Source organism: Diospyros lotus, chromosome 13, assembly GCF_014633365.1.
Source record: "Diospyros lotus cultivar Yz01 chromosome 13, ASM1463336v1, whole genome shotgun sequence".
NCBI lineage: Eukaryota > Viridiplantae > Streptophyta > Magnoliopsida > Ericales > Ebenaceae > Diospyros > Diospyros lotus.
Window position 1 is genome coordinate 34,719,683 of NC_068350.1, and position 53,468 is coordinate 34,773,150.

General features: G+C 35.1%; 2 protein-coding genes across 2 annotated transcripts; both read right to left on the reverse strand.

Annotated features, from left to right (window-relative positions):
• Window positions 1–4,606: 4,606 nt before the first annotated feature.
• LOC127787806 (uncharacterized) lies at window positions 4,607–29,720 on the reverse strand. Its single transcript, XM_052315811.1, has 7 exons — window positions 29,565–29,720; window positions 28,506–28,979; window positions 10,288–10,340; window positions 10,069–10,133; window positions 9,884–9,962; window positions 5,506–5,811; window positions 4,607–5,140 (listed from the first exon to the last, which is right to left on the reverse strand). Exons 2-7 carry the CDS (start codon window positions 28,931–28,933, stop codon window positions 4,986–4,988), a joined length of 1,086 nt encoding a protein of 361 aa, XP_052171771.1. The 5' UTR covers window positions 28,934–28,979; window positions 29,565–29,720; the 3' UTR covers window positions 4,607–4,985.
• A 2,766-nt stretch (window positions 29,721–32,486) lies between these two features.
• LOC127788975 (uncharacterized) lies at window positions 32,487–51,011 on the reverse strand. The gene is made up of 6 exons (XM_052317697.1): window positions 50,585–51,011; window positions 49,859–49,951; window positions 49,172–49,405; window positions 48,758–48,860; window positions 33,271–33,500; window positions 32,487–33,152 (listed from the first exon to the last, which is right to left on the reverse strand). The coding sequence occupies exons 1-6, from the start codon at window positions 50,983–50,985 to the stop codon at window positions 32,930–32,932; spliced, it is 1,284 nt and encodes a 427-aa protein (XP_052173657.1). The 5' UTR covers window positions 50,986–51,011; the 3' UTR covers window positions 32,487–32,929.
• Window positions 51,012–53,468: the final 2,457 nt, after the last annotated feature.

A 53,468-nucleotide genomic window follows, 5' to 3' on the forward strand; every position in this document is an offset into this window, starting at 1 on the left:
CTATTAAAGAGCAAAATACTAATAGAAAGAAATCTAATGTTGCTGGGAATCAAAGTGAAACTGATATTATTCGATAAGAAAGTGATATTTGCATAGAAAGTAATGTTATTTGTGATCAAAGTGAAATTCATGATGAATGAGATATTCAAGTTGAAATGGATGTTAGGGGTGAAGATATTTATAATAGAATTGATGTTACTCAACTTCCTACAGATCCTGGATTACGAATTCCAATTATAGAATATGATGTTAATGTTTGAGATGAAATTCGAAGAGCATATATACAATTAGGTCCTTGTCAACCTCGTAAGCATAAATTTTCACAAACAAAAGTTGAAAAATCAACATTGAGACATTTCCAAGCTTCTTAGTTTAATGAATTTCCTTCTTGGTTAGAATATAGCATTAAAAAAGATGCAGTATTTTGTTTCTATTGTTATCTTTTCTAACCAATTGTGGAATGAGGAGGTAGTGACACTTTTGTTGAAATGAGATTCTCAAATTGGAAAATAAAAGAAAAATTTCAAGAGCACGTTGGAAGTCACAATAGTCTACACAATAAAACTCGAATTAAGTTTGAAGCCTTTATAAATCAAGAGAAAGATATTCAAGTAATTTTCTTGAAGCAATCACAACAAACACAAAATGACTATTGAATTCGTTTGGGTGCATCAATAGATTGTGTTCGATTTCTTTTACGACAAGAACTTGCATTTCGTGGACATGATGAATATGAATATTCAAATAATCAATGGAATTTTCTTAAACTGTTGAACTTTTTGGCAGATCATAATGATGAGATTAAAGCAGTTACTTTCAAGAATGCTCTTGAAAATCTCAAACTTACATCACCTGACATTCAAAAATATATTATAAGTGTTGCTGCTTTTGAAACAATAAATGTCATTATCAACGAAATTGGTGATGGGTTATTTTCTATTTTAGTTGATGAATCTCGTGACATTTTAATTAAGGAACAAATATCTATTATTTTGCGTTATGTGAATAAGAAGTGATATGTAGTTGAACATTTTGTAGGTATCAAACATGTTTCGAGTACCACAGCTCTCTCGCTTAAGGATGCTATTGATAATTTATTTTCTAGATACAAATTGAGTATATCTAGTTTGAGAGGTTAAGGTTATGATAGAGCTAACAATATGCAAGGTAAGTTTAATGGTCTCAAAGTACTTGTTTTAAATAAGAACCCCAAGTGCTTTTTATATTCATTGTTTTGCTCATCAACTTCAATTGGCTCTTGTAGCCGTAGCAAACAAGCATGTAAAAATTGAAGCATTCTTTGACTTGGTTGATAGGGTTGTGAATGTTATTGGAGGATTAGCTAAACGATATGATCTTCTTAGAGAAAAACAAGGACTCCAAATTCTTGAAGCACTTAGTCATGGTGAAATATCAAGTGGACGGGCCTTAATCAACAAACTACTTTTAAGCATTCCGGTGATACACGTTGAGGCTCTCACTATGGTTCTTTATTGAACTTGATTCATATGTTTTCACCTACAATTGATGTTCTTTAAATGATTGCTAATGATGTTCCAAGTTTTGGAAAAATAGGTGAAACACGTAATTTGTTGAGTTTGATAATAACATTTGACTTTGCATTTAGTCTACATCTCATGAAAAAGATTTTAGGAATGTCAAATGAATTGTCAAAGGCACTACAAAAGAAAGATCAAGATATTGCTAATGCCATGAGATTAGTGAAAAAATTATAAAGAACAGCTTCAAGTAATGAGGTACAATGGATGAGATTATTTTTTGGAAACAATTTATTCTTTCTGTCAGAAGCACAGTATTAATGTTCCTAACATGGATGATATTTATAAATCCCCAGGTCGTTCACGACGTAACACTCCAAAAATGACAAATTTGCATCACTTGTGGGTGGATTTCTTTTATAAAGTCATTGATATGCAACTTCAGGAGTTGAATGATCTTTTTTTGAGATAAATAATGAATTGTGTCTTTGTGTAGCATGCTTGTGTCTAGATGATTTATTCTTTGCTTTTGATAAGAATAAGTTAATTCGACTTGGTGAGTATTATCCTAAAGATTTTTCATCAATTGATCTCTTGGCGCTTGATGATATACTTAAAACATATATTATTAATGTGCGTACAGACAAGAATTTTGAAGGACTACAGGGCCTTAATGATCTTGCACAGAAGTTGATAGCGACGAAGAAAAATAATGTATATCTATTAATTTACAAATGTTTGACACTAGCATTAATTCTTCATGTTGCTACTGCTACAGTAGAAAGAGTATTTTATGCCATGAAGCTTGTAAGACTCAGCTGCACAATTGAATTAGAGATCAATGGTTGAATGATAGTTTGATTGTGTATATTGAAAAGTGTGTATTTAATGAAATTGATAATAATGTTATTATGCAACGTTATCAAAATATGAAAACGCGTCAAGAACAATTGTAATAGTTTATCGATATATATTTTTTAATATTATATTATTTTAAATTTTCTTGTATTATTTAATTTTTACCTATGCTGCTAAAAATTCATGGCTCCGCCCCTGCCGAGAGCCAGATAAGGAAGGTCGTTCCAAGTAATATTATTTAAATATAACAATTAAATAATTATTTATTGTCACTTGATATGTAATAAATAAATTATTTTTAAGTTTTAATTAATTTTACCAAAACTTTCAATAATTTAAAAATATTTTTAAAGATCCTTATAATTTAATTTTTTTTTCGAGTACTCTCTATTTTGTTGACAATGGTAGGTCAAACTTATATTGATTTCATTATTCTGTTATATAGTTGCTTGTTTATAAATGCTCTTAACAAGAGTGATGTTTATATGATTTTAAATGTAGATCTGCATTATATATTATGGGTATTTGATGACAAAATTATTTTTCATTAAAACATAATTAATAGGTTTCTATAATGTTTTTTTATATAAAAAATTATATATAATTACACATAACTTTTGTAATATATATTGTGAATTTATTATGAAAATATATTTAAAATAGTACCATGATATTGTTTGTATCAATAATAATTATTTAGGTATAGGCATATAATGAATTTTTATAATTTATTACATTATAGTATCATAACACATAGATGTAATAACATGTTTTTAGTAAGAGATAAAAATATGAGTTTTGACTTCATTTAATATAAAAACATACTTTTTGGACAAAATCTAGCCTTAATATTTATTTATTTCTATAAATATGTACTTCATCCATGTAACATTTTTTAAAGAAACAAATTATTCCAATCTTTGTAGATTCTTTATCCTTGTTTGAAGGAGGGAATAGAATGAATGAATGAAATGATTTTTTTTTTTTTACTTTTATTTAGGAAGGGGTAGAATAAAAAAATAATATAAAATGTTTCTCTTAACTTGGAAAGCAATCAAAATAAATGAAATAAAATAATATTAAATAAAAAAATAATTTTAGTGCCAACCCCGATAAACACACATTGTGGTTCATCTTGAAATGTAAATATTTTGGAACTAAAAGACTTTTAAGAGAAAAAAAAAATCATGTAATTTACTAATACAAAAAAAAATGTCATCTAATCTCATTTCATAGTCCAAAATGCCCTTAGATTAGTTCCGATAAGAACTATTATTACTAAAACTAAGACGAAGACATTTTTGTATTTCGTCTAAAGTTGAGAGGTTCCAAGAAAGCACGAATGTAGTAGATTAATTAAAATCTCACAACATTCTTTCACCACAAATCGAAGAGAGCTTTAAACTTAATAAAAAGAAGATTTAATATATAGATATGTATTCAAGTAATTATATCGACAATAATACTTAATGATGACGATATATTAAGGGTTAATCATAAGGTCAATTACATTAATTCTAACTAATTAATCATCTTTTATCTATGACAATATCATTAACTAGAAGGGTTTGAAGTGGATGTACCGACACTATTAGAAGATAATAGATCTTAATGGGTCAGCACATTTGGACAAAAAAGCAGAAAAGGGAAAAGAAGAAAACCTCCAAAAATAGAAATGATATTGGCATTATTAAAGTAAAAATGCAGGATACATAGTTTTCTGATGGGCAGAAACAGGGATGGAGAAATTATAATGGCAAAAACATGGAAGGGAAGAGTGATCCCTTCTCTGGTTGCAGGGGTGGAGATAGCAAGATTTACTCTTAAGCTAGCTGAAATAGAAAGATTGGAGTTTTATCCAGCAAGAAAGGGGGGAAAAGAAAAAGAAGAAAAAATTCTTCAGCAATAGGCACTCTGCATAATATCTAAGTTAAAACTACAAATTACAAGATTTAAGACTCCTTAGTCATGATATATAAATATAAGTCACATTCACCCTTTTCCATATCCAATTCCAACACCCTCACACACCAAAAGAAACAAACAAACCAACAGAAGGGGTACCAACTATAAGAAATAGTGGCCCCCATCTGGCGACTCCTGCTTGGTGTATCGCCATCATGTTCGTCATGTTTGCGTTTAGCACTCGGGATCGAAATCTAGGACCATCAAGTTCCTAATTTACTCCTCTACCAAGCTGTGGGGCTGGCATGATGGAAACGCCCATAATGGAGCGTAATCCAAAAAACTATAAGAAATAGTGTATATATTCTCACACAAAAGATCTGTGCAACAGAAAACCAAGTCTTCCAAGCATATGAATGTGAAATAACCAGATCATGTGACTTAACCTGATACCATGAACATAAAAAGGTCTACCCACCAAGCTTCACTTTATCTATGCTGATTGTCAAAAGAGCTCATGCAAAGAACAAGCTCAGAACAATAATAGGTTCTCACACATCCATCATTTTTTTCCCTTGTAAATTCTCAACTTAAAAATTGTGTTCCAAATAATTGGTAACACGGTTAAGATCGTTACTGGATAGATGCTGAGTACAGAAAGATGAAACTCCCCCAGGTTATGGTAGTAGGCTAGTAGCCACGTCTCTTTCGGCTGGAAAATCACTAGACAGTACTAACATCAACTCGGCCTTTATGTAGCTGAAAGGCCGGGGTAATCCAGCTACCACAACTGCATTGGATGCCTGACCAGTTGAAATAACCCAAGCGAGCTTCACAGTGCGCACATAAAAGCTTGCCCTCTAATGCACCTTCTTGAACTGGTGACAATGAAAACAAGTATGAATGACACAAATTTCGAAGCAAATTACAGTATACATGCAACAAAAGAATCCACACCCCCCCCCCCCCCCCCCAAAAAAAAAAAAAAAAAAACTGCAACGGAAAGAAATGGTTCCCACTTTAGCAAATATAGATAGCTTCTACAGTGAAATGAAACCAACATGGATTGGAGAAATGAAATATGATTGAATAAATGGTTCATATCAATTCATAAGTTAACAATATATCTGTCAGTCATCAATCAAATCTGGGCTCAAGGACACCAAATCTATGCCCACCAATTATTGCTTGTTTTGCAGTGTTAATTTATATCTACAGCATAGAAGATATTCGTATTTTGTACCTGTTGTCATCCAACGTAAGGGCTCAACGAAGATGGATGAACACTCAATTTCATCATTTTTGTTGAAAGGGTTACCACTTCTCCTCTTATGCCACTCAAATGATGTCTCTCCTTCACCTGGAACATGATCCAACACATTCTCTTGCAAGGCAACAACTCTCCGGCATTTCTTACAGCGGTATGCAGGAATAGAAACTCCTCCACTCCTGGTTGTTCCTATCTCAGACGAGATTTCTTCTGTAGGCAAGCCAGGATCAGCCCCAAATTTGGAACTATCTATTCTTTCTCCACGATTGTAAGAATCACCTATCATGATTGTGAAAAAAGAAAATTCATATGAAATTTGTAAAAGTCCAGAATCCAATATACCCTTATAATATATGCCCCCTTATCATTATAAATGTACTTAATACTAATTAAACATATGCAAGCAGACTTTTGTTTTTCTCTTTTGATGTGGTTGCACAACATATAATAGGATAATGATATTTTATAGCAACAACTATTAATAAACAAAAAATTTGACGATAACTATTAGCCCCAAAAAGTTTTTATAAAACTGAAGATTTCATGTTAGGCTTGCAAACATGGTTATCTGATCTTTGATTGCCCCTAAGAGACTATTTTGTTTTCCCTTACACACCCATGTCTACTACTGGCTATTACAAGGGTACGAAATATGTTTCCACTCTTATCCAAACTGGATACTTGGTTCCTCTCATTTTTAACAATGTTTGTGAAAAAGGTCATTTAATAAGAGGGAAAATTTTCAAAACTCGAACATTGGTAAGTGATAAAAATCTCTTCTTTTTTTTCCTCAAAAACTTTATTAATTGAAGCACATTCCAAGACAATACTAGCATTTTATTCCAGAATATTATGCAACACCCATCCCATTTAACCATCTACCAATGAGCACACATAATGCCCATACCAATACATATTCCAAAATTTGAAGATTAGGATTTAGGAAACTCAGACTTGTCGACGCACGTGCAGCTAGTACTCATCCTGAGTCCAAGAGGCATAGCCCTAAGATGCTCATATCAACGCAATACTACAAGGGTGAAGTATGGAATATATGTCCAACCTAATATCCAGCATAGGTAGGTTTACCATGAGCTCCAGATGTGTTAGGGAGTGTCTGGCATGTGTTGACATTCTATAAGTTCCTAAGATGTTGAAATTCTAGGCAAGGCAACATGACATCTTCTACATGTATATGTTCTCAGGCTCACTACCTAATTTTTAATTTCAATAAAATTACAGTGTGTTACAAATATTTGATAACAAGAACAGATTAAAAAAAAAATCATTCTGGTGAACTCTTCTATTTCTTCCTTCTCATATTTTTCTTCTCCTTTCCTACAAACCATCCAGAACTACACCTGTGGCCACCCAAACTTCCCATCTAACCCCTAGCTACCCCCAACCCAGCCCTTAGCTTGTCATCATTGCCCAACCTATCTCATTCCTTCCCACCACCACCCCCGTATAACCCATCCAATCTACACAGATGACAACTCCACAACTCACCCACATTGTCCACCCAACTATCAACTCCTTGTTGCAATGCCCACCCAAGTCCCGTCCCTTTAGCTAAGCCAATGGACTATGAAGGCTCATGATCCAACATCATGTTCTAAACCAAAATGTATTATTGCATTTCTTCAAGCAAAAAAAAAACATGGGCATGGGGAATTGGAATCAAATAGGAGGTGACACTGAGGGGAACAGAGTTGGAGTTTCTATTGTCATCTCTATACTGGCCCATTATTTATTTTTTTGATAATGACAATGAAAAAGGTCTAGAACCCCTACACTAGGGTGTGCAGCATCTCATAAACCTCGTGTGGCTTCTGTTCCATTCTTCTGTTTTTATGTCTACCCCAAAGGTGGTCTGCATGTATATAATACTTGTGTTTTTCTAGGCCCGACATATACAAACACATTATTAGGGTAAATTCCACCCATCCCCCTAGCAGTTTAGGTCATTTTTTTTTCCTGTAAATAAGAAATTCATTGAACAAAAAAAGCGCAAAAGCGTTTACAACACAAAGCTGGGGCATACCCTAGCTCAGAACAAAGAAACAAAACATCAGCGCCCTATAAAAAGCGGAAAGCAAGAAACCACAGCAAAGCAGGCCTCAAACATGTGAGGCAGAAACAAACATGGTGAAGAAAAAACAAAATACTAAGGAGCACAGCAAAAGCAGCCCCAAAAGGAAAAGGGGCCAGAAAGAACAGTAGAGTGGCCCTGAGGGGAATGGGCTAAGCCAGAAACCACCCACCGCTAAAGACAACCCCCATTCCATGATGAAATTTGAAGCAGAAGCAAACTGCCAAATTCCACAATACTAGGCTGGAAGCCCCAACGGAGGACAGAACCTAGCCAGCCAGAAACCACCAAAGAACCACAAAACTGCCCTGAGGGGAGGGAGGAACTGTCAATTCCAAGAACCTCCAACCACCCAAGACAACCTCCTTCCGCGATGAAATTTGAAGCAGCCCCTTCCATTAGGTCAAGCTACCAATGACGTGAAAAAAGGTAGGGTAAATTCTACCCTTATGGTTTAGGTTTAGTTTCTTATAAAGACCCCTTGTGGTTTTAAATTTAGCATTTGACATTTATTAAAAACATCATTTTCATAATTTGTTAACACCATTAAACTCCAAATTAGCAGACAGGGATGTTCCCAAAAAAAAAAAAAAAAACAAAACCCAAAGGACTTCAAATACTAAATTTAAACCATAATGGGTCTCCATAAAAATAACCTAAACTACAAGGGGTTTGGGTGGAATTTTACCCAAAATTATTTCAGTTCTTTCCTTCATCAATATTAAGAATCAATCATTCCACATGAGTTAAGACAACAAAGTTCCAAGAAAAAGATTTTTTTTTAAAAAAAGGGAAGGAGAAGAAAATAAAGAAAGATATAACAAAAAGAAAAGGTGTTTTTGGTAATAAAAAAAATCAAAAGAAAATATCAATGTCGTGCAAGTGATTCTCTCAATTGAATAATAATTTAAAGGGTTGTTATAGTTAATATAGATACATTACAATGAATTGTAATGTGGATGTTGCCAACAAGATAAAAGAAACTTTCAGACAATGATAAGGGCTACTAGAGTTCAATGCGGTAGATGTAGTTGTCAAGTTATTGCTGGAAGAAAGCAAGTTCATGCAAGAATGAAACAAAAGATTAGTATGCATTTATGAGGAACTGATCACAATTGTAAAGAACGTTTGCCAATGAGCATAAAAGACTAATGCTTCAGCATGAATGAAAATTCATCCTGTCTGTCATGCCACCCATTTCAAGCCTTACTGCCTTGATGTGGAAGGCCATCTCACAACATGCCAATGCAGGAAAGTACTACAGCCAAAGTGCAGAAGAAGAAAGTTAAAAAGAAAATCTCTTAGATCCAATGTTTACCCCTTTACAGAAGACCTATAGAGAGTTTCTCATGAAGTGGAAGAGGTTTGGCAACAAAAGAGTTAGCTAGGAGACACAGCAGACTTAGTGGATAGTTGAGAGAAGTGCAAGGGCCATGGTGACTAATGGTTGATAGGAAGAGAAAAGGAAAGAAATAAGGTATTCTAGACATTTTAAGTTCAGTTAATTTACAGGAAAGTATAATGTTGGCTTTTTGGTTGCTGCCAAATGGGGCTTTAGCATCACAAAATGATTTTCAAGGGCACCACGATTTTGCACACAACCTGGGGATTGTAATGTACCTTTTCCAACTGCTCTAATTTTGAGAGCACAAACAAGTTTTTGACACCAATACCAAACAGATCTTCAGACATTATTGCATGGATTTAGGAAGGTGTACACATGCTACAAGTTAATCCTTGGTAATAAAACAGCAGTTGGTAAACTTACCAGGTCATGACATTTCAATTCAGTCCCAAAGCCTACCAAACTTAAATGTATTAAGTTTGGTTTAGGAACCAACCACGTTGCTTAAGAAAAAGGTAAGCTTACCGGCTGCTGTTTAGTTTGGTTCTTTTAGTTTGCATAAAATAACCAACCACTTTGCTTAAGAAAAAGGTAAAAACAATTTAAAAAAAAACAGAATTCCTGCCATCATCCTACATGCCTTGACATATCATAGTGCTCCTTCCTTGTCACTATAATTTAAGAATTCTGCTGTACTAACATGTTGGCCCATCATTTAAAGCATAATAAAATTTCTCAAGTGAGCAGATTATAGAGTTGAAATTCAAAATTAAAACAAAACAGCAAACTAAACGAACAATTCCTGGAGCATGCAGAATATATACACCTCTGACAGGGATAATCATAAAGATAAAGCAATTAAACACAAAAAAAAGAATAAAATAAAGGTAGTAGTACGTAAATAAGAATCAGACCTAGTACTTTCATACGAAAGCGCTTGTATATAGGGCTAGTGTGATCAACCTTGAAACCCATTTCTTCAAACATTTTCAACTGCAAAAAAGAAGAAATCATCTTGAACCTATATGAGCCACAAGCATTGAGAAGTATAACTAAGATGACTTTGGAACACTATTCACAACATACTGCCTTTTATCACCTGTTCCAGAAAACCATCGTTGGGACAAATAAATTCATAGCTTTGCCTCAAAGATTCAAGCGCATCTGAAGAGAAAAAGGAAAACAAAATAATAACCAAACATGAGTAACATGATTACAACAGTCTTTATAACCAATCTGATTTTCATACCAAAAAAAAAGGCAGCTCAGAGCAAATTTGATAAGATAGAAGGGCATCAGAAAAAGGATCTGCTCAAACCTTCTTGAGATAGTTGTTCAGTTCTCATCAGGTATGCAGTAATAATAGCTGCACTGTAACAAGCCCATGCAAAAGGGTGTAAGCACAAATAACTTGATAAAGCAGAAAACTAAGTTTATTAGGAAGAGTGACTTCTATGGATTCTATCTTTACATTAATCAGACTGACAATAGAATAAAGTGGTCTGTAGACTTTGGAAACATCTAATTCACCAAAGAGGAGCTATGATTAGTAGACAAAGCCTCTGAAATTGAAAGAAATTCTGTAACAATTATTTTGTGCATGTAAAATAAAGCACCTTCTACTCCTGTAGAACCAAAGGCTTTAGAGAAATGTAACAAGTTATACAATTCAGGATTTGGACCAACACGGTTCAGGTTTCAGCTAAATCTTGATTTGATTAAGCTCCATGGATAAAATGTCGAAATTATGGGGAGATTAAGGACTGTCATTGTGCCATGCTAGGATCCAATTCCCGTTTTACTGTGTTGTTTTAAATTTTTAATTAGCTTAAAGAGAAATGTTTATTGACATGAAAATATAGGGGCTCAGAAATATATTTGAATTTGAAAACATACAGAAATCTCTGGAAACTAAATTGAATTTGATATAAATATTTATACAAGCTCATCAATTAAAAGGTCAAACACGTCTCAAGGTCTATACATCTCATTACATAAAGGACACAAGCAAATATTCAGAAGCAACTATAATGCACACCAAGTTTTAGTCAACTATCAAAGAATAAAGTCATTACATTTAAACTGATGATAAGAACATAGAAAGGAATGAGAGTTAGGGGCAGTTGGGAGAAAGGAAAAAAAAAATTGAAACTTGGTTTCAAAATACTATGGAAAATGAGAGATTGAATTATACAACATTATTAATTTAATATAAATGATATCACGAAGGTGAGCCTTGCTAGCAACGGTAACCTTCCTCCTTTGTGACTAAAAGATCATAAGTTTGAGTTATGAAAACATATATTCGCAAAGTAAGGGTAAGATAGTATACAAACACGATCCTTGTAAAGCGGGAAGCCTTGTATGCTTGAGATGCTCTTAACTATAATTGATATCACAATTGACTATATCCAGCACAAGAATATACAATCTTAATTATGCATAACACTGCAACCAAATAAAATTAAAAAGAAAAGTTGTAAACATAAAATAATTACAACCTTAATATTAAACATAGTTCAAAGTGTTCCATGCAGGTGCTCCCTAGCGGAAACATAGTTTATTTTTCTTTTCCATAACTGCATAAAAATTGACAATCAATGAAGGACAATACGACAATCCCAGCAAAAAAAAACTACAACAATCACAAGCCTAAGCCTCAATCCCACTATGTGGAAATGACGGACAATGAATACTAAAATTATTCTTAATTTGAAGTTCCATTGAAAATATAAAGTGCAGAATTAAGAAAAGAGTTTTATTTTTTAGCATAAGTACCTTTTTGTCCTTGTAACAAATAGAACCAAGGGATTTTTCGTAGCAAAAGAACACCCCCCCCCACCCCACCAAAAAAAAATTAAAATAAAGTAAAATAAAAAATGTATTGTAAACCCCACTCCTCAATAGAGTTAATTGAACTAATGTTTAGGTATTTCTCAATTTTTATCAACAGATAGCTATAACCTTGCCAAAACACCATTTTACTTCACAATCTTTAAAAGCCCTATGAATAATATTTATAGTCTATCATATATTTTGAACTTTATTTGTTAGGAAATCTTATTTAGAGTAAGGATCACAAAAGACCTAGAGTTTGATATTGTCTTAATTTTAGTATAATTGCTTTTGGTTTGTATTGACATTTAGTGCCAAACTGTGTTCTTGTCCCCTTTATGCAAATGGACTAGTGGACCTTCTACATGTTTTAAGTATTAAATTATTACTTTAACATATATATCAAAAATGGGGTAAATTACATCCAAACCCTTGTTGTATGCTACTAGTACATCCTCCTCTTTAAAGTATGGATAATTACAATTACCCCTTGCCAGATGTCACCACTTAATGTCCCAATAGACTAATGCAGACAAGATTATTTTTCCCCATAAACCAAGCTAAGTTTTCCTTTAAAGACCATCAACTAAACCCAAATGCTTTTCAATCTCTACATGCATATAAAATAACATGACCCACCATCATCCCTTGTCCTCTTCTTACACTTATGTCGACCTTCCATCATCACCATAAATTATGCCATTCCAACACTTCTTTTTTTGTTGTTGGAATTCATACATGTTTCTCCATATATCCCTACTTAATGTTATATAAAATATTTATATTTATTCTTTTTTCAAATCTTATATATCATCACTCATCCATCATGTATCTCTCTTCCTCAATATGTGTTATCTAACTTGCAATCCCAAATTAACAAATCATATCCCATTCTTGCTCGATAGAAATGCATCAAAATCCAGCATTTTGGGTAGTCACTGATGCGGTCACCAATCAAGACTCGGCCCAAGGCCGATGCAATCAAACCGAAACAGTATCACAAAAATAGTAGTGCCATAATATTATTTTAATTCTTCTTAAGTTTTAGAATTCTACTTGATTTAGGATTCTACTTCATGTTTCTACTTGATTTAGAATTCTATTTCATATTTGATTAGGGTTTTATTTTTATTAGAATTCCAGTTAACTTTTATTTATGATTTATTTCTATTAGGATTCTAGTTGAATTTTGTTTTCCAAATATTAGATGGATTTGAATTAGCCAAATACTATAAATATGTCTAGAATCTAGAGTTTGTAATCAAGTTTTCTCAATACAAATTTCAGCAACCTATTTGGGTTTTCTTAGCAAAACAAGTTTTGTTTTTGCGTCTTCTTGAAAGCCAAGCTTCGGTCATTGAAGTTTTCTCTTTCAAGGGTTTATTTTGGTGTGTTTTTTTCACACCCATGATACACGCTGCGTCAAGTGGTATCAGAGCGGTTCATCAACCAATCAGGTGGTCAATCTTGAAGGTAACGGTAGCAACCAGCCTCGTGACGGTAATCGAGGGCTGCCCGCGGTTTGGAGAGCAATCAAAGAACAACGAGAAATAACTCGTACAATGGAGCAGCAATTGGAGCGGATCCGCAACCAATTGGGCGTTTTACAACGAGTTAAGGATAATCGAAACCGAACTAATGGCATGAATCAAGCCGGCTATGTTAAACCGGGAAGACCAGCCATTAATCATGTCCTCATTAATCCTAGAAGACCAATAATGGATGATAGCGACGATGAGGATGATCTTGGTCGTATGATAGCCAACCCTAGTGGTAAAGAGGTTAGGAGGAATGCACAACAACACAACCATTGGGGAAACGATGAGTATAAACTAAAGAATGGCTTTTCGATGAGTTTGGAGCTTGATTTCGAAGATTATGTTGTCCCAGCAACCTCAGCGTCTACAAACTCAGGCCTGATTTGTGCTGCTAACATGACAGAAACTCCAAGGTTATTGACTCATACTGTGATATTTTCCAGTCTCGAGGGCTCAGGCATTGCTTCACAACCCAATGATGGTGGCGTTTCTTCTTATCAACTTGTGACTGTAAAGGAGATGGAGGTCATGGTAGCAAATCCTTCTACAGTTTATTCAAGCTCTGACATGGTTGAATCTAAGGCAATAAGAACATATTCACCTTCGCAATTGCAAAAACAAGATGGTCACATGGGTCTCTTTGTGGATAGGGGTGTTGGATCTCCTAGGCTAGTTAACTCAACTGTTGCTATAGCTGATCAAGTGCTTAGACCAAAGGAGGATTCAAGCATCAATATTTTAAGTGATGGAGAGACTGTTAGTAGTCATGGAATAAGCTTTTATTCGAAACAGTTGCAAAAGAATGCTTTTCCTGGCAAGAAAAATCTACGAATGAATTCAAAAGCTGTTGAGGAGTCAAAATCAAGAAAGCTAATGAGAGGAGAAAGACTTGTGATAAGATCTACCAAATTAGAGAAGCGCTCAAGATGGAATGTTCAACATCCTCAATCTAACAGTAATAATACAATGGAGGTAGAGGGCAACAAACATAGCAATGGTTGGACCCATGCCAATGCAGATATGGCTAAGAAGGGGAGGAATGTCTTTGCTCATGTTCTCTTAGCAGAAAAGTTCAAGCAGTTCAGGAAGGTGTCAAGCAAAGGTTGCACAAATAAGAAGTACAAGGCGACAGCTGACAAGTATAGAAAACACAAGGTATTTGAGATTGGAGATGAAGTTATGATATTCTTGAAGAAGGAACGGATTCCAGCAGGACAAAAGAACAAGCTCAAGCCAAAGAAGAATGATCCTTACAAGATTACAAAGAAGATAAATGATAATGCTTATGTTGTGGATTTGCCTAATCATATGGGTATTTCCAAACATTCAATGTGGCTAATCTCTCTTCGTACTTACCGGATGTGGATTTGTCCAAACAGGATCAAAATTCGAGGTCGAATTTTTTCTCAAGTGAAGGTGAATGATGCAGGTCACCAATCAAGATTCGGCCCAAGGCCGACCCAACCAAACCGGAACAGTATCATCAAAATAGTAGTGCCATAATGTTATTTTAATACTTCTTAAGTTTTAGAATTCTACTTGATTTAGGATTCTACTTCATGTTTCTACTTGATTTAGGATTCTAATTCATGATTCTACTTGATTTAGGATTCTACTTCATGTTTCTACTTGATTTAGGATTCTACTTCATGTTTGATTAAGGTTTTATTTTTATTAGGATTCCAGTTAACTTTTATTTATGATTTATTTCTATTAGGATTCTAGTTGGATTTTGTTTTCCAAATATTAGATGGATTTGGATTAGCCAAATACTATAAATATGTCTAGAATCTAGAGTTTGTAATCAAGTTTTCTCAATACAAATTTCAACAACCCATTTGGGTTTTCTTAGCAAAACAAGTCTTGTTTTTGCGTCTTCTTGAAAGCCACGCTTCAGTCATTGAAGTTTGCTCTTTCAAGGGTTTATTTTGGTGTAGTTTTTTTTACACCCATGCTACACACTGCGTCAGTCACATTGAAGTGGTCACAGTGGCTTTTTCAGAAGATCCCAGGCAAAGGCAATTGCTAGTCACTGGCACCTTATTCTAGTCCAGAAGCCCTCATTTAACAACTCATCCTTTGCCACTCTATAGTCGCCCCCAGAAATGCTCCTATATCCTCTTCAAACTCCAAAATTCATGTCTTTCCAATTTGTTATGCTTTATTACTCACATATCTTATCACCTTTTTGTGGCCGAGTTTGAGCACCACAATGGACTTTATTTATTTATTTATTTTTAATTAATGGCACTGACCTTGTATTGCCTCTCGATGTTTGAGTTTTGAGTAATACCGTGAACAGTTCCAAAATCCAAAACTTTTCAACTATGTTCGCTCAACACTGACCTATCTTACTGCATCTTTGTGGTTGATTTTATAAGCAGCCCAAAAAAATTATTTTATTTTATTCTATTTTGAATTTAATGGCATGGAAATTTACTGCCTCTTGGTGTTAGAGTTTATGAGAGCCACCACATTAGCTTTGAGTCTTTGACAATGGGGGAAGCCTTCATACATACAATAGGCCAAGAGTTTGGTCTCTAATTATGATTGTCTTCAGTTATAAAAAGAATACTATTTAACCATACTTCTTTCATTGTCAATTATCAAATATTTAGATTACCAAGCACCCAATAGTAAATTAACAAGGTAGCTTAGAAATGAAAAAAAGATTTATGACATTAGTTTATAAAATTTAATTGTCAAATTTCAAGTTAATTAGATATTTTCCTTAGTAAATTTATTTTATTAAGGAAGGGCGAGCTTAGCAATGACAGTAAAGTTTCTCCCTTTTAAAAAGAAAGTCACGAATTCGAGGTGTGGAAACAGCCTCTTTGCGAATACACAAGGGGAAAGCTATGGAGAAATACGATCCTCCCCAAGCCCAATGCTAGGAACCTGGTGCACTAGTGACTCCCCTTTAATATTCTATCAAGGCTAAAGCAACTTTTATCAAGTGTCATAACAGTCGACAACAGGTAACAGGAAGGGAGAGGCTGTCCCCAAGGTTTCCCCTACAAGGAGGGATGTTATTTCCAAAATATCAAGGAGGGAGATGTCTTAACCTTAAGGGGTTTAAATGCAATTTACAATAGATTTTCAGTATAAGATTGCATATATACTTATAGACTTTTGCTTTTGAACTTAAACGTTTTCTAGCTTCTATTTGTTTTTCTAGTTTTTAGGATAAACTTCCATCTTCAATCTATCCAAAACAACACTTTGAGATGAAAATCTAATCCTTCAATGTATTGTGTGGGTTTCTAACGAGAGCAAGCCTTTGTTAGGCCATGTTCCAAAATTTTGTTTTCTTTGTTGCTAATTTGAGAAAGGAAAACAACAAAAATTTCAAAAACACCTGATTTTTGTGTCAATTCTTGCCCTAAAAAAAGAGTATTGGAAACTTTAAAACAATCTTTCTTGGTTCGTGAAATGGGAGTTCCCAAAAAATTTACCCAAAAAATAATTTTAGGCAAAAGTTTAACAGATACATTCTTCAACTTCTTGTCAGAAACATAAACAGAAAGTAGGTTTCAAAACCACGAGAAAATGCAAAAGTTTCTGGCAATTTTTGCAACTACATTCATTGGTGCTGTGAATAATAAATCATGGAGTGTTCCTCAAGGTGCTAGGGCTGAAGAAAAGGACAGCAAAAGAATAAATTATAGGGCCCTTCAGGCATCACACTTAGGAATGAAAGTCTAATGATACAAACCCAACCAGACTTGAAAGACTTCACAAATTTATCTAGAATAGACATATGATGAATTGGAGAAACAAGTAGGACATTGACAAATGATTTTAAAACAAAGAGTAAATTACCAAAAAAACATTGAACTTTTAGCTTAGTTTCAATTTTAGAACAAACGATTTAATTTTGTTTCAATTGTGGAAATGTGATCACCATCGGTTAATTTTTGCTATTAAAATGATAACATGGCACCAAGAAAGTGTAGATTGGATGATGAGGTGACACATAATTGTCACTTCATCAATCTCCTCTAACTCTCGTTCTCTTTCCTCTCTCAATATATAGAAAATATACACATGGCAGCAGCGGTGGCAGCGGCAGACCACCTTCACATGCCACAATAGTTATTCCTCTCCCTCCCTCTCCAACCCCAGCGACTCGCCTACTCCACCATGAAAATGAAAAGGTGTTTAAGTTGCCAACTTGCACAGCAAGAAGATCATGGCAGTGTATATGTGATAGCCCATGGCCACCCCCACTCTGCTTTATGCTCATGGGTAATGTCACCAAATTGAGCACTAGTTTGTGTGTCAATCTCATGGGGTACTCTTCCTCCCTCCCTCAGCTCTACTCTCATGAGCAATGCCACCAAATTAAGCACTAATTTGTGTGTCAACTTCATGGGGTATCCCTCCCTCCCTATCTGAAGGACAAAATGAGTTACATGTTAATCTCATACTGATATTCCCACTAATCTTGTGATATTTCTAGAGTCTTGTTTGGGGGTGGATTGTAGCTTTTCTTAATTTTTGTTGATATTTTTTTATAAAAAGGAAAGGGCACTGAATTTTGAATTAAGCTTCATGGTCTGACTGTTCTGGATCTGCTGATGGATGAAGATGCAAAAGAAGGGTCTAATTGTTGGGTGGTTCTGGTTTTTTTGGTTTTGTTTTGGATCCATATTTCTCAGATCGTAGTGGGTGGCACAAATGATTAGTTTGTAGAGGTACTTGGTTTGACAGAGAGCTGTCAGTTTGATGTTCAAGGATTTAGTTTGCAGAGAACCCATAACCCCCATTGCTGAGGGTTGGATACACACACACAAATAGAGAAGGGAGGGAGGAACAACCATAGTCGCTGCCAGCCGCCACCTCCATGTGCATATTTTCTTTATATTGAGAGAGAGAGAGAGAGAGAGAGAGAGAGAAGAGGGTGACCCATGTGAAGAATTTGGAGAATAATGAACATCATTCTCTTCCTGTGATTGAGTAGTACAATTATATAGAAGTAAGAACTTCCAAATATAGCTTAGGAAACTACTAAATATGGCTTAAGAAACTATACAGTTTAGGAGACTGCCAAAAAAAACCGAAGGTTGACTTTGATCATTAATTCCATACGATTAGAAAATCATCCCCGATTCCTAAATTAGAAAATAGAGCACACTCCCCCTCAAACTGGGTTATGTATGTCAAGCATACCCAGCTTGGACTTCAAATTCTCAAATGTATTTTGCAGGAGAGCCTTAGGATGTCAGCAATCTAAAAAAATAGTTGGAGCATAGGTCAGTTTGACAATCCCTCCTTCAACCTTTTCTTTTATGAAGTGTCAATCCAATTCTATGTGCTTGGATCAATCATGATGAACCGGATTCTTAGCAAAGCTTATGGTGGCCTTGTTGTCACAAAGTAGTCTCATAGAGGTGCTAGATCGAACCTTCAATTCCCCGAGTAATCTCATAAGCCATATACCTTCACAAATTCCATGGGACATAGCACGAAACTCTGCTTTTGCATTGCTTCTAGAGACCACTGTTTGTCTTTTACTTCTCCATGTAACGAGATTTCCCCAAACGTAGGAACAATACCCTGTGGGTGATCTTTGATCTGTTATAGACTGGCCTAGTCTACATCAATGTACACTTCTACATCTCCATTTGTAGTTTTCTTGAGGTAGAGGCCCTCTCATGGGTTCTTTTTACATACTGGAGGGTGCGATGGACGACTTTAAGGTGAAGTTTTGTAGGATTATTCATATTTCTGCTTACCATACCTACTGCAAATCCGATATCAGGTCAAGTGTGGGAAAGGTAGATGAGTTTCCCCACAAGCCGCTAGTATCATCCTTTGTCTGTGAGTGAGTCTCCTTTGGTTTCACCCAATTTGTTTACTGAGTCCATTGGAGTATCTATCAGTTTACATCAATCATTCTTGTCTCTTTTAGTAAGTCCAAGATATACTTCCGTTGAGAAATATAAATTCCCTTTCTTGAGCACGCTACTTCCATCCTAAGGAAGTACTTGAGGAATCCCAAGTCCTTTACTTCAAACTTGTTGGCTAGGAGCTTCTTTGTATTACTAATTTCTTCACTATAATCTCCTGCGATGATGATATCATCCACATACACAATAATGATAGCCCTCTTCCCCTCTTTCGAAAATTTTACAAATAAGGTATGATCAAATTGACATTGTAGAAATTCATACATTTTTAAAACTTTGGTAAGACGATCAAACCATACTATAGGAGATTGTTTGAGTCCATATAGAGATATTTTAAGCTTGCAGACTTTCCCACTGTTACCTTGATTTTCAAATCTTGGAGGGATTTCCATATAAACATCCTCTTCTAAGTCACCATTTAAGAAAACATTCTTGATGTCGAATTGGCGAAGAGGCCAGTCCAAGATTGCTGCCAAAGTCAGTAGGACTCATATTGAATTCAATTTGCTACAGATGCAAACGTTTCCTCATAGTCTATACCATAGGATTGGGTGAATCCTTTTGCAACCAGGCAGCTTTAAACCTGTTTAAGCTTCCATCTGCATTGTATTTTACTGTAAAAATCCACTTGCACCCAACCAAATGTTTTCCTTTGGGAAGATCAGTGATTACCCAATTTCCATTCTTTCCAAGTGCTATAATTTCATCTAGTATTGTTGACTTCCACTTGGGTTCCTTAAGGGCTTCATGAATATTTTTTGAAATCTACACATTGTCAAGTTGAGTAGCAAATACATGTAAGGTTGGTAACAACTTTTTATAGGAGACAAATTTGGCAATTGGATATAGAGTATAGGACCTTATTCCTTTCCTTAGGGTAATAGGAATGTCTAGATCAACAAGAGGCTCAATTATTTTGGCTTCAGGTTCAGGTTCACAAGTTTCAATTTCAAGAGAGCTCTCACCTGTGTCAATCTCATGTTCCTCGAGATTTAGATCTAATTCTTGTCATTATTCGGAGGTGTGCAGTCCTCTACATCCTTCTTGAGTTTTTTGGCACCTCAACTACACAAGTATCTCCTTAGGATCAAGTAGCTAATTTTGAGAGACTACAGTAGTTTGTTAAAGGACCAAAAAATGATATTCTTCGTGAGTATGATTCTCCCCTTGAATATCATTTTTGGTGTAGAAGGGCCAGTTTCCGAAAAAAGTGACATCCATGGAGCTATAAAATTTCTTGGTAACTAGTGAATAGCATTGGTATCCCTTTTAATTTGGTGAGTAGCCAAGAAAAACACATTTAAGGGATTTGGGATCAAGCTTGCTTTAATGTGGCTGACTAATGTGAACAAATGCAGTACAACCAAAAACTTTCAAGGGAATGGAGGAGAATATTCTGGTTAGTAGGTAAATTTCATGAAAGATCTTATATGGAGTCTTGAATTTCAGAATTTGGGAAGGCATTCTGTTTTCAAGATAAGGGGCAGTAAGTACAGCCTCACCCCCAAAGTGTTTAGGGATATTGGATGCCAACATAAGAGATCGAGTAATTTCCAGGAGGTGTTTGTTTTTACGCTCGACAACTCCATTTTGTTGTGGAGTGTCAATATAAGAGGTTTGGTGGATAATACCATGTTTGGATAAATAGGCACTACGGGTAGAATAGAAATATTCTCCTCCATTATCAGTTTTGAGGACTTGGATTTTTGCTTGAAACTAGGTAATAATCATGTTGTGAAAGAACTCAAGATTTTCCCAACTTTTGATTTTTCTTTCATTAGGAAAACCCATGAGAGTCTAGTATGGTCATTAATAAATGTGACAAACCCTTTAGAACCAGTGATATTGTGAATTCTAGAGGGTCCCCAAATATCACTATGTATCATGGAAAAAGGGTGAGAAGACTTGCAAGGAAGGTTAGAATGAGGCACAAGTATGCTCGGAAAGTTGACAAATCTCACATTGAAAGGTTTCTGCTTTCTCATTGAATAAAGAGGGAAACAATTTTCTAAGATACATAAAGTTTGGATGTCCTAATCAATAGTGCCACAACATAACTAGACTATCAATATTAATGCTAGAGTTCAAGGCCACACATGGTCTTTGTGATGGTTGGGGTCTGCAGGCATCTTCGACTAGAAGTAGGTAGAGTCTTGCACACAGCCTAGCACTACCAATCATCTTCTCCAAGCCCGATTCCTGAAATTCACACAGGTTAGAAGAGAATTTAGTGATGTAGTTTCTCTCTTTTGTAAATTTGCTCACCGAAAGCAGGCTACAATTGAGGTTAGGGACATAAAGAACAGATTGAAGGTTAATTTTTCCAGAAATCATAACAGAACCTGTGCTCTTTACTTGAGAGAGATCTATCAGCTATATGAATAGTGTAGTTACCATGACAAGAATTATAATTGCTAAACAAAAACAGATCTCCTATCATAAGGTATGTCACCCAAAAGGAGATTCAAGCTTAACAAAAACAGATCTCCTATCCAAGATTTTGAATTTTCCCATTGGGACACTTAGTGCATGCAAGGAGCTACCTTTTTGGGCGAGTGAACCGGTTCCCATTGGGGCAGAAGTGCTCTAGAGGGTTTATTGTAGCATCTTTTGGAGGACTTCAAATTGTTCTTTGCCGAATGGGTTAGTCTCTAAAGTATTTTAAGACTCAGCCATGTTTCCACAACCCTCTCTTTCTCGTGCCGGCTTTCAATTTGCTAGTTTGCCATGTATCTTCCATCATGTGTCCTTTGTGTGCTCGATTTTATAACAGTGCTCGTATACTGGTTTATTCCTTTCCTACTTGTTACGATTAGATTAAGCTCATTGAACTACCAATGCAAAGTTTTCAATAGGAGAGAAAGAATGCTATGTGCCTAGCATTACTTTGTTCTTGCTTTCTTCCTAGTGAATGTCTGAGAAGGCTTCTCGGACGCTTGGAAGGGGCTTGATACTTAGGATTCTTCGTCTCACATCATCTAGATCCTTGTTGAGCCCGATAAGGAACTGATAAACCCAATCTTTTTCAACCATTTCCTTGTATTGTTAACCATCTTCCGGGCACTTCCATGTCAAGACCCTAGGATGTATAATAGCTTATGGTGGGGTTGGGGGTTGAGTGTAGTAGATTATCCCCCAAGAGTAGTTAATTCTGCTAAGTTGTTGGTGGTAGTTATTTAGCCTCTTGTAATTTCTGTTAAACTGTTGAAGTAACTATAAAAAACTACTAGGGCTATTGTAGATGCATTATCTAGAAATAAATCAATTGAATCTTCTAATTGACCTCTCCAAACTCTCTCCCCCTCTCGGATCAGTCTCTTTCTCTTCCTCCCTTTCTCCCTCCTAATTCTCCCTGTTTCTTTTGCCTCCTTCTGTTTTTCCCCCTCTTTCCCTAATTCTTCCTAAAATATACTCTAATTCTCTACTGAAACCCTAGGACCCTGACAATTTGGTATCAGAGCTATCAATCCTCGGTTGTGATTCAAGAAGTTTTAACTGCTGACCCAAGGAGATTTCTAGAAATGTTTCAGATAGAGCTAATCAGAGCAACGCTACTTGGCTGTGATTTATGTAAAGTCGCTTAGCAGTTAACCACAACGTTCTCAGGAGCAAGCTAGGTTGTAATCTTGGTAGATAACTCAGGCGATCTTGGCAACAATGTAAGGCTAGGTGAATTCTGACGATTTTTGGTGGAATTGATCGAGCAGGGATTCAGTGAGTCCTGGTGAATTCAACAATCAGCAAATTCAAGCATTCCAGCGAGTTCGGTGAAATCAAAGACCAATCATAACCGAATAGGAGGAGCAACTCTCGACTTGGAAATTGCAATTAGCTTTAACGGAGATTCCAAACATTCTTACAATTGATCAAGGAAGGTGAATTCAATTCAGCTAACTTCCAACAGTTCTTGACTGGATTCTGGAAATTTTAACAGTTGGTTCACGGTCATTATGGGTGATAACGACAAATTAGTGAAGCTGATACAGAGGTGACTTGCAGTGATTGTAACAGAGCAGCTAGCCAGAAATTCTAGTTCGACTTTTGAAAGTGAGCAAGCCAGGTGAGTTCGGCGGTGATTCCGATGACTCCTAAAGTAATTCCAGTTAATCAGAATTTCAAGATGAGCAAGGCTATCCTCGAAGTTGATCGCAAGAGAATTTCGAAGAAGCTGCAGCCGAGGTGATCAATTTAGGAGGAGCGATATAGGTGATACCTATAGAGCTAAGCGAATTCCAACAAGTACAGGAAATGGTTGCAGCAAGCGAGTTAGGAGATTCTATAACCCTTAGCGATTACAGTAGGCTGCGAGAAGGCAGAATCCGCGGTGGAATTTCGATGATCACAATCATCGACAATTGAGATTGAATTGTTAGAGCTCCGAACCTCAGCCTCCGACTTTCAGTTGGACACAGAAAGCAATGGCAGATAGAATAAGAATGAAGCAGATGGAGGCGCAGCTTCAACAGATAACCGCGACTATGTCGGACATGCATATGCAAGTAGGAACAATTTATGAGGTGATAGATAAGAAGCTGGATCATGAGTTATCTCATATGCGTGAAGAGATGGCGAGCCAAATTAGAGAGAAAGTAGGGAGTCAGATCCGAGAACAACTGCAGTGCTTCAAGTTGATGTTCATGAGCCAGAATCAGGTTAGACTACCAGCTTGCTTGCTTTCTAGATAATATTATGATCTAGCTAGCATGAGGAAGCGACCAAATCCTGTGATTGGTGAAAGTGAAGCAGAAACCTAGGGCACGAAAAGAAACTCGTGAGAGAAGAAAGAAAAGATCTCGCTCAATTTTACTGAAAATGAAATATAAGACCATAAGGGAGAATGTTAGAATGTTGTCTCAAGTAAATCCAGCATATTGATAGTTAAGATGCATTGGATTTTAAGGGTATAGACAGGCGATTTTCCAGATTGTAAATAGAATTTAGTTTGGGGTCAAAATCAAAAATATCTATACCGGTAATAAGTTCCTAGAAGTTAACGCCCCGTTTCTTTATAAGTAGGACAGCAGTCTAGGCATAGAGGCATGATTCATTCTCACGAGGAAGTAAAGAGAGGAAAGGTTGTGTGATAAGATAGTCTTTGTAATCTTGAAGTCTTGTAATCGTGAGGGTGAGGAATTGTACTATGATCATTCTGAATCAAAGAAGGTTGCTCTCCAGAGGCTTTGGAGGCTGGATGTAGGGTTGTCCTAAGGGGCAATCTGAACCAAGATAATGACTTGTATTCTTCTGTGGTTTGGTTTAAATTTCTGTCAATTTACATTTTGTTACTTTCATTTTGATTTCATCTCTATTGTCGTTCAAGATCTATGAGTGTGCGCTTGGTGAGGCAGTGAATTTTGATTAAGAAATCTAATTCTAAGTGCTCCTAAGTTAACAAGTTGGTATCAAAGCTGGTCTTTAGATAAAAAAAGCCTAAGATTTTCATTGATTAAAATTCCTGTCATAGAAATAGTGTCAAGAATGTCGTCCACTAGATATGATATTGAAAAGTTTGATGGCCAGAATGATTTTGGCCTCTAAAAAATGAAAATGAGAGCTTTACTAGGGAACTTAGGATTGGAAGAAGCCTTAGACGATGAACTAAAAATGCCTAAGTCATACTCAAATGAACAGAAAAAAGAGATTATCAAGAAAGCCTATAATACCTTGATATTGAGTCTAGGGGATACGGTGTTGCGCAGAAGTATCAAAAATGAAAACCACAGCAGAAATTTGGCTTAAGTTAGAAAGTCTTTACATGACCAAGACCCTATCAAGTCGATTGTATTTAAAGGCTAAGTTCTTTACTTTTAAAATGAATGAAGGTCAAAAGCTTCAAGACCATATTGACAGTTTTAATAAACTGTGCCTAGATCTGAAAAATATAGAGGTCAAATATGATGATGAAGACAAGGCATTAGTCTTGTTGCATTCTCTCCCAAAATCATATGAGACTTTTGTAGATATTTTAAAGCATGGCAGGGAGTCAAGGACACCCTAACCCTAGATGATGTAATAGGGGCATTAAATTCAATAGAATTGCAGCATAGGGTAGATGGGAAGAGCACAGTTGGGGATGTGTTAACAGCTAGGTCTAGATCCGATACAAAGGACTCTGAGCAAAAGGGAAGATCTAGGTCTAAATCCAAGAATGGTAGGAAAACTATAAAATGTTATAACTGCCATGAAGAAAGGCATATTAAGAGAAATTGTTCTAAGAAAAAGAAGGATTTCCTAGATAGACCTAAGACTGAAAATTCCTCATCTATTTGTGAATATGACTATGATAATGCCAATGCACTTGCAATATCTGAAAATACAGAAACATCTGTATGGATATTAGATTCCGGGTGCTCTTCCCACATGTCACCCCATAGGCAATGGTTCTTGAATTTTAAAGGAATAGAAGGAGGTAAGGTGTTGTTAGGAAATAATCATGAATGTAGGATTAAAGGCATAGGAGATATAAAGATCAAACTGCATGATGGGTCCATTAAAACCTTGAATTCTGTAAGATATGTTCCTAATTTGAGAAGAAACCTAATTTCCCTTGGAGAGTTAGATAGAAGTGGCTACTCCTATAGAGGAGATGGTGGAGTCCTAAGGGTATTTAGAGGCTCTCTAATAAGTATGAGAGCAGTCCTAAATAATGGAATCTATGTGCTGCAAGCTTCCATGGTGTGTGGAGAAGCTGCAGCCATTGAATTAAAAACTTGTGATAAGACAAGGCTTTGGCATTATAGAATAGCTCATATCAGCGAGCAAGGCCATAGGGAATTATCTAAGCAAGGGATATTGGGCGAAGGAAAACTTACAGATTTAGATAAATGTGAGTCATGCATATTTGGGAAATCTACTAAGGTAAAACTCTCCAAAACTGCCATACATTCATCCAAAGCACCTTCAGATTATATTCATTCTGATTTGTGGGGTCCTACCCAAACATTGACTCATGGTGGAGCTAAGTATTTTCTATCAATTATAGATGACTTTTCAAGGATGGTTTGGGTGTATGTTCTTAAGACAAAAGACCACACTTTTGAAGCCTTTAAAGGCTGGAAAACCATGATAGAAAACCAAAAAGGTAGCAAAATTAAAATCATTAGAACTGATAATAGTTTAGAATTTTGTAACAAAGAATTCTCTCAACTACGTAAAGAAAATGGAATCCTTAGACATTTGACAGCCCCTGGAAATCCAAAGCAAAATGGGCTTGCTGAAAGGATGAATAGGACCCTGCTAGAAAGGGTTAGATGCATGATCTTTCATGCTAAATTACCCAAAACTTTTTGGGGAGAAGCTGTAAATACAACAACTTATATTATAAACCTCTCTCCTTCAGCTGCTATAGGTTTTAAGATCCCATATGAAATGTGGACAGGACATAAACATAGTTTAGATCACTTAAAGAGTGTTTGGATGTTTGGCTTATGTCCATGTTAAGCAAGAACCCCCCAACTATCACTAATTACAGATTGGGATATAAACTTCTATTTAATTCTTCATTGGCCCTCAAAGTGCACTGCTTTCACTGATCTTCTAATCCTATACTCGAGACAACACTTTAATAGTGATCACATTACACGATTGAAAAAAAAAAAAAAAAAAGTTTGGTGTGTGAATTGAAAAATTAAAAGTTTGTTTTAAAATTGAAACTAAGCTGAAAGTTCAACATTTTTATTTTTGGTAATTTTCCTTAAAATAGACATAAAAAAAGATTATTACTTTCCAACCTCATACAAAATAAGATGTCAACAACAACCACTTTTTATGAAGATGTCAACACAAGAATGTGGATAGAAGTTGAAGTATAGGCACAACAAGAAGTTAGAGCTTTGCACAACAAAAACCACTTTCTATTAAGATGTCAACACAAGAATATGGATAGATAAAAAGGATGTAGGTTAAGATAACTACAGTAAATTTCCCGATGCATTGTAAATCAAGAACTAAAAAAAGAGATGGAAAATTGATTTATTCAATGGGTGAGCATTGGTAATAGCAATAAGGTTGCTTCTTTATGATTGAAAGGTCACAAGTTCGAGTTGTGGAAATAGCCTTCTTCCGAAGCAAGGGCAACGTCGTGTACAGAAACAACCATGTGAATTAAAGTATAGGTGTACCTTGAGATTATGAATTTTTAATGGCAATGATTTTATAATGGTTTTGTTCCAAGAAAAAGGGAAAATGTGCACTATATCAAGAAAAGCAAAATAATACATGAAAAGGTGGAGAACATGGAGAAGAGCAACATACAGATTATAGGAAACCCAAGGAAGATCAAATCTTAGGCTTGATTTAATTTTCTTTTCATTCTCTTTTTAATTCAGATTGCTTCTTCATTTGGATTCAAGTATAGGCTTACTAAAGATCATGATTTTGTCCATGCAACAATGAACCAGAGTTTAGTTTACCTCCATGTGGGTGTGTATGTGTCTTCCTTCTTTTTCTTCTCTCCTTTCTTCCCTTACCTTTCTCTTCCCCTTGTCTGCCCATCAATTCTGCCTCTGGTTCTGCAACTTCCTTAGAACATGTGCATTGAATTGAAGATATTGCGGAAACTTACTATTTGCATCTTTAAAAGTTGGTTTTTAGTGATAGCTTAGGAGACAAATTGTTTTCGTGAATGAAGATTCTATACAGAATATGAAGGAGGGTTATGGCCATTACAACCCGGAGCTATTATTTCCAACTGTCAAAAAACTCATTCATTGAGAAAGCTACAAGAATATATTATGCATAAAAGGACAATATTGCAACCTAATTACATGTATACATATATATTCAATCTATTCTTTTCCTTATTATTTATTTATCATTTCTTGATGATGCACTAGGACTATCAATTTTTTGGCATAACTAGGATCAAAGTTTTTATTAATTAATTCTCTCTCTCAACTATCTATTCTTAATTCTTCCCATTCTTCTTACTCGCAAGGCAAGTTTAAAAAGAAGAAAAGAGCACAAGATATGGGGATATTAGACTAGGGGTCTGTATTTTCATAGGCTTTTTATGGTATGATATTACATGTTCCAAACCTCATTAAGTACAGTATTAAATGATCAAGTAGTCAGCATAATCCTAAAATAAAGCACATAACGACAGAAAAAGAGAAAGCAAAAAAACAAAACAAAACAACGAAGTTAAAGCCTACCTGATCATTAACAATAAAGAGACAAATCCTTAGTTCCGCAAAAGCATCAATGCAAAGAAGCCTCAACATGACACAGCCATAAAGTAGAAATAGACATACCTTCTTGATACACCAGCAAAGCAATGCACCAACACAGATCCCTCTTTTCTACTCTTCTCGATAAAATCTATACACACATCCAAATAATCCAACAAATTCTCTCCCTCCATATCTCTAAGCGGCACTGCCATTCTAACAAACTTCAAGTCCTTTCCAGCATATTCTAGCACGTACAGAAGCTTATCTGGTGACAAAGAAGTCTTTGAAGTGTCACCTGAATCATCCTGGGGCCCCACGCTCCCAGCATATACCTTCCGAATCTCTTTAGAAGGGATCAAAAGACCACTTCGCCATTCAGAAAAAAATGATATTGATGCCGAACTAAGGACTGACAGTATATGAGTGATCTCCCCACCACCGTTCTGAAGAACCTCTGCAGCGTCACTAATGTTGCCAATAAACAAATTTTCACGCACCGCATACGGCATATCACACTGCCAATGAGTTCTAAGCGGATCTCTATATTATCTTTGCCTGTAAGAGTTCAAGGAAGAGAGAGATTTTCTCACTGTCACATTATCAATTCTGGTCTAAATTTTACATTAAAAAACACTGAAAACATAGGAATCAAAGACTTTCTTCCTCACTGGAAATTTCCAGCGAAAGCTAGTCCATTTAAATGAGGAGTGATAGACAATTGAAACAAAAAAAACCTCATTCTACTTGTTGCCATTCCATAGGTTAGTATCAAATTTACTAAAATTGCCATCGTCCTAGGTTAAATTGTACTAAAATTCTGTATTAAAACTGATAATATACAATCACAGATTTGCAGCGCGTTCATAATAATGAAACTTCTCAAATTAAACAATTGCAAAGCTAGTTCAACTCCGTCCGTTTGGTTGATCAGAAAATGGAAGAAAAGAAAAATCAAATCTCATGAGTCAGACCTCGTAAAAGGGTCGCCAAAACAATTACGAAGTTCATCTGATTGTTTTATCATTTGCATCGAAATAGAAACCCTTGAGATTTTAATTTCTTTTATGTAACACAAAAATGGCATCGGTATCAAAAACAAACTCTGAAAACAACAGAGAGCATCAAAATATAAATCCAAACCTGAAAATCCGATTTCCCGGCGAATGGAACCGCTGTCCCCGGCGACTTACTCTCTCACTCTCTCTCTGCGCTTTGCCATCATCGGCGTGCGCCTTTATAGGTGTATAAAAGATGCTATTACTGCCAGGGAAATTGCAACTTTTACCAGAAAAGAGAACGGCACTAGGAATGCCTTAAAATTGTGATTTGCCTGGTTAAAGTAAATTTAGGACTGGCTATAGGAGCGCCCATGGACGTGGCTAGCTATGTGGGGCCACTAATATTTTTATCAAAAAGATAAATTACCATAATTTAGGTCATTTATATAAAAATTTAATATAATTAAAAAATATTTTTGAAAATATATTTTTAACTTTGTATTTTCATATTTTTTTCATATTATTATCCGAACTTTTTATTATTTTAAGTCATCAAAGTTATATTTTTTAATCAATTTAACCCTTATCTTTTTATATATATAAAAAATAATAATAAAATATGATAAATTATATGTCACACTCTGTTTAAATCAAACTAATTGAGTCAAAAATGTAAATCTAAAGATATAATTAAAATAATAAAATATATAAGTGAACACATTAAAAAATATAAAAATATAATTTTAGTCTTAATTTTTATGTTTAGGCACTCTATTGATAGACATTTTAAATTAACAATGGGTAATTATGTAAAAAGAATAAATCACAAAATACTTTTAAATTATAAAAATATATATATACAAATAACTCAAATTATAAGGCTGCAATGCAATTTATCCAAAAATTATGTTTGGGACTTTTACATAAATGTTTTAAGTTAAAATAATTTTATTTAAAAAATTAAATAATAAAAGATTTAACAATGTTTTATTATGTGTCTTAAAAAAATAATATTTTATGTATATGTGTGATTGATTGTCAAAATAGTAATAATAACTTAATTTTGACATCCTACCCAAAACTGACTTACCAGCACAAATTATTTTTTATCTATTTTTGGTCATCTAAATATTAGAAAATAAATAAAATATTTTACAATAATAAAATAAGCAAAACTTAAATAGCAATTTACAAACAATACTTTCACCAATTGAAAAAAAAAATAGATAGACAATTGTTACTATCAAATTAATTACATCGCATTATTAGTTGCTTTCGAGTGATAAAGAACCCCCTTCTACTCGTTGTCATTCAATTCGTCTCTCAAACACAATGTTAAGAAACAAAAATAAAGACTTAGTACAACTTGAGATTTGATTTATTGCTCGCATCAGGTAGCAATTATGTTGCTTGACGTTGACATGTTGGGCAACAACAGGGGAGTATGGTGAAATAGGGTAGGGTAAATGGGTCCCAACCCCCCGTCCTCCCATTTTGCCCTCCTTAATTGTTGTCATGACGTGACACTCAACGTTTAATAACAGATTAAATATAACTATAACTTAAGCGATTAAATCATGATAAGATAAAATTCGCATTAGTAAATCATACGTTTGATTTCTTGTCTTGTGTAGTGAGATAAAATCTCCATTTGCGATTTATCTTTTTTGTCGAAATTGAGGACACGAGTGATAAGCAATCGCACAAAGACGATAATCTCAAAAATATAAAAAGAATTAAAAAATATTATAATTTTTGTTAGTACACTTGATATCTTTATATCTTATAAAGAACTTGTGAGAATGTTATTGGTCTCGCACGTAAGCTCATGTACATGTTAGGAAGATTGGAGATTGATTTGCAACCTCAAGCTCTCGATGTGATGTTCCAACGTGGCAAGGATACATTTGAAAATGAAATGATAGAGAAGCAAATTAAGTGGTGGAATGGGGGCTATAATGTGGTGTCTGCCAATCAAGATGTGCCTGCTCTGCCCTTTGTCTTCTCCTTCTTGATTGTCAACATTGTCATGGCCACAGCAGATAAGAAGGAAGAATATGCTCCACCGACATAGCCCAGCAGTAAAATATGTAAAATTTTATAAGAAATATCAAGAATTAAATTTTATGGTAAAATTTATATAATGTGAAGATGTGAATTGAATTTCTTATTTTATGTATGTATAAACTATAATTGTATCCAAGAGGAAAGGCCGTTCATCCTTAGAATTAATCCGATAAAAATTGATATTGGAATTATCAAAAAAAAATATATATATATTTAAGATTAATTGAGGAATTAATACCCAAATCATATTATAATTATATATATATATGTCAATATTCTAAGGTGGCTACAAAAGTTGTCCAACTCATGGAACAAAAAATCAATCAATAACCCACAAATTTTGTGTCATGTCTATGCTAAAAATATGTCTCATATTTATATATTTTTTCAATTCAATGTCTTTTCAATATTTTTTTATTAATTTAATTTAAAATAATACATAATAAAATATTTGTTCATCTTAAAGAATATTGATAGAATATAGGGGTGTTCATTTTGTCTAGATTAAATTGATATTAAAATTTTTAAATCGAAGACCAAGCGAGTTAGAACTAGACCAGTTTGGTTTAGTCTTTATCGATGTTGATTTTTGTTCTCTTTTAATATAAAATTTTAAAAAAATATGCATATATTATATACATATTTAAATTTAATATACTATATATTATATGTATATTTTTAATAAATAATAATATTATATTAATTAAAATTAATTTTTAATTTTATACCTTTCTTAAACCAAAAATCGATCGAACCCTATAGGTGGACCAAGACTAAACCGAAAATCAATTGAAGCCTATAAGTGGACCCAGAATTGAATCAAAATTTAAATAACTTATAAATTTTTACTTAAAAAAGTAGATGAGTAGAATAATTACAAGCAAAAGAAGTAAAATATAATCCCACAAAACTTGGTAGAAATAGTTGAGTTATTGATAATAAGGTCATTAGAAAAATAATGGCAATATTAAAATAATCACAAGTGAACTCCAAGCAATTGAGCCAAACCACATGACACTAGAGACAATTTACCTCTTTTTCGATTGTTATTTTATAAAGAACATCCTCAGTACTTAATCTCCATTTCCCGTGTGGGAATAACCAAGAAGATCAATCAATATGCCAACCAAAACTCAATACACATGTAGCTCAAAGAATCAAACAATTGAAATCCGGAAACTTTCTGTGTATATGTATACAAAAAGAAAGTATCTCGCAACATAATTTACACCATTGGCAAACCTCTCAATCTTCCCACGCAGAGCTCACGGTTGTTTTCATATCTATCCAAAGCTACAAGATTCGGGTTTCTCGAATCAATCCATCCTTGTTCAACTTCTTGAAGAACAAGAGAAATGGAGGAAGAAAATTGAGCAAACACAACATGGAAGGTGATGCACAAGAATCTTAGAAATATGGCAGCCTCTTGAAGAACTGCAACTAGCAGCTTTCCCCATCCATGGTATAAACAGGAATTTGCCACGACTTTGTATTTTTCTTCGGATCGTCAGTGAGGCCTAGATCTGTATCGTTTTCCTTGAATGTTCGTATAAGCGTTTTGGCTCCCATCATAATAAGCCTTTCTACCATGAACAGTTGGTAGTTGTTTTCAATCAATGGATCTAATATACTGCTATAGTTTGACGAATATGCCAGCTTATACCTGCAAACATTCATCAGACTCAGCCCGAAACTGGAAATTCAGATGATACTCAGGCTAGAGCACAGTCCAAGCAAGTTGGAAGTGGATTATGATTAAAAACTGCCAGAAATTGATTTACCTGACAGCAAGAGGCGAGAAGAATCCCGGCATCCTCTCATTTGAAGCGATGAAAAGTGTTCTTCCTGGCTGTACCCATTTGGAAATTCTGCAAAGGATAAACTCTGGACGGGTATCCCGATCAAGATGGGGATGCAAGGTCCTTGCAATGCCAAACCTATCCTTCCTGGTTTTCAACTTATCACCTCGACGAACATGAATAGCATCGTAATCACCAAGGAATGTCTTAATCTGTGGGTCTGATGATATTAGTTCATGAATCAGATGTTGGCAACTAAGTAATCATGTATTTTCTGAACATCTATACAGATTTACTCTATTATGCAAATAATCCATCATGAAGAGACAAATGACTTTGGAATATGAATGCAAAAATATTATTGAGAATTCACTAACAAAGTATATAGCTACTTGGAAAGTCCATATTCCCTGAATGATCCATCTGTAAGTTGTTTTCATGCCTCTTAATCTAAAATTATGCGACAAGTAAACACGAACCACATTTGACAAACAAGTGCAGACAGAACTGCCGTGGATCCACTCTGTATCAGATTGTTGATATAGTACCAAACCAGTGTCACAATGAATAGCCACTAACTTAGCTATCAATAACCATCATTTGGTTTGTAGGGCACCAGTTTTGCGCTCAGCAACATTTTCCTCTCATATGGCTCCCTAGCTGATTTTTTCCCCTCACAGAAACACTGACAAACCCAAAACCTTAAAAAATAGGATGTTTGTGGTAGAAAAGGACAACCACCAGATAAGCATGATGATTTAGGATGAGTGCATTGCCAAACCCAACATTGACTTTTAGTTTTGGCAATTGCAAACTTAACACTCGTTAAGAGCAATGGTAAGTCATATACTGCTTCCCCCAGAAGCCAATATTGCATTGACAATAGAGCAGGCCAGTTATCTAGCTTTGTGGACCTAATTCACATCAATTGTGCTCCTGAAAAAGGGTAATCTTCCAAAGAGTATCATGGATCTCACATTAGATTGTGATCCGATTTTACAGCTAGCCCTCCAAAGGGGAATGTGGTTTGACCTGTTTCAAGGGCAGAGCAAATTTGGGTGGAAGAACGTGTCATGAATCACACATGGGACAAGAAATGGGTGATAAAGAGGGTAGGCAGTACTAACAATCTAAAACTTTGAGCCTGTGTATTGAAAGGACAATGAATGTGCATTTGAGACCACAGAGTCTTTTAACTCAAGCGATCAACACAAATACACACACACACATATAAGACTATGCTATTATGCACCATTCCAAGGAGTCACTGCATATCATGCCATGTCAAATTATGAAGCTTGCGAGTGAATCACTGCAAATCCATAGCACTCTTCACTTGCAACAGGTATGTTTTGCACTTTAAAATAATTTTGACTAGGTTCAATTTGAGCTACCAGTGACACAAGTTTAACATCAATCTTTGTATTCTTCCCGATGCCATTTCGAACTACTAGTATCACAAGCTTAACATTGATCTTTGCGTTCTTTCCAACAATTCACATGGAAGAAAGGAGTTTAGAGGAGGTAATTTTGAAAGTGAACCCAACTGGTCACAATCAGCTAGAATATAAACAGATCTTTAACCATACAAGTGAGATACACAAAATGAAATTAGTAAAGAAAAAATAATACTGTTACTTATCAAATAAATTATTAACTAAAAAAAAGAAAAAAAGAAAGCAACTTGTTCTCTAAACTGATAAGGACTGAAAAATCATGTCAAGAAATTAGAATTTAATAATATTTCACACATCACAACAGTGAAATTGGCCTTCTTCTGATTTCCATGAATTGTGTCTAGCTTGAAAAAATAAGTATTCCATGATTTCATATTGCACCCAACTACTTTAGCTTCGTAGGTGGTCAGTCTGCATCTTTTAAATGATTCTGAGAAAAGAAAGGTTAAATCCTAAAGAAAATAAAGAAACAGATCTAATATTTTAAAAGATTCTGAAAAAAGCATTCGCTCAGCTGTTAAGACAACCCCCTATTATTAGGGAACTAAAGTACAACACAGGAAAGACAAACAATAAGGAAAGGAAAGCTGTACAACATACAAAAGTCAAAGATACAAAAATCAAGAATAGGAAGTATCTAAATCTGGATAATTTCTTTCTAAAACACTGAGGATTAGATCAGTGTTAAATCAAGGAAGATTAGACTAAGAAATCCTAGTCCAATCATCCCAATATTCTCGTGAATCATTCAACAATTAATTTAAAATGAATTCACATTTTGTGTACGATTTGGGTCATATCCAGCCTTTGTCCAAACCTGAATTTTCCAATTCCACCATTATGCTATGCAGACTGCTTCCATTGTGCATCAAAAAGTATCCTAGACATTCTAGCAAACAAAGGGAATGACCAGTATCATGTGGAACACACAATAAAAGCAAATAGGAAAGCTTAATTACCTTAAACGTAACTGTTATTTTTTCAAGATAGGAAAATTCAATTAAAAAGGTGGTCAGGAGGCCACAACCCTCATATGAGAGATGGGGGGATACAGGGAGAGCTGAGAAAAACCAAAAAGCAAAACAGGCATTAGCCAACAGCCAAGAGCATAAGCTGCATAACTACTCCAACCCCTTGAGGAAGTTCCATCCATCTTTTGCCATCTTTCAGCTTCACAGATTTCACCAGCTCAACAAAATCATTTTCAAGCAAGACATGGGATTCCATGAAATCTAGGAAACCCTTTAAGTCACTTAATAACACACTCCAATACCCAGGACTCATCACCAAAATACCCCTCATCCACTCCAGTCTGCTATTCCTTCCCCAGCCAACAAATGATTGCTGCATGCTTCCAAGAACGTCCACCCCCTTCTCTTTGTAACTTAATTCCACAGGGATTACGCCCATCTGAGCTTCCTTACTCAAAACCAATGAAACATTTTGATCAACGTTACTTAGCTCCTTTTCTTGAATCAGCCTCTCTCATATGTAATAAGGTTGGAGTGGTCTCTACTGAATATGAAATGTGAGTCATGATTAAGAAGGTTTGCACATGTGAGAAGAAGACCAATAGGCAACTAGATGAAATGATGGAACTTTGTAGCAAAAGAGGGAGAGGAAAATCAAAGAAACTTAGTAGGAAACTCTTAAACATGACATAGGATATAAGGGCCTTTTAGAGGATATGAACATTCATAATGATGGTTGGAAGGCTAAAATTCATATAGCCAACCCCACCTAGTGGGATTAAGGCTTGTGATTGTTGGTGTTGCTTCTCTCTTTCTATCTGTTTCTCTGGATTATCGTCTTCCTTCTCTAAATCATAATCTGGAAGATACTTTGAGAGAAGAAGAGTTTCAAATAGACTCATGGGTTCCTAAAGCCCTAAGCATTGGACCAATGGCAAGACACACCATGAAGTACTCCTTCAAAAAGTCCCTCACCAGGGCCAACTCATAAACCAAGTTGAAAAGAGTAAATCCCAAGTCTGCTCACTGAATCCTTTCTGTGGATGAATTGCAACAGCTTTCAGAAACACCTCCCCAGTGCTCCCATGTTGCCAATCAATCCCCAAGCTCTGAACTGAACTGAACAGAACAAATAGGCATTGGCATATTATTGATGACCTTTGGCATCTCCACTCATTCCCCCACCATTTCAAGACCTCTAAATATGTTTTCTTCATATTTTACTTTGTAGTTGGTAACATTAAGAAAACTTAATTATTAAAAAGATACATTTATTACTTTTATCTTTTTATTTGATCTTGTATTATTCAGAGAGAGATATCTGTTGGAAACATTTTAAGCTTTGTTTGATTTTTTTTTTTTTTTTTTGGGGGGGGGGGGGGTGGGTGGTTGGGGGGTTGTTTCTAGGCAGGGTCCTGGTACGTCCCTCCTATTTTTTTCTTCTAGACACTTTAGTAACTATTTTACAAGTTATTATACATACCTCTAGACAGCCACCTTTGGGAACATAAAACCCTAATAAATCTGTTATATTCCCTATGTTGTGGTCCTGTAATTCTATCTACAGACCATAGAATATCCTTTCATATGTTTCCACCAACCATAAATAGAAAACCAACAATTTCACCCTTCTACAGATAAAGAAAATTCAGCCTTTCTCAATCATGGAAACTCATAACACTTCCATATTAAACTCTAGACCTTACCAGCTTCTATAACCCTAATAGACCCTAATCTCAAATTGCCAGTAGAATTATCCTAACTTCTGTAACATCTTACATAAATCTCACATCAGATCTTGAAATGGATTGCACATTGATCTTGTTCTACACTAATTTGTAGTTAAGCTAAAATATTGACAAAATGTTAATGAACCAAATGAGTGGACATATACCTGAAGAAAGCTTAAGAGTATATGATGATCTATTTTAGTCACTCAAGAAGAAGTAAAGAATAAAACTGAAACTAGAAATCCTAATTGTGGAAAAAATAAAAGGTTGTTCCAAAACTATATGGTGATTGATCTTTTTAGTTTCACAAATATTTTATGGTGTGGACTTCTGGGTACTGTGCTCAGTGCTTCTGAAAAATAAATTCTATCTCAATCTGCTTCAAGACTTTATGGCTCCACATGGAAGTTCAAATCACTCATATGACAATGCCGACCTCAGTGAATAATGTTACAGAGAATTGCAAAAAAATAGGAGCAAGATACAAATTTCATCTGGAGTGGAGCCTAGTTGGGATCTTGTGTAATTAAATTTGATTCATTACAGCCTTATTAATGTTTTCTCATATTTGTGGGACATTGGTTACTTGTAAGTTTAGGACTTGTTGAACATACCCCTTGGTGGTGCTCCATGAGTCATACAGCAGGCAGAGTTGTATTGTTGTGCATTTCATGGGGTCTTTGCTAGTCTAAAACCTTCTTTCACAAAGTCTATTCACTTTCCCATCTAGACTCATTTTTAAATGAAGTTGAATTTTGGGTTTATGAAAAGCTTTTGGGCTTCCTAAAGAATTATAGAAAGGATTTCAAGCTTCCTCGGATTTTTCTTTGATTCTGCTTCTTCAATAAATAGTTTAAGAGTTATATTTACAACCTTATGTAGGGGGGTTAAAGCTTGGGAGAGGTGTTGTCATTGTATGTTTACAAGCTCCATACAGCCCCTACTGTTTTATACTCCCAACCGAGGTGACCTAATTTGCCACCCTAGGATGGTGAATAAAAGATTAGTCAATTAAAAGACTTCAAATAAATCCACAAATTTTATTCAATAAAAATCCTATATTTAGGATAGGTAACAATATGTTGTACAAATTAGGTTCATGCCACATACACATACCAATTCAATGCATTTATTGAAATGTTGAACTCATATTCACAGGTTTTATTTTCCTAGAATAAAGCTAACGCTGTGCATATTTGCACTTCCTAAATATTTTAACTTATCTATCACTATCAATATTATACATACACAATTTAATGGTGGAAACTTAAATACTTCGTGTAAAAAGGGTAATCCAATGGAAAAGACTCCTAAACATTACCTTTGAGTGAAAAGAGATCAGCTATGTGGTTTGTACTCATGACCACTAAGTCACCGTTCATGTAAGAATTATATTCATTCATGATAAACATTTTACAAGTACACAAATGCCATAGAAAAAAAAAAAGGGTTTCCCCAATGCACGAGGCTTCTCTCTTTGGAAGGATCAAGGGAGTCATTTTTGCACGCAAGCTTACCCCTTACAAAAATACTATTTCCAAAACTTGGTGAAAAACCCTTAGAAATAACATAGGATATAACAGCCTTTTTGAAATTTCAAATGTATATATATTTATTTACATATATTGTTTACATAAATAAATTTATCCTCTTGAAATTTAAATTTAAAATTTGAAATCTCAAAAATTTTTAGATTTAAATTTCGACCTAGATTCATTTTTGCATGCAGGCTTACCCTTTACAAAAATACTATTTCCATAACTTGGTAAAAAACCCTTGGACATGACATAGGATATAACAGTCTATTTGAAATTTCAAATGTATATGTATTTATTTACATAAATAAATTTAGATGTTATATGATCATCTTGAAATTTAAATCTTAAATTTGAAATCTCAATTTTTTTTTTTTATTTAAATTTCAACTTTCCAACAAGGGGGATGAAATTCTCAAATTTGAAGTATGAAATTCAATTTTCAAATTTTGAATTTCCTATTGAAATTTCAATATTTCAAATTTTCAATTCTAAAGAATCATTAAACTTGTTAATAAATAAAATACATGATACATCTTTTAAACTTAAAATACATGCAACTTGTTCACTAATTTCAAAATCAAAAATATTTTAAAACCGTAAAAATTATTTCTAAAACATAACTTTTCTAATTTCATACCAATCCTTTCTAATTTCAAAACAATTTTTTTAAATATTTTTTAAAAATTAACCCTTTTTAAGATGGTTAAGGCTGAGGGCCAGCACCCCTAGGTTTAGCATGACCCGAGTTGGTGGGTTGGGCTTCGAGCAGCCCAAACCAATTGGCACCTCAAAGTTGACACACCCCCCCCCCCCCCCCCCCCTCCCACACAAACAACAATTCTAGAGGGATTAAAACTTGTGATTGTTGCTGTTATTGTATAGAAAGACTTAAATGTGGATATTTTTATTAGTATAATATGTAAAATCATAAAAATACAATGAGATGCTCTAGATTCCATAAATGTTGAAACTTGAAAGTTGGTGGAACCATGATGCTCTAGCTCCTTTATACAGTTGATTGCTTAGCTAAAAACAAACTACTCTTACCATTTCCAAGAAACCAATCCTTTTATATACCTTTGCTCTTCTAGTTCAACCAAAAATCATAAAATAATTAACCATAGACTTCCCATATATCCAGAAACTCGATCTTTGCAAGTGTGGCCAATTCCAGTCCCTCTTTGAACCCAAAAAAGACCTATTGCCATCCTTACATCTTATCAAGCGTCAACAGTCTCAACTTTCACACTCCTAGCTCACTATGAACTCCATTTGCAAGTAGCATGATCCTAGGTTTGCTAACCCCAACCTTACATCAATAAACAATGATATAAAACTAAGGATTGATAAAAGCAGCACATATCCTGAGGAAACTTCCAAATATTAGGATCAAGGGGTCTTTTGTTTCTTTCCAATCAGATTTTGTGGAGACAAGTGGATGTGTGTGGATCATATACAATGCTTTGTCCTTTTAACTTAAACTCAAACGGATTGTAACCACCACAAACCATTTTCAATAAATTTTTCTGTGTATCAAAAAGTAAATAAATAAATTCATAAATGCTTTCCTTTCTAAGGGCCTTCTGACAAACATCTTAACTGGTTTTGCTGGATATAATCTGATCTGGTCAACTGGTTTTTAGTTTGATAAAGAACCACAAGTTGTAGAATAGATTCCTTATAAGAACAAGTTTTGAACCAAAAACTGGATTGAAATGTACATCAAATAGGAGTCAATTTTGTGGCATCTGGCTGTCCACTTGTTTAAAAGAAAACAACCCATCGCCTCTCTCTCTCTCTCTCTCTCTCTCTCTCTCTCTCTCACTCTCATGTTCATAATAAATTCACACATTTTTTTATGAGCTTGTCATCAAGCTTTAAAACCTCAAAGACAGTTCTGATGCAGCACTTTCTTTTTCTACATAAATGATGATGTAGAATTACCAATATCAACTGTTAACAATGCTTCCAGAAGTTATTTTTTGTTGCAGCTGCCACTCCACCACCATCATATCCAACATAATTCATTTTCTTGAGTCAAATAACAGAATAATTATTTTTGTTTTGAGCTAAATCTTCCTGAGGTGATATGAAATTTATCAACTACAATGGTTTTTTGGTCTATCCTCTCTTTACATGTAAACCATATTAAACCTCGAGTATTTTAGAATTTTAAAAAGTAAAACTAACCATCAATTTTTGAATATTTTGGTTTGAGTTTGGTTTCAAATCTTGGTTTGAAGTTTGAACACAAGTGCTATGCATGCTGGTTCAACTGGGACAATCCACATCTCAAGGTCAGGTGTTGATATGGCTTAGATCCCTTACAGTAAATACCACAGATATTAATGGCCTGTTCTGCAAGCCTCCAGCTAGGGGATCAAGCAAGGGATAGATTCTTCTTTCAAATGAAGGTCTTCAATGTTAGCCAAGTAGATTGAGCAGGAAAGAAAATGAATAAACAAAAAACTGGTGCAGCTTACAAATGATCTAGAAATCTAAAAACATAATTGATGAAGATCAGAGACAAATACTTAGGAAAACAATAATTTAGGTGTAAAAATAGAAATTAATAAAATATTGTTTTATTAGTTTCTTTATTTTAATTTGTTTCCTAATTTCTTTTGATTTCTTAAAATCCTAATTAGATTGGAATTATCTTTATAATCTTAATTAGATTGAGTCAAGAAATCCTAGTTAGAATAGTTCTTTATTTATTAATTATCTATAAATAATCCTTTAGACATGAATTGTAAAGCAGACTTTGATGAATAATATTGCATATTGATATCAATTTTGAGTAATTGGGATTACTCTTATTTCTTCGGTTTCGGTTCTGTATCAATTAGTATCAGAAATGAAATTCCTGAATTGATTTTGGGGATTTTCTAAAATTCTCTGGAAAAATTTTAGAAAATTATCAGTCTTTCCATCACCAATTCACAGCCATTCGTTCCAGCACACACAATCTGCATTGTTGAAGTTCTTCAAGCTTTCAGCAAACTGCACCATCAGCTTTCTGCCATTGAAGCCACTTGCTAAAGTCAACAGCAGCAGCCTTCTGCCCTTTTGGCAGAGCCGTAGCCAGAGAAGTCAGAACCCTAAGCAACAACCTCGCCAGAATCCACACATCCTTCAGCTATCATCAATGAAGGCGTTGTTGCACTTGTCTGCCCCCATCAGAATCATTGCCATCAAAGCAGCTGGTCAGTGTTGTTGCCACAGTCAGAAGTCCTCTGCTACTACAGTTCCTTGCTGAGATTTTGTCAGAAGCCCACAAAGTCACATCCTTTTTGCCGCCTGTTACTTTCACTGTAAGCCATTCTTGCCCAATCCCTTACCCAATTTCTCAACCCAAACCCTAACCCAATTTCAAAACCCAACCACCCAGCAACCCGACCCAATTTGGAGGCCCAGTTATCCAACCCATTTAAGCCAGTAACCTGCCCAAAGTTCTCTTATTGACCCATTAACCAGCCCAACCCCATTGCCACCACACAACTCACCTTGCTGTGAGCCCAACCACTGATTAGCCCAAAGTCCAGCCTAATGCAGGAATAATTTCTTCTAACCAAAATTAAATTCAGCTTTGCTTTGGTAAGGTATGCTTTTCACTTAGAAGACTTGATTGACATTTATTTATTGGGTATTTTTTGTAAATTGGTTTTAGGTCCATTTAAAAAAATTCCTTACCCTTTGTTGCATCTTGAGCATTATTTTTTTTTTTTGCTATTGATATTGTAATTTAATTTAAATTTCTCAGTTCTATTTGTGCATCCTGGTAGGTTTCTTGTCTGCATTTAAGTTGCAATTTGAGTCTTCTCAACATTCACTTAATTGGTTGCATCACTCGTTGGTCTTCTCCCATTAATATTTGCTTACTTGACCATAGCCCCCAACAAACACGAACAACCTTCTTCCATTACACCAACTGATCTTCAATCATTACAAAATTCCATAAAATCCATTGAAACCAGAATGAACAATCTTGAGAGTCTTTTGAATATAGTGGGAACACTTGCTGAACAAATAGCACAAGTCCTCAAAATACTAAGTAAAGGATAGGAAATGATTTTGCATAGTCTCCCCATTCTAATCAGTCTGTACATGGTGCACTCAATACTCTGACGATACACATTGCTTCCAATAACATTCCTTACTCACATGAGACACTGCCTTCTTTTGAATCTAGGCAACCCCATGATAGAAGTACATGTTATGCAGCACCTAGGCATGACCACAGGCATCTAAACCTTGAAAAACCTATATGTGGCAATCCTAGAATCAACGCACATCATGAAAGGAATCTAGAAAGATAATATAGGCAATCATCTCCAATCCATAGGAATAGACAAAAAGACAATAGAGAAAACAATAAAGTGGATGTTCAGGAGTATGACAATAGGTCAGACCCTAATGTGTTTTTAGATTGGTTGGATGACATAGAAGATTACTTCACTTGGTATAACATGACTAATATTGAGAGAGTTTGTTTTGCAAAAATGAAATTGATTGGTTCTGCAAAAAAAATATGGGCAAAATGCTCAACATAATTTTGAGAGATTAGGTGAGCCTCCCATGACCCATCACCCAATGGGCCATCATGAAGCAAAAGTTAAAGGACAAATCCCTGCCCTCCCTCCATAAGGGTTAGTTAGAACAACAATTGCTAGACCTAAAACAGTCATATTTAAGTGTAACTGAATACTTGGCACAATTTGAAAATCGTCTCATTCGTTGTGATTTAAATGAGGATTCTTTCTTTACAATGCAAAGGTTTATAAATGGATTGAGAATGGACATCCAAAAAGAGATTTTGTTGCACCCCACCGAGACCGTAGATGAAGCCTATCATAAAGCCTAGCAAATAGAAAATTACCTTAAAGCCCCTCCTACTCATCAAGTGTCCACACAATTATCTAACTCTCATCCATTAAGGTCCCTTCCTTTGCCTTCCCCTAGAGATACTAATGTTAGTAAGGGAGTCTCTTACTCAGCCCTTAGGGATAGCATTGCTAGAAATAGATTTCTCCTTCCAATAATTCCCAACCTAGTACTTTTCGTCCTCCTAACCCTTCCATTCAATGCCACCATTGTCAAGGGTCACATAGTTGCTCATTATCCTAAACATGCCTTAACCCTAGAGCAATAGCAAGAATTTACTAATCAACTTGAGGATGAATATGGAATGGTTAATCCGCTAGATTCTTTCAAGGGAGAGGAATAGGTTGATGATGAACTAGATTTGGTAGAACAGGTTAAACATTGTGAGATGTATATCGAGTGAAAGTGTCCATGATGATGAATGGAAGTGGCAAGCGCACTAATATTTTTTAGACATGCATTAGGAGTGGTGAGCGAACTTGCATACTAGTTATTGATGGGGGTAGTACCATGAACATTGTTTCTAAGTCTGCAATTACTCAACTCAACCTTAAGGTATAACCACATCAAAAAACCATTTAAAGTTGCATGGGTGAATAAAACAATTCAATTGGGTGATTTCAAAGATGAAATTTTCTATGATGTTTTACCCACGAATGTTACCCATATCTTTTAGGTCACCCTTGGCTTCACGACATGAGTGCAGTTCATTATGGGTGAGAAAATACCTATGTCTTCAACTATATGTCGTGATCCCAAGGATAGGGTAGTAATTATGTATTATATATAATTCTTTTGGTGGTTGTATTTGTTGTTTTAGTAGTTGTACCTTTCAGTTGTATTGTAATTGAAAGGATAGGAAAGTCTATAAATAAGCCAGATTAGTTAGAGAATGTCATAGATGAATGATAATTGACTTTTGTTTCTCCCAACATTTCTAATCTCTCTCTCCATGCATCTGATTCTCTCTTTTTCTCTGTTCTGTCTACAGTTCTCCCTCTATTCTTGTTGTTATCTCCCTATCTTTCAGTCTAATTCTCCCTCCAATTCTCTTTGTTCTGATTCTATCTTCTTGATTACTTCCAATTTTCCTATTCAAACCCTAGGAACATGACACTATAAGGGTAAGAAACTCACATTGATCCCTGCTAAATCTTTAGTAGATGCACTAGGAACAAGACCAAGCAAGCACCACCAATCCCCAGTAAAAAGCACATCCATCTTATTTTTCTTTAAGGCATTTGAAAAAGATTGTCAAGAAAGTGGATACAAATTAGCCATCATAGCTGAAGAGTCCATTTTGAGTTCCTTTGAGAGTTGGGAGTTTCCATCTAGTATGAAGCCATTGTTAGAAGAATTTTATGATATCATGCCCAATGAGCTCCCTTGTGACCTACCACCTATGAAGGATATCCAGCATACCATTAATCTAGTTCTCGAGTCTCAATTACCTAATTTTGCCTATTATAGGATGAACCCAAAAGAGAAAGCTAAATTGAATAGACAAGTGGAAGACCTTTTAACTAAAGGATTTGTCCAACATAGCCTTAGCCCATGTGCCATACCTGGCCTTTAACCCTGGAGAAAGATGAATCTTGGAGAATGCATGTGGATGGTAAAGCCATTAATAAAATCCCCGTCGAGTATCGATTTCCTATTCTGAGATTGGGAAATATAGTGGATATGTTGGTCGGTTCCAGTTGGTTCTCTAAGATGGCACATTTCTTCCTCATAGTAAAACAATAGATGCTTCCTATGTTGCTAAATTGTTTTTTAGAGGGGTTGTTAAGTTGCATGGTTTGCCTTCTTCCATTGTATCTGACAAAGATGTTAAATTTGTCAGTTACTTTTTGAAAAACACTATAGAAACTATTTGGGACAACTTCAAAATTCACTTTTGCCTTCCATCCCCAAACTAATGGACAAATTGAAGTTGTGAATCGCAATTTGGGAGACTTGCTTAGGTGTCATGTAGAAGAGAAGCCTAGAAATTGGGATTGGTTTTACCAATTGTTGAATTTTCCTATAACAACTCTGTTAATAGGTCCGCTAGTAAAAGTCTTTTTGAGATCGTTCGTGGTTACTCCCTTCACACCCCTATTGATCTTGTACCCTTACCCTTGAATGTCCCAAATTTCTAAGTCTATTGAAAATTTTGCCCAACACATCCATGACCTAAATGCTAAGATTAGAAGGAAAATTGCAATGAGTAATGTTGACTATAAATTGGCTACTAATGTACATCATAGGGCTTGGGAATTTAACGAAGGTGACTATGTCATGGTTTATTTTTGCCCCGAGCGCTTCCCTAAAGATTCCTTCAAGAAACTACATGCTCAAGCCTAGTGGCCCCTTTCCTATCATTCAAAAACCTTGACCTAATGTTTATTTACTTGACTTAGCTAAGAATATGAATATTAGTCTTGTTTTCAAATGTATGTAGAAGATTTAACTCCTTACCATGGCACATTTGAGCCTCCTCTCCTGCCTACTAGTGTTCTTGTAGGTCACTAGGTTCCATTTATCCCACGCATACCGCAACAAAAGGATGTGATTGTTGTTGTGCTTGACGATGAGATTGTAGCTTCTTCTCACAATGGGGGTTATCATCGTTTTCTTGTCAAATGGAAAGATCGACTGAATTCAGATAATACTTGGATTACTGAAGAGGATTTCCAAGTCCTAGACCCTAAGCTTTTGGAGTGATATATCTCATCCAACTCGTCAGAGCCAAGTCATTTTCAACCGTGGGAGAATGATGAAGATCATAGAGACAAATATTTAGGGAAACAATATTTAGACATAAAAGTAAAAATTAATATTGTTTTATTAGTTTCTTTATTTTAATTTGTTTCCTAGTTTCTTTTGATTTCTTTTATTTCTTAGAATCCTAATTAGATTGGGATTATCTTTATAATCGTAATTAGATTGAGTCAAGGAATCCTAGTTAGAATAGGTTTTTATATAAATAATCCTTTAGTGATGTATTAAAGCAGATTTTGATGAATAATATTAAATATTGATATTAATTTTGAGTAATCAAGATTACTCTTGTTTCTTTGGTTCGGGTTCTGCATCAAGAATATTGAAGTCATAATGCCAAGAAATATAGAACCCACTTCAACTCAAACTTATTATTAGCTGTAGAAAGGAAGGAATGCTGAGAATAACTCAAATTAATTATTATTAGTGACAGTTGTCAATCTCCTCTTCCCCAGTATTTATTCTTCCTCTCATCTTACATTAGTCAATCTATTTGATCTATCCTTTCATTTGTTAAGGTGGAGAACTAAACCAAGAATTCTCTTCCTTTTTCTTGTTCATCCTTCGATTGACAATAGTGAAGATTTACAAGAACAAATAAGAAATTCAAAATTGTGAAACTTACAGAAGGATCAAGTTAAAAACCATACAATGAAACTTTGTGAAAGAGAGATTAAGCAAAGGTTAAGAAGAGAAACAAATATTCCTAAAAAATTAATTTGGTTTCATGTCTAGTAGGTCAACATTCAACCATGGAAGCTAACTACTTGCTGATGTGTCTGATTAAGAAATCTAAGAGATTAACAAGAAGATTTACACGTGGTACTTACAAATTTGGAAAAAGTCTAGGTTAAAACTTTCAAAGAAGTCTTGTGAGAGTTTTAATTATGTGAGAGAGAGAGAGAGAGTCCAAGTTATCTATATACAAGCTATTGAAAATATTTATTATATAGGCATTAAACTTGTGAAATAGATACTAAGTCTTTTTAAATTATAATTGAATTTAAATTAAGGATCCACACTAAGTCCTTACATATTTACTCTAATAATAGATGAACTCACAAAGCAAGTCCAAAAAGAGTTGTCTTGGTGTATACTATTGGATGAGACAAAAGAAGGCATGACTGCTGAGGTGGTATGCTTTAGAATTAAAAGGCTTCTAGTTGAGTAGGTTGAAAAGCGTGGAATATAAGTTTACTGAAAATAAAAGTATAGATGATGTAAGACTTGAATCAAGTTAATTCAAGAAAAAATCATTTCAAATTCTTGGATCAATTATTCCGAAAGATGAAGAGATTATTGAAAATATTATTCACATAATCACAGTAGGATGGTTCAATGAAAAAGGTGCTTCTAGCATTTTATGTGGTTATTATATCCCTTTAAACTTAAAAGAGAAATAATAATGAGTGCATAAAGACTAGTTCTAACGTATGGCATGAACTGTTTGGCAGTTAAGCACTCAGATGGTCACATGTACAAAATATGAGCATAATTAAGATGAGGATGTTATGGATGCAATCATAGAGATGATCAGCTAGCTAGAATCCATACACAGCCAGCTCGTCCTAGTGGGATTAGACTTGGTGCTATTGTTGTTATTGATGATGAAACTACTCAAATCTTCCAATTCATTCCCAATAAATCCTACTTTCAAAGAATAGATTCATGCAGTCAAGTGCAATAGATGAGGAAGTGTGAAAACATCACACTTTGAAAATGGATCTCCCAAACTCATTAATTTTTTTAACCAGTTTGCATGTTGTTAACAAGGACAAAAGGGTCAGGTCTTTTAACTGAGACAACTCAAAAAATAAGATTCCAATAGAGGCCCTAATAGATGAGCTGCATAAAAATTTTGTGCATGCACCTATGACAAAAGTATTCATTATTCATTGAATTGATGATATTCGGTCCATTGAACTATCGCTATATGACTGAAACATCTTTAGGGATCATGCTGACACAGTCGTTGGATACAAGGTAAACAACATGAAAGATATGCAACATCATAAGAAGAATGTCTATTTCTAGCAGACAGTAGATCACAAAAACATAGTGAGTGGAGAACAAAATGGCAGAAAATTAAGAAAAGTAATTGAGCAGATAACAAATTAGCAAACCACCTTTTCAGCAGCATTCCTTAGTTTCTTGGCAGCCATTGAAGGTAGAAATGAATATGGCAACATTATAGCACTTCTATTATTTCGATCCTTGCACTCCATAAACCTGAATGATTATCACGATTAATGGACAGACAAAGAGATCCAGCAAGATAAGAAAACTCTATCCAATTTTTTTGGGTTAAAAATGATAATGTTGCATGCTTTATTATGTGCAATTACTCCTTACAAAATCTTAAACCATTTTTAGATGGTTTTCCGTTTTCACCACAATCTCTATTGGGTTTTAGTTCTGGAAATCAGTAAAGAGTCTAGTGAAATCTTGATACTGCATCAATCAATATCAACTAACATATTGGGTCAAGGTGGGTCCAGAAAAGCAAGGAAATTACTATCATATAGCAGTATTGAGTTTACCATGAAAGAGGGCTAGCAGTTCTGTTAATGAGCAAGATATTTGAGTATTGACTTTTCTCTTTAAGATCAGCCCGACTAACTCCTTGTACATGGGCAATCCCTCTGTCCCCCAGCTTCATACCTGTCGAGAGAACATGATGCCACGATTCCGAGTTGTCCAGAATTACAGGGATAGTGTTGGATATGAGATCCAGATCGTACAAAGAATCCATGGTACAGGAGTTAGCTGTCCACCTAATAAATAAAATAGAGCAAATATAAGATGAATAAGACAATTCTCAACTTAGTTATTTCTCTAACTAGTATATGATTTTTTGTAATAAATGAAGTGAATTACAAAGTCATAGTGCAACAAGGACAGTCATGCTTTTTTAATTTTGGTTGCACACCACAACTTCACATGACAAGAACCAATCAAAGTGCAGCATGCATATTATGGGTTTTGTGAGAAGAAAACTGGAAAAAACATGATATGCATGTAAGACATCTATCCTGATTCTATTTTGTTCGACATAGTGAGCCATGTACGTAAAAAAAATTTGTACTAAGAAAAAGGAAGTCACGACCAGAAGGAAAATGACTCAAATTCTACAAACAACTTTATTTAAGACAAAAGAGCGTCATTGTTAAGGTTTTCATTGCAATGAAGGGTGAATTTGCTACCAACATAAGCCAAATGATACTTACGTCTCCTCTGAAGTCACTTTGCCAGACTGATGAAGAATCCCTTTCTTATTGTGTATTGGATTAATACATATCCTTGAAGGCATCACAAAAGTCCTGCAACAAGAAAAAGTAACGAAATCAGAAGCCTTATCACCAAGATCATAATAAAAACAAAAAACTTGGTTCAATTCCACTCCTTTATGGACTTTCAGATTTAATTGAGACCATCCCAGATTCCCAATAGTGTCCTATGTAACTTATTTCGGATCAACTAATCAATCTGCTCAAAATAATGAAGAAACAAAGCTTGTTCAACATGACCTTGGCGAAAAAAATTTCAACTTCTTAAATAGGCCAATTTTACTAACCAGTTCCATTACAGCATGACAGCGATTTTCTCTCTTAAGCCAGAAGTGATCCACCCACTTTCAAATAGAACCACAATTTAGCTATACCAAGTTCACGTGCCACTCAATCATCTTGACATCCCAGCCTTACATATTCTCAACAGGTAAATATGAAATGAATGACAAGTTGATAACAAAATCAAGCATAGTGATTACAAATTATCACTAAACTACTAGCAAATTCACCAACAACCCAAACAAGAAAATCTGGCTAAAATGAGGCTCGCTTAACCGCACAAACTTTCCAAAGTTTCTTCACGCTTCATCCATCAATTCAATTTCCAAAAGCCTTTCAAAACAAGAACCAAGAAACAGAGATGAAGTCCAAAGATGTGGATACCTCTGAAGAAATAGGGCTTCTTCGAGGGCACACCTGAGGCTGGACTCCTGGTGGCCCAAACCCTCGCAGGATTCGCAATGCTTTCCAGGACAGTCGATTCTGTTTCCCCAATACACGTACTTTCCGGAGCCATTGAAGGTTGAGCGATGGTTAAACAAAACGCTTCCCGGGGCTCTTCCAGAGGAAAGTGAGAATCCAATCGCAGAAACCAGAGAAGAGAGGTAGTATAAGAGGGAAATTGCTGCGATGGAGAGTGTGAGCGTGAGGATTGGGGATCTGGGCTTCTGTTTGCTCCTCGGGGGTCTCTGGATCGCCATTGACGTTGCAGAGCCAGGTGCAGAGTGAATAAACGGGAGACGACCGTACTGTATACTCTTTGGACGGTGAAGAAGAAGAAGCATATGGCGACCAGTGGAACCGAATGGATCTACGATGTAAGATTTTATTTATCTTTTCCTTTCGAATTACATATTTTTTATGGGATTGTTAAATGTACATTAACGGTAAATTTTCTTTTGTTTTCATGTGGTTTGGGTTGGTTTTATAATTTTTTTTTGTAATTTAAAATTAACTCTGTTGCTCTCCATAATTTGCATTTTTAGTTTGTAGACTCCTTCCCTCAATAATGGTATTATTCAAAATATAATTGAATCAAATTAATATAAATTTAATAAGAAAAATAAAAAAAAGTAAACAAAAATAAGAAACTTATCCACGATGGTTCCATTGACCAGTCTAATAGATGGAATCCATTATTGATAAGCCATTGACAATTAAACTAGAGAGAGAAGAAGATGGAGGAAAAGAAAAAAAAGACAACTCACCAATTTTGATTGGTTCTAGATTTCAGCAATCCATTGATGAAATCAACAATGAATTCCATTGCAAGAATGGTGGTTTGAAGATATAATAGAGTTAACAAAATAAATTTAGGGTAAAATGTTGTGATCGTGACGTCAAAAATGATAATAAGAAGAAATGATAGTACTAACTAACATTTTGTAAGGAAGAGAGATAATAGTGTTAATCAAAGGGAAATGGATCAGATATTAGAGATGAAGAGAAAAAAAACTAGTTGACATGGGAAAGCGACAATTAGTTTAATTAAGAGAGAAACAAGATAGGTAACATAAAAAACAAAGACAAATAATGAAAGGGAGAACATGAGGAGATTAGAGATAATAGATGTAATAGGTAACTATAGTCAAAGATGATGTGTACAAAATGGGGTGTAGAATAGTCTCCTCGTCAAAGATGATGTCTAGCATGAGATAGTGGCGCTTACAAAGGTGCAAGAGAAAAAGAAAGATGGTAGTAAGATGGTGCTAGACAACCAACAATAGTAATGAAAAGGTGTTGAAAAACAAACCATGTTGTTCAATATTCATTTCTTTTAATTTTTAAAAATTTTGTTTGATTAAATATAGTATTTGTTGTTGCTTCAATACAATAATTAATTTATAGTGTGGGAAAATGAGCCTCAATTTAGAATGATCTCGAGAGTTTTAATTATGAAGTCAAGTGAACCCGAGGCCTGCAAGTCTAGGTGTAGATGATTAGGAAACATGTAAGTTTGGATGCACATGTAAGTGTGAGTGCAGAAGATCCTAAAAGTCTTGTGGATGATCAGGTGCCCTGATCATCGGGTGCCCACTTGATGATCAGATGTCATGACAATCGAGTGCCTTACTGAGAAAAACAACTAATCAGTGGGGCAGGTGGGTGTTCTCGTGCAAACCTTACGATGCTTAAATTAGTGAAATGCTAGAGCACAAGAATGAAGTTTGAGTACTCTAGTGACCTTACTTGAGTGAGGAGATGACCCTTCTATTTATAGAGAGGGAAGAAATAAGACACGTGGCAGCTTGACCGCATTTTTATGAAAGCATCTTGGTGGCATCTTTGAAGCATCTTAGAGGATTCTCATGGGCCCCAAGAAAGGTCTTGAAAAGAGGCTCTTGAGTTTGGTCTGATGGACAACTCGGGAAGGTCTCTCAACTACGAGAGAGGCTCTTAGGGGTGGGCAACTGCATGCTGAGGCTTGAGGGAGTGCAAGTGGCTGAGTAAGGAATACATGATTGAGTGGAGGTCATGCCACTCGGTCATGATTGAGTGAAGGCTAAGCCACTCAGCTTTTGGGGCTTTTTGCTTTCCCCTTTACTTCGTCTTCTATCATTCCTTTTCCTAAACTTTATTTTTGGCAATCTTTCTTGAAAGTGATTTTCTTGTAAACTTGAGAAGGCAAAGTCACTCATGCTTCCACTTGGTCGTGATGGAGAGGCTTTGCTTCCACTCAATCATGGCTAAGTTTCTAGCTTAGCTTGGCTTCCTTTTGATGTTTTGCATTTGATATAATTTTTTATAATGAAAAACAATTGTATTTTGATGATGAAATAAAGTTATGAGATTTCAATGTTAAAGAATTTTATGATTCGAAATATTATTTTTCATGTTATCATTTATCGTTTCAGTTTTTATAAAAAGAATAGTCGACTATGTGTTTATGTTCTGTCGACTATGTCTGAAAATAGTCGATTATGCTGGTTTGATCTGTCGACTATTTAAGGCTTCTGTCGACTATTTTTGGATCTGTCGACTATCATGTAAGGATAGTCGACTATGGCTTTTTATTTGTCGATTATTTTTGTTCATAAAATTCAAAATCCTCTTCATATTTTTGCATTTGTAGACTATGTTTATGTGTTTGTTGACTATGGAAAATTTGTGTTATAAGATAGTCGACTATGCATTCTTGTCTGTCGACTGTCTTATTTTACTTGTAAAAATAGTCAATTATGCATTTTCTTCTATGGACTATATTTTTTGCAGAAAGCTTCCAACGGCTAGTTTTTCAAACTCCAACGGTCACAAACGGCTACATTTC

Bases quoted from the DNA above. Each gene is read 5' to 3' on its own strand.
- LOC127787806 (XM_052315811.1), bottom strand. From the start codon at position 28,933: ATGCCGTATGCGGTGCGTGAAAATTTGTTTATTGGCAACATTAGTGAC. The intron at 10,341-28,505 runs GTATGTCTATTT...GGCTTGTTACAG, and splicing joins TTTGCTGGTGTATCAAGAAG to TGCAGCTATTATTACTGCAT. The intron at 5,141-5,505 runs GTACAAAATACG...CATTGTCACCAG, and splicing joins CTTACGTTGGATGACAACAG to TTCAAGAAGGTGCATTAGAG.
- LOC127788975 (XM_052317697.1), bottom strand. From the start codon at position 50,985: ATGCTTCTTCTTCTTCACCGTCCAAAGAGTATACAGTACGGTCGTCTC. The intron at 33,501-48,757 runs GTGGTTTGCTAA...TCAGACCCACAG, and splicing joins TAAGGAATGCTGCTGAAAAG to ATTAAGACATTCCTTGGTGA. The intron at 33,153-33,270 runs GTAAATCAATTT...GAATGTTTGCAG, and splicing joins TTCTCGCCTCTTGCTGTCAG to GTATAAGCTGGCATATTCGT.